Below are 72,089 nucleotides of genomic sequence, written 5' to 3'. Positions count from 1 at the left end.
GGCGTTTCCGGCATGGTACTTTATATTCAAACCATGCCGGGATTTTGTGCCGGCGTTCTCGATAACTTTTATACCACGCCGGTACTTAAGTTCAAAAAACTTTAACTCCTGCGTGTTTTTCTTGTGCCGGCATGGAAAGTTAGGAGAGAACCATGCCGATTTGAATATTCCAGGGAATATTCGGTGGTAGGTAAAAAGTTTACTGCGTGCCGACATGTATTTTTTGGTTGAAGACCACGCCGGCATGTTGATTCAAAATGGGGGATATTTGGTGCCGGAATGCAAATAGTATGAATACCATGCTGGGTATGGGTGTTCCGCCGTGGTATTCATATTACGTGCATGCCGGCACCAAGATTTTTCAGAGAAAAAAAATGGCGGTTTCAAAAAAGAAAATCAAATTTTCGACCTCTTTGAAGCATTACCTGTGTGTTGGGGTTGCTTGTATGTTGAACATGTTTACTTTCTTGGGTTGGTTCTTCATAAAACACTTCATGCTCACGAAAATCATGATCCAAGGGTGTTGGTTCATCATATAACTCCAATTGTGAGTTGTTATCATTAACCGAAGATTGAAGATATGATTGTTGTTGTAGCTGAGCTAAAGATTCAGCAGCTGCAATTCTCTCCTCACAATCATCTTCCATTTTCACAAAAAAAATTCCACCCAAAAATATTTTTCCCTCCTTCTACTCTAACCTCCCTCACACAAATTCAAATAAAAATACACACTAATCTATCCCAAAATATTTCAGATTTTACTAATTATTATTAACCACTAAACATGATTAGTGAGGGCTAGATTAGAAATTAAAAAAGTAATTACATAAGAGGTGATCCAAATTTGATATTAGGATCCCTATTTTATTGTGTAACTATATCCTCAATTAGTTTCCATATCCCAATTGCGCGTTGTAAATACATTGTATCGTTAAACCAAACTTTCTTCCGTTGGAATTTGGAAAAAGGCAGGAAGGAATTCATCTACTGATATTCCAAAAATTAAGCCCGTAATTCTGATTGTTCTTTAAATATCATTAAAATATAACCCAAAACGCTCTGAAAAATATAATACTATATTGTAACAAAAACTTAGCAAAACATGTTTTATGAGGAGAGAGAAAACTAAATTGAACGAAGTACAAGAAATCAGTGTGAAGAAGGAAAGAAGAACGATAAATGCAATGTCTTAATCTTAGGTAATCATACTTAAACCCATGTTAGACACTCGGTTTCCTCCTCCATCTTCTTCTTTTCTTTTTAATCTCTTTCTGTTCACTTCTGGTTTAGCCATTTTTGGCAATCCATCTCTATAGGAAAGAAGATGCTCTTCATATTTTTAACATTTTTCCATCTCCTCTTTTTTCCATCAAAAAGAACAAACAACAAAAAATGTTCTTCCTTACCTTCCCTTTTGTTTTCATGGCAATGTTCTTCTATTTCAATGGTAGACAGAGGCACAAAACCATGCCAAGTTCACCAGTTTTTCATGATGGGCGACCTTTTCATAGAGTCTATTGTTGGAGAAAATGAGTTTTTAATGTTTTGATTTTATGGTCTTGGTGGGAACGGAATTTAGGACCTTTGGGTCTCTAAGAGCTCTTACTCATTTTCTATGAGTGAATGAAATAGATCCTTTAGTCCCACATTGGGCATAACTAAAGAGGAGTTCCACTATATAACTATTCCTTTATGGATAGTTAGTAAAACAATGTGGGTGAAACGGGTGGGGGGAAATAATTTTGTTTCCACTAAGGGCTTGCTTGGGCTTAGGGCTCGAGCTCGTGCTTGCGCCATGGATTTTGGTCAACCAAGACTTTCTTTTTTGGAAAAATTTCTTTTGATTTATTTCCTAATCATTTTGAAAATCAAAATAAATTTTGTCTTAAATATAGGGGGCATTTTCTTACCGGATTTATTTGCATGGATGTCGACATTTTCTTACCGGTTTTTGAATGTTGATGACAGAATTATGTCGACATCATGGCAGCATTATTTCGCATGCAGTATTGATTCGCACATTAATGTGCATTGATTTCACCATTTTCGTTTGCCTATAAAAAGAATCCGAAACTTTCATTTTCATTTGTGTCTAGAAGAGCTACTAATCCTGTTCTTTTCGTCTCTCTCCTTCTGTGTGGTCTTTTTCTTTTCTTACGTGCTTTATTGTTTAGTTCGTTGCTATCCACTTAGATTGGTTAGTGCCATCCTTAATAGGCATAAATTTCTAGGCTCTGGAGTTTAATTATGCAACTAAAAAGTTTCTCCTATACCCCCAAACATAAATCTAACATTGTCCTCAATGTTCTAAAGATCAAATTAAAAGCATGAACAAGGACAAACTGTTACCATTTGAAGCAAAAGAGATAAGGAAAGATATTACCGTGTTGCATGAGAATGGGTTACCTCCCAAGAAGTGGTAAGTTTAATGTCTTCAGCCAGACTAAGAAAGGATTAGTCACCTTAGAAAATCATAAAGTAATAGCTGAAATATCTGTGGGTCATCAAAACCAAATAGAGCTATCACAAGTAAAAGGAATCTGCAACATGCCAAGAAAATGAACAAATAAAGCACACCCTTGTCTAGTTTCATGTTTAAGACAACTACATATAGTTGTGGTTCGGGTTCAGGTTCTATAACTGGGTCAAAATAAAATATTTTCATGGGTTGTGTTTCCTCGTAGCTAAGATCCTATTCAGGTAGTAGAGTCTGGAAAAACTCAAGTAAAAGCTCAGAAGCACATAATAATAACCTGAACAATTGCGGATCTTTAAAGTCAATCAGTTTTGACTCACACATTTGACCACGATGAAAGTGATGGTCAATCTTAGACAAATGTGTCGTTTCTAATATCCTAAAGTACTTAGGTTTGGTCTCAAAACTCAGTAACTGACACATTTGAAATTCATACATCCCCACATTTGGAAGAAAAATATTTGGTGGGAAAAAAAGTCAATCTTGGTATCATAGCCTGGGCAAACCACATCAACCAGAGGATGGAATTCTAACAACTGAACTTCCTTATGGACATCACTAGGTTCAGGAAAATGTGTATGAAGATAATCTTTTGAAATGGTTGAGGAACATATGTCAAGTCCCAAGTGAGGGATCTCTATAAGAGATAAAGGTAAGGCACAAGGAGAATGATAATCACCCCCAAACTTAGAGTTTTGGGTGTCTCTAGATAGACTAGCTACAATTTCCCTAATTTCTAGATCATCAGAATCCTGAAAATGGTCAATTTTTCGTGTAGATTATACTCAGGTGATGCATCCTCACTCATATTTAAAATCTCTACGAGTTCATCTTCTTCGTCTAAGACTAATGTTTCTAAGTCCTGGGATTCTAAAACAGTATTCTCTGGAATAAACTCGTTCCTCTAAACCATTATCGACTTCGTAAACAGGAAATACTACATCGTCTAAAACAGGGGTATCTCTAGTCAAATCCTCGTCCTTTTGAATAGGTGAATAATTATTAAAATTATTTGGATTTGAACTAGAAATAATATTATCATCGTAAAGCTTAATTGGACTAACAAATTCCTGATCACTATGCCTCCATATTTCAAATTCTTCATCAACATTATCCTCATCATAATCATCATTATAAGAACATGAAAATGGTTGAACCTCATCTAAACAAGTAGTGTAACCAATTTTATCCTCGTCATCCTGTTTATGCAAATAACTATCCTCATTTTCAAGGGTATTATTAGAGACATTGTATTCAAAATTAAGATTATTTCGAGCAATTCTTTCGTTCGTATCAACTATCAGCTTGAGGGATTCCTCTATAGAAAGTTTTCTTTCGTCATAAACTAAGTTATTCATCTCAGTTATCCTACGTGTCGACTCTTCTAATTTCCTGAGAGACTCTTCTAAAGGAGACATATAAGAATTTTGCTCATATGACCGGTGCGTATGTGGATAGTAATTGGGCTCACCATGGTATGGACCATAATCTTTAAAAGGCTGATGTTCCCAACCACTATTCACACTATGGTCAAAGTAGTAACGTCCATTTTGAAACTCAGTCGGATATTCGTTGTATTGGCTATTGTAATACCAGTTCGACATTCTACTGCAGGGGTGTGAGTTGTCACACAAAATAAAACCCACTGACAGGGGATTCGCGGGTGGATAGAGTCTTACCTCCCGTACCAGACGGGCGATGAACCGTTGAAGTCGACTCAGGCCACCGACTCCAATGTCAGTGTACGAACCCGAGGGGCCGAGACAGTATCGTAACTGTCGTCCTTCCCTGCAAACAGTTTATATTTAATTTTTAACCCTTCCTTAGGGTTTCAAAATAATAATAATGTCCAGTCCAAAAAATAAAGTCCAAAAATAAAAATGTCCAAAAAGGAAAAGAAAAATTACAAAAATAAAATCCTATTTACAGTTTCTAAAAATAAACAAAATAACTATATACAAAATCTTCTTCTTCTTCACTCCTTTCGGATTCTTTTTTTTTTTCCTTCTCTGGCGATGCTTTCCTTTATAGCAATTTTTCTTTCCTTGTAGCTTCGCTTCAAATCTGAAAAGAATCGAAAAATACCAAAACGCATAAAAAAGAACAAAAAAATAATAATAATAAAAATAAAAATAAACCTAAAACAAATCTAAATATAAATCCGCGACAACGGCGCCAAAAATTGATGTAGTTTTGAAAGTGATAAGTAGAAGTTCGTTCAAATACTTGTAAAGATTTGATTTCAGACTTAATTTTAGTTTCACTTAATGTTACGAGAGACTGGGACTCAGGATTCCACCAATAAATCCATTCATGCGATTCATATAGTTATTCTAGACAATTATAGCTCAAATAGAATATTGACTTTGTTTCTTTGCCAAGGTATATTTTTGAAAAGCAGCGACTGTAAATCTAAAGCATGGGATATCAAAAGACTTAACCTAAGTATAACCCATCAATTGAAATCACAACCGTTCAATAAAAACCATAAAATAATTAATAATCTTTGCAAAAAGTCATGAAAGAATTAAATATAATTACCACACGCATGAAATATGGCTTCCTCCGTCATCCCAGTGTTGGGGTTTAGCTCCTCATATTATTCACGTGCTCAAAATAGTTGTTCATAGCTCATACAGGTGAAAACAAGAGAAAACTAATAAAGCAGACAGTTTGCAACGCTGCAACGGTGTTACAAACAGCTGTTACAACGGGTTGAACTGTTACAGAGAAAAGATGACAAGCTTATGATATATGTTATCTATTATTGTTGAACAACGATACTTCTGTTATGCTGTTTGAAAAATACTGCCTCTGCGACTGTCCTCGTCTGTCCAATGTTCTTCAGCTTCTCTTCTTCACCAGCAGCCGCAAGGTACTTTCTTGTAACCCTGATTTTCGTCTCTGCAGCCTCCGTATCGACCCCCAACTCCTCGATTCCCTTGCTCGACCTCCCAACAACCTATATATACACAACAGATCAATAAAATCCCGGGAAAATCTTCACAATCTTTTCTTTTCCTCCACCCCAAGTTACGGATTTATTTCTTTTCTTATCTCGTGCACGCGTCTCCTGTCTTCAAAATCCTACCAAGTATAGAATCGAATGGCACTATATTTTCCTTTGTTAGGTCCACACATATCAACAGAGTATCTCTAGATTTTCTTTCTTTGTTTCATCGAGGTGGAAACTTCCCTTTTTACGTAAATAATTCCATTACCCGTCCTGTTTTGTTGAGACAAGACAGTATCAATCCAATCACCCGAAGATATCCGACAAACGCTCTCTAATTCTTGCACGTAACTTCCCAAATTAAATCCAAATAGACGAGATCATTCACTTGCCCTGTTTTATCGAGATATACCCAAACCTTTCTGTTAAATCGATTCTGACACATATACATTCCCTATTTTATCTCAAAAAGTTAGAACCGATCAATATCACCAAATGCATCGAACAAAATCTCCTCAAATCGTATCCCGCAAATCAGGTAGCCAGCTGGTTATATTCCCGCCAGTTTGGCAGGTTTGAACGTGAAGAAGAGATGCCCCCTAAACGTTACTAGGATGCGAATAGCAGGTGCCCTGGGGTTCATATAGCAGTGAGGTGCCCCTTAGTAACTGAAGTGCCCCTTATCCAAACTGAGAGTCCGAATAGTAATTTTCTCCCACGAGCGCAAATACCACTTTTCGAGCCAATTTTCCCGCAAAATCTTATTTCTCCAAAACACCTACAAAGACACAAAAAGCCATAATAAAGCCAATATCGAGCACTATGAGTATATACAATTGAGATTATATCAGACACAAAAATGTGTTTGTCAATTGGTCTCATAAAATCTCAAGTCAAGGATCTTCGCCAAGAGAATCATCTTTCTGATGATGCAAAGAAAGTTGTTGATCACAAGCTCAAGGATCATATGCTCCGTGAGGATCATGAACCGTTCATCTGATCGCTGTTCGTGTTAAGGATAGAGCTGAATTGTTTTTAGCATTGTTGCCTAGTATGTCTTTTTTTTGGCTTAGTTGGAAGAATAACTAGTGTTTTGAATATCAATGGTTGTGACTACACATAAATATTATTTGTCATCTTCTTCTGTTTATTTTTTAGGTTTATTGGTTTTAAATTCTAAAAATATTTGGAGGATGATGACTTGCAGTATTTAACCTTTATGATTTGTTATGTTGCAATTTGTTATTGGATATCGGTGTTCACGTTGTCCCATATTTTGTCAAAAGTAAAGTCGTTCATGATCAGTATTCATGTATTGATTTAAGGATGAATAGACTTTTGACATATACAAAAGTTAAGCCTATATTGTCAATTCTTTGATGGAAGATAGGTTAAAATCTTTTGTGTTCAAGGATTATGTCTATTAAATATCGTTATGCAAATAGTGATGGAAGATAGAATGAATCCTTGTGTATTCCACATTATTGATCTTCACTGATCAATATTTTATGTAATACTGTGAGGCTCCGTAATGTGTCTTATGTTGAGCACGATACAACCAAGTTGATTAATTTTTGATTAGCTTTGTTGGTTGTTCCGTAAGCTAATTTATGTTGAGCATTTTTGAACTAAATTAATCATCTTGTTTGGCTATTTAATTATTGCTCCATAAGTCTTTTTATGTCGAGCAAAACAAATGACAATTAAATTGATTACTTTTGTAATTTGTTTGGTTGTGTATTCCAATTAGATTAATTATGGGTTCTCTTTTAATTAATCTAGTTGAGTATTTTCATACTCCGTAAGATTCCTCTTACGCTGAGTATATAAACGACTATCCTATTCATTTTTTAATGGTTATGTTAGTCGTATGCTCCGTAAGTTCTCTTATGTCGAGCATAATCAATTAAGTTGATCACTTTTGTGTTTAATTTGATTGCGTTTTCCGATTAAATTAATCATGAGTTTACTTATGATTAATTTGAGTGAGTTTTTGGATATAACAATCATTCTTATGGTTTTGGTGTCCAATAAAAAAATCCTTTGTTTCTTTCGAAATTAAGGTCGCTTTTGTTGTTCCCCTGGGAATGACATCAAATGAGGGAGAGTTCTTTTGAACTTGTGCTTAATGGTCATATCTTGAGGGGTGTGCGTCTGTGGAATTTTAGAGGGGTTATCTTGTATCTTTAAACTCCTTGATGAATGCTATTAGCTTCAGATATATGATTGCATCTAAATAAGATGGTATGTATTTTTTATTTTAGTCATGAATTGTCTCTTATGGAATTTCATTATGATCCCGTTCTTGTACCTTTTCCAATTTTATTGACAAAAAGGGGGAGAATTAATATGTAGTTCACACTACAAATACATATGGTTTTTGGATCATTGTGTAAGGAGTGGTTTCCATGTGAGATGGAGTATTGACTAAGGGGGAGTGATACATATCACCATAGTATTATTGTTGAAGTTGTGATATAATTGGACTTTGACACTATGTAATAATACTATGACACTGTATAACAATGATCGAGACCGATGCTTTCTCATTGTTATAGCTACGGATCTTCAACAACGGTGATGCTAAGCTTACAACCTTTGGGATCATTGAAGTACTTGGAAGTGACGAAGATTTCGAGGAATGTTGAAGATTGGACATGTGGAATAGGATCTACTAAAGTTTCATTATCTTTTTTGTATTCCATATGTATTGATAGTTTTGTCACTAAAATTGACAAAGGGGGAGATTGTTAGAGCATTGCTCGGTCGAACTCGCATGCGTTGCTATATCAAGCATGTTTGTCAATGTTAGTGATCAAAACTATAAGTATTGATTTATAGTCTACAATAGCAAAGTCTCGGACTAGGATAGTAAGTGTAGTTGAGCTCAAGGACTTCATGGCGATTCATCATACAAGAAGAAGAACTACTCAAGGAACCGGTGGAACTTCTGGACAAAAAGGTATGTGAAGACTTGAACTTATCTGTCACTCAAAAGTCTTTCTATTCTATCTCCTACTTCTTGAGACAAAAAGTCGTACGCTATATATATATACTTAGATTATACACATTTGGTATTTTGAGCCGAGTATACCTTGCCTATCTATATCTCGAAATATGTGTTGGTAAGCTTTTCGCTTCAACCATGTTTATATTTACCTATTGACGAAAGTCATGATATGTTTCAATCACTTTGAAAATTGCTTTGGCGAGAAATGGTGTAACAACTGTATAACGTCCTCTAAGAATGTTTCAATGATTGGAATGAGAGTTTAGATTACATAACCAATGATGGACATAAGTATTGTTCTGGAAATACATATGTGCATAAGTCCTATCCCTTGAACCAAAGTTTGCGAACTTTGTTGACCAAGAGAAACCGGAAGAATGGTTGGTTGCCAAGTCCGTGAACTACCAAACTTCTCATCCCGAGAAATTCTGCTGGAGTTGGCAAACTAGTTGCGTGAGTACCAGTCCGCGAATTGGCGGAAAGTCTTTGCCGAGATTTTCTGCTAGAGTTTTAAAACTCTGTCCGGTTGCTTAAGTCCGCGAACCTAGTGTGCGAACTTAAGAAGGTTATATATCTGAAGATGATTTATGAACTTAACTTATAAAGACTAAGGAATGCAATTTGCAAACCGTGGCTATAAATTTCATGAACCGATTCAAGTGAATCAAATCATCTTTGCTTCAATTGTGTCTTGTGTAATACATAAGATTTCCTTTAAATTGAAAAACTCTCTAACTAGTTCATTTGAGTCATTTGAACTAGTTATGGTGAAGAAGAATATGGTTGGTATGAAATGCTCATATGGCTAACCTTTTGGTTAACTATTGTTGAACCAACAATGTACACGTTTGGGTACGGTTAACAAACCTAGAAATGTGCATTTCATTTGTGTATAACAAGCTAAGTCTTCGATCTAACGGTTGATAAATATTAGCTTGAATCTAAATCAGGTTTTCATCTAACGGTGGATATTGTTTGCTTTGTGACCAAGGCGAAACCCTGATTTGAAAGACTATATAAGGGGACATCTAGCAACTATGCAAAAATAATCCCCACACCTTCTGTGTGATACTAGTTTGCGTGCTAGAGTCGGTTCTCCTTTAACATTTGGTTTTCTTATTCTAAAACCAGGTTAACGACTTAAAGACTTCATTGGGATTTTGAAGCCAGACCGATACTACTTTTATCATAGTTGTGTGTTCTGATATTGCATCTTCTATCGTACGAGTACAATAAGATTGATTGGCTTGAGATTGATATCTCCGATAGGCAAGATATAAAAAGTAATCACAAACATCTTTGTCTCATTTTTTGTGATTCCCCAACATCTTGTTTCACTACCATACGATTAAGATTGTTGTGAGGTGATTGATTCATCTAGGCTGTTATTCGGGAAAATAAGACCGAATTATCAATTGGTTCATGTTCACCTTGATTATATATCAAAAGACGGAACAAAAACTTTAGGGTTTTTCTGTGGGAGACAGATTGATCCTTTGATAGACTTGTCTGTGTGAGACAGATTTTTTTATTGTCAAAGCCTGCGATTTTGGGTCGTAGCAACTCTTAGTTGTGGGTGAGATCAGCTAAGGGAATCAAGTGTGCAGTATCCTGCTGGGATCAAAGGCGTATGGAGTGCAAATGTACCTTGGATAAGTGAGAGACTGATTGGGGTTCAACTATAGTCCAGTCCAAAGTTATCTTGGAGTAGGCTAGTGTCTGTAGCGGCTTAATACAGTGTGTATTCGATATGGACTAGGTCCGGGGTTTTTCTGCATTTGCGGTTTCCTCGTTAACAAAATTTCTGGTGTCTGTGTTGTTTCTATTTCCGCATTATATTTTTTATAATTGAAATAATACGGGTTGTGCGTTAGTTCAATCAATTGGAGAATCCGACCTAACGGTTGTTGATTGATATTGATTGACACTTGGATATTGGTCTTTGGTACCATCCAAGTTATTCCTTGTATTTGATTAGTACTCGCGGTTTCTGTTTAAGGAAATCAAATAAAGAGAGAGATATAAACTCGTTGATGTACTTTTAATTGATTGAGTCTTCTTGATTCTCTTAAAAGTATATTCGAGTTTGTCCATACAGATTGCTAAGCGAAATATTTGATGGTATTGTTAGACCCCCGTTTTTTCATCTACCCTTTCTGTATTAGTGTTAATAATAGTAATTAGTTTTTAATGATTCTTGTTAGTGATTAATGTTAATGATTAGTGATCAAGGTAATTAAGTTATAAAAGTTTGTGTTGATTATAAATTTTGGGGAAGACAAAAAAAGTTAGGTTTTTTTCGAGAAGGAGAAGGGGAAGTGAGGAAAAAACTTGTATTTTAATTTGAGTAATCTCCTTGGATGAGGTGGGACAATATTCATCTAAAAAAACTAGGAAAATACACATCAACTACAACAATGATCCAAAAATTGCTGATTTCTTAGATTATGAGAATGATTTTACACAAGCTCAAACTCAAATTCATGATGACGATTTTTATGAGCCAAATCCAGATGATGTGTACTTCAGTGAGGAACCCGATGCTAGTAATACACAAGTATACTTCCAGATTATGTTTAATTTCATTTTTGTAGGTTGAAATCATCTAAAAATAGTTTTTTTTTCACTATAGTTCGGCGAACCAGGTATAGGTTAAACTTATATTTATCAGCTGAACCCACATGGTTCATTGCAAATGATAAACCGTTCGGCTTACTGAAATGTTTAAAGTTATCGGTCGAAATTATATTTTATAACTTCCATCTTAATTGCTAGATCCTAGTTCAGCTTATTTGAAATTTTCATAACAAGACGAACCTATTCCTGGGAGTTTTTCGAAAAACACTTGTTAATGGTTCCGCTTATGTAGTGAATGTCATAAGATCCAAACCTTCACAAATACTAGGTTCGGCTTGTTAGTCAATGAGAATATATATGCCGAACATTATCATTAATTTTCCTTCGTAATATCTAACCTTTTGATATTCTTGTAGATCGTGCTTGGTGAACCTATACCGATGGACAATCAACCTGATCCTATAGACTAATTCACGAAGATATGAAGGATCACTTCCAAAATGATTTGGTATGTAAGAATTTGGTGTTTACCTTTATGTTGTCGGAATATTCCTAAGTTTTTCTTACTAATTATTTGTTTTTGAATGAACATAGACATATAAAAGTAAAACTGAAGCAGGGGCTTGGGATGAGTAACATGCAATGAAATAAATTGCGTACTAGTTTGTGGACAACAAAGCCGATGGGATCGGTTTGAAATGATTTGTGAGCAAAGTGGAACCAGTGATAGCAACGCTAGAAAAGGTTCTGTATATATTGGGAAAACCGGAAGAAAGAATAGAAAAAGACGAGGAAAACAAATTTCCATTTCAAGATCATTTTTCAACCTCAAGAATAAGTCCCTCAACAAAGATAAAGAATATTAGGTTACGAATAAAACTATGGATTATCGTCATAACCACCCACACCCACTTGACCTTCATGGACATGCAAAAGTCGCACGACTTAAACCCAACGAAATGCACGAAGTAGATAAAATGACACGAGCGCGTATGGCACCGTCCAAGATTCTTAGTAAATTGAAGGAGGACAACAAAAATAACAAGTCGACTATGCAAACTATCTATAATGCAAGAGGTACTTCGAGAAAAAATTATTTGCAAGGTGGGTGTTAAGTTATAATATAGTGGTAATAAAGATTCAATTCTCGGACTCGTTGAGGTTTGATTTAAGACTTATAAATAGAAAACACTAAAAAATAAAGAAAATATATATATACACGATTGTCACAAAATATCAAGAGAGACGGGACTCAGGTTTCAACCATTAATCACATTCAATTGGTTCGTATATTGATTCATAACAATTCTAGCTCTTTTATGGACTCTATTTCTTTGCCAAAGGTATATTTTGTAAAAGATTGATTGTAAATCATAAGCATGACGCATCAAAAGCTTTAAGTCTAAGCATACATCATCAGACAAAATCACAAATAATTAATAAAAATCATAAATCAATTAAATCAATGCAAAAAGTCATGAAGAATCATTATAGTTACCAAGAAATTGTGAAACGTGGCTTCCTTCGTCGTCCCAGTGTTGGGTTTAGCTCATCATGCTCAAAACACACTCATAAGATAGAAACATCACTCAAAAGGTGTTTTTATTGAAGAGAAATAATAATATAACGAATGTGCAACACTTACTGGTCGTTATAGAAGACACCGTTACAAAAGTATAAGACTGCAGAAAGAACGATAGTTTGTTATTGCAGCAGAATCTGCGACAGTCTGTATGCGTCCAATTTTCTTCGTCCCCTCTTCTTCAGCACCAGCAGAATACCTTTCTGCAACTTTATTTGTTCGGTTCTGTAGCCTCCCAATTATCCCTACTGGTTCCCTCAACTCTCGACTACTCCTGTGAGATTCCTAACACCTCATATTTATACACAACCGTTCATATCACTCGATTAAATCTCGAAAATATTCATCACCCTCTCCTGCAAGTTATGACCATTTTTATTCTTCCTGTTTCCTTTTTTACGCGTAGTATGAGCTGGAAACTGTCCTTAGGATAGCATCAAATCTTCATAGTAGATTCTCCTCAGTTTCTTTGCACGCAAATTCCACACACCAAACAGAATCCGATATTATAACATTCCATGTTTTACCAAAAGTCCGTGTAAGCTTCCTTATTTTTCTCGATTCGAAAGTCTTACTGCTCCCGTCTTGTCGCAACAGACTTACCACAGTCCATTCCCGTGAAGTTCTCGACGAAACCTTTCCCAAATCCTGCCCAGAGAACTTCACAACTCAAACTCATGTTCCCTATTTCGATGAGATAAAACTAGAAACTTAATTATTTTTCGAGTTAAACTCCATTAGCAACTGTTTTGATCCAAATAGGCCCAATCCAATCCAACTAAACGAGAAAATCTGACAGAAACTCAATGAAAATCAATCCAGAAAAACTCGTAATACGGCTGTAATTCTTTCCCGCCAATTTCTATTTTTGAACCATGAAGAAGGAATGCCCCCTATCCTCTGATGGGTGCGAACAATAGTTTCCCTGAGGTGGCCCTTATCGACTGAGTACCCCTTATCCATTTGAAGGGTGTAAATAACATATGTCCTGGGGTTCTTTTAGTAATTTTCTCCCGGGACCATTTTTCGAGCTAATTTCGCCGCAAAAGCTTATTTCTCCGAAAACACCTACAAAGACATAAAAACCCACAATAAATGCAAAATCAAGCACTAACAATATATACAATTGAGATCATATTAGACACATAAATGCTTCTATCAGTAGGATGGTAATGTAACAATTGATGTGGTTAATGGTGAAGCTTAACTACGCTTGCCAAAAGAAGTTGGATGACTTCGATCAAGTCAGACACATTTTTCTTGCAACACCTGAAATGCGTCCAATTGGCTCTCTACTTACCACAAGTTCTTATATTGGATTGCACGTACAAGACTAATAAATATGATATGTCGTTGATGAACATAGTTTGGTATACGTCGACAAAGACACCGTTCACAATGGCTTTTCGTCTCTTGAAAAACGAGAATAAAGAAATTTACGTTTATGGGTTAGAACAATTGAAGTTAATCTTCTGGGGGGGTGTTCTTCCTAAAGTGTCCACATTCAATCAAGATTTATCGTTAATGTGTGCTATTAATAAGGTATTGTAGTAGGGTAAAAACTGATTCTACTGAAAATGGTAAATTGGGTTGTCAGTGAGAAACGAATTCAAACCCTGAACAAATGTACTGCACATGAGTACTCTAGATTCGAGAGATCAATATGTAAGACTCTGGCCTAAACCAATAAATGTTCGTTCCAGATTCAATTCGGTCAAAAAGGAAGGAGAAGGGTTGACCTTAGGGAGGAAAGCAAAGAAGGTGTTGAGATCAGAGTGATGAACTCTGTAAGGTGTAGTTGTTTATAACTTGTATCAGAATGTAGTTATTGTTTGCAAAGTGTGAGCTGTAAGTTCTAGATGGTTTCTGAGTACTTGTGTTGATAACCAAAAAATTGTTGTTGGTTGAAATAGATTGAAAACCTATTTATACAATTCATAATTGAACACACTGAACTCGTAGGAAGTGGAGGTAGTTGAGTAGTGGTGAAGTGGGGATCGTGTAAAAATGGTGAGAACCACGTCCCTGTCTGAAGGGAAACTTGGTTGGTTTTACACCCACTACTCATTACTGCCATCAGCTGCCCGCCTTTCCTGACACTTTCTCATAATGGGCGTGTTGCACGCCGTACGCTGTAAACCGCCAGACCGATACCCTAATGAGTATACCCAGTTTGTGACATGTTTGATTTCTCGAGTATTTTTGTAGAAAATGTGGAGCAAGTTAAATGAAGTGTTGAACAAGTTCTTCATAGTAGTTGTTGATAATAATTTCGACCAATCACGCGCAGGCTAAGCGGTAGGTGGTCATATGTGATAAGCCAAGTCGCATGAATGACACTTGGCGTGAGTTGGCACTCAAAAATAGCATATGGTGATTTTAGGTTAAATAAATTATTAAATTATTTATTAAATCGATATTTATGAAATATCGTTTGTAATCGATGTATGTAAAGCATCACTTTTAAGCAAGCAGCTCAAATTAAATCATACATATTTAAGTGTCATTGTTAGGAGCACAACCAGCCTTCTATGGTCGAACGGTTGGATGTCGAGTAAGTCGACTAAAGAAGGTGTGACAAACTCATGAAGAAGAGCAGCAACTGACAATAATCATTGCATCCCATTGGTCGCCTAATATTGGATCTAAGCTGGTCAAATCATCTAGCAAAGGTGGATGGTTGAGATAATTTGCGGAAGTTCTTGATTATCGCTAACTTATTTAAGAATCTTATGAATAGCGTGGCCAACCTACTTTGAGCAGTTTCCAGGAGCCGTTTGTTTAGGCTGAGGACAAGTCGATCAGTCCTCATGGAAGAGGGGTGGCCGTCGATCACGACGACATCTTATTGGCTCCCCGAAATCAGATCTAGGCCGGTCAATTTGGCTGGCCAAGTTGGATGGCCGAGATCGTTTTGCGGCAGTTACACACTGTCGTTGGTCGAATTCAAGGTTTTTAAAGCCGTGTGACCAACATACTTTGGATAATCGGTTTGTGACATTGCTGGCAGATTTAAAGCAATGCGATTGTCAGAGCTACAGTTGACCCGCCGGTGAGCATGTCCGTTCCTTGCTGGTCGCTTAAAATCAAATCTAGGCCAGTCGATTCGGTTAGCGTAGTTGGACGGCCACGATTGATTTGAGACTTCCATGTGCGGTCTTAATTCGATTAGAATCCTTTTTATCCGCGCGACTAGCTTACTTTGGCTAGCAGTTATGGTTGTCGCTGACAGGCTAGGAGGGTTCTGATTGGTTGGAATAGAAGTGGGCCCGCCGATGAGTACCATGGGACTTGTTCGGTCATGTTTTCAAGACCTAGGGTTAGATAACGGAGCTTACCAAGTTGTGTCATTGCGATCAATATGCGACTGTTTTGGACGGCCAAGATATAATTTCTTAAGGATTGTAAGCTCTTCGACCAACCTACTTCCACTTTAATTAAAAGCGGTGGTTATAGCTTTGGAGCGATCTGATTGGTCGATGGAAAAAAGGAATCGGCGGTCAGCATCATGGCTGTGGCCGGTCGGCAAGGAGGGGCGCGAGCTAGGGCACACCGGCCGGCCAAGTTTCCTGGTCGCGCCTCCCTTTTTTACCTTCCACTTAGCGCGGTTTTCTTGTTTTCCAACTTTTTGTAGGATTCTACTCCTACTAGTTGCATGATATCTTAGTTTCCTAGCATGCCTAGGTTTGGTCTCTACCAACATGAATCGAGGAATCGTGCAGGCTCTGTTTTAGGGCGAAAACCTAATTTTTGCAAGTTCATACAAAATTAGGTTAAAACTGATTTTTTGCGAGCTGACACAAAATTGATTAATTTTTAGTGAATTTTGCATGTTGGCACAAAATTATTATATTTTTGGCTATTTTTTCAAGTAGCACGTTTCTAGGTGGCACGACTTGCAGTGCCTTTATGCATATCTTAATCTGAACATTAAGAAAAATCATGCTTTAAGCTGAGAACGGACACAAATGTAACGTCAATATTTAAGAGTTAGATGAGAGCAAAGCATAAGATAGACATTCAACAAACCCTGCATTAATGAATAATGCAAGAAAGAGTTCAACAAAATCTACAGAATATTTGGTATTTTGCAATCAACACTACAAATATACTGAATTACTGAGTACATATTGTAAGTGGAGTGGCGTAAGCGTTTGTCATCTTTAAATATCTCTTGCTTCTTTGCAGAACAAGAGTACATGTGTTAGAGCACTGCTCGGTCGAACTCGCATGCGTTGCTATCTCAAGCATGTTTGTCAATGTTAGTGATCAAAACTATAAGTCTTGATTTCTATCCTATTTATAGATGTCTCGGACTAGGACATAGTTTGTGTATTTGAGCTTAGACTTCACGGCGCTTATCACTTGAAGACGAAGAACTACTAAGGAGAGCTTGTGGAACTTCATCGACAAAAGGTATGTGGAGACTTAAACTCATATATCACTTTGGAAGTCTATTTCTACTCTATCTCCTATATTGAGACATAAGTCGTGTTACGATACAGTTTTCTCTATACACATTTGAGATTTCGAATTGAGTATATCTCGCTTACATATTTCTCAAAATATGTGTTGGTAAGTTTTCGCTTCGACCACGTTCATCTTATATCATGAGAAAATTGTCGTGTAACATTTTACATGGTTTGTGTGATACAATCATTTGGTGTAAGACTTGGAATGTTTCGATAATGATTATTTCAATATCTTGGGAATTGCTTTGATGCTAATAGTGTGTGAAAACGGCTATTGTCTTTATAGAAAAATGTTTCAATGATTGAAATAAAGAGTTGATAATGTAATCTTTGGATATAAACATATATAGTGCGCTCGCACATTAGTGTATAAATCCATAAAATGGGAACCAAGTGTATGCATATGTGCGTATACCAAATTGGTGAAAGAGACAAGATAAGTATGCGTACCCATACACATACTGGCAGAAGTTTTCGAACCGAAAATATCTGTCGAGTTTGGGAATTACAAACTCCTAAACTAATCACCTTAAGTATGCGTACCCGTACGCATACTGGTGGAAGTTTTCGAACCGAAAATTTCTGCTGAGTTTGGAAACTTAACAAACTCAAATCCGGTTGCTTAAGTACGCATACCCGTACACATACTTAAGCTGGTTATTTTATCAAATCGGTCTGTTCATGAACTTTAACATTTAAATCATAAGGAATGCAATCTTTACCAACCGTGGATATAATGTTCATGATTGATTCGAGTGAATCAAAACGATTTTGCTTCAATTGTGTTCTTGTATAAATCCGTGAGAATATAGCAATTGAACAACTCTTTAACTAGTTTCGTTTGAGTCATTTGAACTAGTTATGGTTAAGATGAATAAGGTTGATATGATAGTAATCATATGGCTAACCTCGGTTAACTATTTGTGAACAAACATGGTGTACACGTTTAGGTACGGTTACATAAACCTAATCTAACGGTTGAAAGATATTAGCTTGGCTGAATCAGGTTTTTCATCTGACGGTGATTATTGAATGCTTTGTTACCAAGGTAACTTGGATTGCAAACCCTGATTGGAAAACTTCATAAAGGAGAACTCTAGCAACTGGGAAACCTAATCCCCACACCTCCTGTGTGCTACTAGTTGCATAACTAGAGTCGATTCTCCTTTAACCTTAGGTTTCTTTTCGAGACCCTGTAGGTTAACGACTTGAAGACTTCATTATGATTGTGAAGTCAGACCCAACTATTCTCTTTGTAGATGCGTGATCTGATCTTGCTATTTCTATCGTGTTGAGTACAATTGGAATAATTGGATCGAGATTTTATATCTCCGATAGGAAAGATATAAAAGTAATCACAAACACTTTGTCTCATCGTTTGTGATTCCACAATAACTTGTTTCTCTAGTCGATTAAGCTTATTGTGAGGTGATTGATAATACTAGGTTGTTCTTAGGGAATATAAGTCTGGTTTATCAATTGGTTCTTGTTCACCTTGATTTATCAAAAGACAGAACAAAAACTCTTGTGTATTTCTGTTGGAGACAGATTTATTCAATCCTATAGACTTTTCTGTGCGAGACAGATTTGTTTATCAAGTCTTCGACTTTGGGTCGTAGAAACTCTTAGTTGTGGGTGAGATCATCTAGGGGAATCAAGTGCATAATATCCTGCTAGGATCAGAGACGTAAGGAGCGCAATTGTACCTTGAATCAGTGTGAGATTGATTAGGGTTCAACTACAGTCCAGTCCGAAGTTAATTGGTAGTAGGCTAGTGTCTGTAGCGGGTTAATACAGTATGGTATTAAATCTGGACTAAGTCCACGGATTTTCTGCATTTGCTGTTTCCTCGTTAACAAAATTCTGGTGTCTGTGTTATTTGTTTTCCGCATTATATTTTGCTATATAATTGAAATATCACAGGTTGTGCGTTAAGAGCAATCAATTAGAATATCCAACCTTGGGTTGTTGATTTACATTGATTGACACTTGAACATTGGTCTTTGGTACCGTTCAAGTACTTCCTATTATATTCAATCGGGCTCGCAGATTTCTATTTGCTGATTGCGGATTGAATTAAGAGTTAGAGATATTAAACTCTTTGATATATTTTATTCTAGATTGAGTCTGACTATCTAGTTGATTCTCTAGAAAGTGTATTGGAGTAAGTCCTTTCAGATTTCCAAACGAATTGTTGGGTGTGGTTGTTAGACCCCCGCATTCATAATTGGTATCAGAGCAGGCAAACACGTTAAAGACCTTCTAATTATGTGTTTGTAGCGATCTGAATATGGACAGAAATGCTATCTCTATAAATGCAATACCAGATTCAGGGATTTCTGAATTCTCTTCCATGACTGATTTGATTAAATATGTAGAAGAAATTCTATCTAAACCTCCTTCAGGTTTGAAATCCCTTAAAGTGTTTTCAGGGATTGAAAAGAAACTGGAAAGCTTATCTCTTGATGTTGAGTTATACCTCCAGAAAGAACAAGAATCTCTTGATAAGCTAAATCTAGTCATGATTAATAATATTCATGTTGAGGTTGGGATTGATTTACTAATCAGTGAGAGAAATTCTCCTCCTCTGTGTAATCCAACTAGTTCTAGCAAACTAAACGGTTTACAAGAAGAGTTTAAGTCTAAGTCTTCCGACTGTACCACCTCTAAGCATGAATCAATTCATTGGTCAATTCCTAATACATCTTACCAAGATAATAGTATTGTCCCTTCTTATGAAGAAGTTAGGATGTATTTTTTTATCAAAATAGTTTCCCTATGAGATACTAAAAATGATCTGCAGAAACTGTTTCTTATAAGGTGTAAAATAAGAAATCAAAAACACATTTTTTCTTGTGCTCTCTGGAAGTTCTTTGAAAAACTTATAAAAATAGTTCCTTGGGTTTCTCTCAATACTGTAAGATGTAAGAGTAGTTGGAAATAAACTCTTTCTTGGTGCCATGGTGAGCAAGGCATTGTTCACCTCAACACAACTTGATTGTGTTGGAAGTGCATCCTCACCAAAAAATGCCCTGCTATGTATACGGTGAGGGAAGCACAAGAATTGGGTGTACAGATTATGCTCGGTAAGGCTGTAGAATTCAATTGAATTCTTCTAAAAAGGTATGTCTATAAACTTGAGCAAGATTTGTGTAGAGTACTTATAATGATCCATGTACCTTGCTTACCGTTCATTTCTACCTAACTTGATCTGTGTTTAAGGTTCTTAAATTTTAGGTTTGAAAATAGTAGTTCGGGATATTTGGACTTCATGGTACACATACCAAGTATGCATAACATTATTTAAAATCAAAATACAGGGGTTTTAGTATGCATACCCGTTTACATACTGTTAGTGCATTGCTCGGTCGAACTCGCATGCGTTGCTATACCAAGCATGTTTGTCAATGTTAGTGATCAAAACTATAAGTCTTGATTTCTAGTTTACTATAGCAAAGTCTCGGAATAGGATAGTAAGTGTAGTTAAGCTCAAGGACTTCATGGAGATTCATCATACAAGAAGAAGAACTACTCAATGAACCGGTGAAACTTCTCGACAAAAAGGTATGTGAAGACTTGAACTTATCTGTCACTCAAAAGTCTATCTATTCTATCTCCTACTTATTGAGACAAAAAGTTGTTTGCTATATATATAGACTTAGATTATACACATTTGGTATTTCGATCCGAGTATACCTCGCCTATCTATATCTCGAAATATGTGTTGGTAAGCTTTTCGCTTCGACCATGTTTATCTTTACCTAGTGACGAAAGTCATGATATGTTTCAATCACTTTGAAAATTGCTTTGACGAGAAATGGTGTAACAACTGTATAACGTCCTCTAAGAATGTTTCAATGATTGAAATGAGAGTTTAGATTACATAACCAATGATGGACATAAGTATTGTTGTGGAAACACATATGTGCATAAGTCATATCCCTTGAACCAAAGTTTTCGAACTTTGTTGATCAAGAGAAACCGGAAGAATGGCTTGTTTACAAGTCCGCGAACTGCGGAAATTCTCATCCCGAGAAATTCTGCTGGAGTTGACAAACTAGTTGCGTGACTACCAGTCCGCGGACCGGCGGAAAGTCTTTGCCGAGATTTTCTACTGGAGTTTGTAAACTCTATCTGGTTGCTTAAGTCTGCGAACCTAGTGTGCGAACTTAAGAAGGTTATATATCTGAAGATGATTTCTGAACTTAAACTTATAAAGACTAAGAAATGCAATTTGTAAACCATGTATATAAATTTCATGAACCGATTCGAGTGAATCAAATCATCTTTGCTTCAATTGTGTTTTGTGTAGTACATAAGATTTCCTTGCAATGGAACAACTCTCTAACTAGTTCATTTGAGTCATTTGAACTAGTTATGATGAAGAAGAATATGGTTGATATGAAATGATCATATGGCTAACCTTTTGGCTAACAATTGTTGAACCAACAATGTACATGTTTGGGTACGGTTAACAAACCTAAAAGCGTGCATTTCATTTGTGTATAATAAGATAAGTTTTCAATATAACGGTTGAGAAATATTAGCTTGAATCTAAATCAGGTTTTCATCTAATGGTGGATATTGTTTGCTTTGTGACCAATGCGAAACCCTGATTTGAAAGACTATATAAGGGGACATCTAGCAACTCTGCAAAACTAATCCCCACACCTTACGTGTGATACTAGTTTGCGTGCTAGAGTCGGTTCTCCTTTAACCTTTGGTTTTCTTCTTCTAAGAAGCATGCCATCTTTGAGGGAAATAACCCTGATACACTTTCCAAGACTTCACTAATTGGACAATTAAGAATTCTTGATCAAGATACAGGGAGAATGTTTGCGCTCAACACTGTGAACAAAACTGAGATGTCTTCCTCTCACTTATTATGGGCTGATGAATGTGATCATTCACCAATAGTCAAAGAGGTCAAGAATCTAATAAAAAGGAAGAATAGATTTGCAGTTTTTCCATCTTCTCTGGTTGCTGAAAATAATTCAACAGAAGACAATACTTCTCGATATAACTCAGATGAGTCTAACTGGTGCAATGGATTTACCGCCCTTACTTCATATTCTCTTTCAACTTCAAATTCTGATTCGGAACTTGAATTTGACACTGAGTTGGCTGATCTCCTGAATAAAGAGATTCTTCAAGAGAACCTTCGTCTTAAAGCCTCCTTGAGGAATGTTGAATCATCACTCCAAACGAAAAATATTGAGATAGAGCATCTTAATATTAAATTCATCAAAACCATGTCTCTAAAGGAAGAAGAGATTAATTCTCTCAGAGATGACCTGCAAAGGCTGTCTGGAAGCTCTGATAAAATTGCAGCAATGTTGTTTGGTCAGAGATCCTTTGGAAACAATCATGGTTTAGGATTCAAAAGCAAAACCCCAAAAGTGATGGATTCTGCAAATCAAGAAACAATGGTTGGGTGTTGTGTCAAACAGGAAAAATTACATGGAGACAAAAAATCCACATTGATCTGCTCCTTCTGTGGACACTCAAGGCATGATAAAGATACCTGTTGGAGATTAAAAAAAAGCAACAAAAGAGTCACCAAACTTCAAAAGAACATGCAAAGAGTGAGTTTGGATAAAGATAAGCAAGGTAAATATTCCAGAAGAAGTAAGAAATCTGTTAGCACAACCAACAGTGACAATCCACGAAAAAGCAAGGGAAGTGGGGATTTGACACATCCGGTCACCAACTGAATGGTGACGTTTCCCTTCTCGTCTTTAACTTGTGAAAGATGAGAAGTGTCTGATAAGTGGCCCAAGTCAATGTTTGTGAATTTCCATTTATATTTGTGTAGGCAATCTTTTTAGATTCTTGGAAGACCGTGTCAAAATGATCTAGGGTTTGACACTTTTAAATCTCCTTTTGTTGTTTGTTTTCTCCTTCAATTACGTTCTCATGGCTCCTGTAACTAGAGGTACTACCAAAAGAGATGAAGTAGAAGCAGTCAATGTACATCTGTGCAAAGGAATCACTTCCTCGAGAATGATAAAGAATAAGTCAACAACCAATGGAGAAGGTTCTTCCTCTAACTGTCTCTTTTATGTCTATCATGCTAGAGACATGGTGAAAGTTTTCATCAACAAGCGAATGATTTAAAATCTCGAATCATTTCCTCTTTGGAAGAGATAACTCACTATGAACAAAGGTTCTCTATGACCAAGAATACGCTGCGTGATCTAAAAAGAGAACTTAGTAAGTTAACTGATATTTTTGAAGATCTAGAGGAATTGAACGATCCCATAATCAATGGGTTTTTCAATAATGAGAAGGAATTTTCTGTAGATGCTCTGAGAAAGATCTACAATGCCTAGTAAGTCATCTTTTTGGTTTAGTTGGAAGAATATCTAGTGCTTGGAATAGCAATGATTGTGACTACACATAGCTATTTTTTGTTTCATCTTCTTATTTATTTATTTTTGGTTTATTGGTTTAAATTCTAAAAATATTTGGAGAATGATGTTTTTGCAGTATTAATCTTTATGATTTGTTATATTGCAATTTGTTATGGGATGTGATGTTTACGTCCGTGAACTATGTTGTCCCATATTTTGTCAAAAGTAAAGTCGTTCATGATCAGTATTCATGTATTGATTTAAGGATGAATAGACTTTTGACATATACAAAAGTTAAGCCTATATTGTCAATTCTTTGATGGAAGATAGGTTAAAATCTTTTGTGTTCAAGGATTATGCCTATTAAATATCGTTATGCAAATAGTGATGGAAGATAGAATGAATCCTTGTGTATTCCACATTGTTGATCTTCACTGATCCATATTTTATGTAATACTTTGAGGCTCCGTAATGTGTCTTATGTTGAGCACGATACAACCAAGTTGATTAAATTTTTGATTAGATTTGTTGGTTGTTTCTTAAGGTACTTTATGTTGAGCATTTTTAAACTAAATTAATCATCATGTTTGGTTATTTAATTATTGCTCCATAAGTCTTTTTATGTCGAGCAAAACAAATGACAATTAAATTGATTACTTTTGTAATTAGTTTGGTTGTGTATTCCAATTAGATTAATTATGGGTTCTCTTTTAATTAATCTAGTTGAGTATTTTCATACTCCGTAATATTCCTCTTATGTTGAGTATATGAACGATTATCCTAATCATTTTCTAATGGTTATGTTAGTCGTATGCTCCGTAAGTTCTCTTATGCCGAGCATAATCAATTAAGTTGATCACTTTTGTGTTTAATTTGATTGTGTATTCTGATTAAATTAATCATGGGTTTACTTATGATTAATTTGATTGAGTTTTTGGATATAAAAATCATTCTTATGGTTTTGGTGTCCAATAAAAAATCCTTCGTTTCTCTTGAAATTAAGGTCGCTCTTGTTGTTCCCCTGGGAATGACATCAAATGGGGGAGAGTTCTTTTGAACTTGTGCATAATGGTCATATCTTGAGGGGTGTGCGGATGTGGAATTTTAGAGGGGTTATCTTGTATCTTTAAACTCCTCGATGATTGCTATTAGCTTCGGCTATATGATTGCATCTAAATTAGATGGTATGTATTTTTTCTTTTAGTCATCAAATGTCTCTTACGGAAATTTCATTATGATCTGGTTCTTGTACCTTTGCCAATTTTATTGACAAAAAGGGGGAGAATTAATATGTAGTTCACACTACAAATACATAAGGTTTTCGGATCATTGTGTAAAGGGGAGTGGTTTACATGTGAGATGGAGTATTGACTAAGGGGGAGTGATACATATCACCATAGTATTATTCTTGAAGTTGTGATATAATTGGACTTTGACACTATGTAATAATACTATGACACTGTATAACAATGATCGAGACCGATGCTTTCTCATTGTTATAGCTACGGATCTTCAACAACGGTGATGCTAAGCTTACAACCTTTGGGATCATTGAAGTACTTGGAAGTGACGAAGATTTCGAGGAATGTTGAAGATTGGACATGTGGAATAGGATCTACTAAAGTTTCATTATCTTTTTTGTATTCCATATGTATTGATAGTTTTGTCACTAAAATTGACAAAGGGGGAGATTGTTAGAGCATTGCTCGGTCGAACTCGCATGCGTTGCTATATCAAGCATGTTTGTCAATGTTAGTGATCAAAACTATAAGTATTGATTTATAGTCTACTATAGCAAAGTCTCGGACTAGGATAGTAAGTGTAGTTGAGCTCAAGGACTTCATGGCGATTCATCATACAAGAAGAAGCACTACTCAAGGAACCGGTGGAACTTCTCGACAAAAAGGTATGTGAAGACTTGAACTTATCTGTCACTCAAAAGTCTATCTATTCTATCTCATACTTCTTGAGACAAAAAGTCGTATGCTATATATATAGACTTAGATTATACACATTTGGTATTTTAAGACGAGTATACCTCGCCTATCTATATCTCGAAATATGTGTTGGTAAGATTTTCGCTTCGACCATGTTTATCTTTACCTAGTGACGAAAGTCATGATATGTTTCAATCACTTTTAAAATTGCTTTGACGAGAAATGTTGTAACAACTATATAACGTCCTCTAAGAATGTTTCAATGATTGGAATGAGAGTTTAGATTACATAACCAATGATGGACATAAGTATTGTTGTGGAAACACATATGTGCATAATTCCTATCCCTTGAACCAAATTTCGCGAACTTTGTTGATCAAGAGAAACCAGAAGAATGGCTTGTTGCCAAGTCCGCGAACTGCCGAACTTCTCATCCCGAGAAATTCTGCTGGAGTTGACAAACTAATTGCGTGAGTACCAGTCCGTGAACCCAGTCCACGAACCGGCGGAAAGTCTTTGCCTAGATTTTCTGTTGGAGTTTGTAATTAAACTCTGTCCGGTTGCTTAAGTCCGCGAACCTAGTGTGCGAACTTAAGAAGGTTATATATCTGAAGATGATTTCTGAACTTAAACTTATAAAGACTAAGGAATGCAATTTTCAAACCGTGGCTATAAAGTTCATGAACCGATTCGAGTGAATCAAATCATCTTTGCTTTATTGTGTCTTGTGTAGTACATAATATTTCCTTGCAATTGAACAACTCTCTAACTAGTTCATTTCAGTAATTTGAACTTGTTATGGTGAAGAAGAATATGGTTGATATGAAATGCTCATATGGCTAACCTTTTGGTTAACTATTGTTGAACCAACAATGTACACGTTTGGGTACGGTTAACAACCCTAGAAGCGTGCATTTCATTTGGCATACTCCACGGAGAAACCTCATAGATTACTGCTCAATACTTGATCAAGTGATATACGTTTACATAAGTGATTCATATCTATAAAACTGATAAAATAAATAAAATCAGTAACCGTAGAACAAACTAATTGTGTTCACTAGGTGAAGCTTATTTGGAAAGAATATTTTTTCGACTTGTAACTGATTTTGTCTTCAATGCACGTACATAGAACACACGTAACATGCCATATATTCCAACAACAACAGAGCAAGGCATTGCCCACGAACAAACCAAAACCCATTTATTTATACAAATAACTCAAGTCCTCAAATTCGCAAATATTGTTCTTTGTGTTCTTTGTGATTGCGGTTATAGAGAAGAAGAATCAGAAACAAATGGGAAGTTCGGACATTGCAAGACTGAAAAAGAAGGTTACGGTCGCCAGTTACCAATCTTAGCCGCCCATTAACAGGTGATCCTAATCCTACGTGTCTAAGATTCATCCTGGAGTAGTTACTAAATAAAGCTTTTGCTAGGTTTCGTTGGTAATCTAAAAGATTTTTGTTAGAGGGAGAGAAAATTGTGATTTGAGGAGTGCAAAAATCGGTATTGACTCGCTAACTAGGCCGATTTATACTGTGAGTCGAGTTTTGATTTTTCTCAGACCGTAATATCCCTCCATCCTATTAACCCATCTCTGTGATTTAATCTTAGGTCTAGTCATTCGAAAGGAAAATAAATAAGATAACGTATTATACAGCCTTTATGATCATCAACCATTAAGCCTGATTAAAAACACCAATTAAACCCTAGTATAATAGCAGGCAACCATTATAATACAACATCGGAGAGACAAGTGTCTTTCCTTTGCATCATCAGGTTGTAGTATTGTTTTATGGATTAAATACCAGTCTCAAGGGAAAGAAATATTGGAAAGGGAAGTTCATGTTTTGTTCTGTAATTGCATGTTGGATAGCGGGTCTTCTTAATTTTTTGAGTGTTATTGGTCCTTACTATTGACAATACTACGACATCATTGGTTTAGGTAATCTAGACTAATAATAAAATTAATTGTCATTCTAAAAGTTCTTATGAACATCGCGTTTGTTTTAACTAAATTATCATAACTCAGTTACTTGTATTATGAGTTTTATTTTCTTCCTGGGGTTTGAAGGTGATCCTAAATTAGGTTTGGTTGAGTTTGGTAGCATGTGTAATATTATGGGTGTTATTGTCTGAGTCAACAATCAATATAAGAATCTGGCTAATTAGCGAGTTGACTGTGATTCTTGCACTCCTCAAATCACTTTTTGCTCTCCCTCTAATAAAAATCATCTTAAACATACAACTCCATATTAGATGGTCAAGACAGTCAAATATGGTCAATCAGTTGACCTGGACCCAAACTGAAACATGGAAAGATATGGGACCTAAACGTATAGCCATACCATTTATAGGGACCCAAAGTCAAAATTTTATTTTTTATTTTTTCTTATATATATTATAAAGGACAATGGTGTTTTCCTGCATCGACGGTTCTCTACAGTTTGGATATATAAAAGACGGTCCGGATGGACTCGATAAAAACAGACAAGTGCTTTTTACCCAATGGATTGAGGTCTACAATTTAAGTGCATAAAGGACGGTCAGATTGAGCTACCGATCTTACCATTCCAACAGATCGGGTAATAAATCTTAGTCAACCAATTTTGTCTTTACTCTTTTGACTCATACGAACGTTTTTCTTCTCCATAGCAATTAATGTAAATCAAGAGTCAAGACATGATTCAGGGACAAGAGTTTCTCTTCTCCTTCCTCTTTAAACCATCTCATAGACTTTCTTCTCCAATTTCATATAATATTTCTATTGTACCACTAGGATTTCACCAAAGCTCAGGTTGTTCAGACCTGCCAATTGCGATTCTATTCTCAAGGTTGTTTTTGCAGGAGGCCAAAGCAATCTGTCCTCGAGGTGAAGAATTTCCTTTCCTTTTTTTTTTTCTTTTTGCAGTTTTGTGTATAATTCTTTTATCACGTGGATGAATAGTAACTAATCATTATATGGCAATTCACTTCTTTCAACCTTTTTGCAGGTAAACGGGACGAACCGAACCTTTTGCCTCTGGAACACTAGATTCTTTTTAGGTTGAACTGTATGAACCATCCGACTATCTTGATCCATGATTTAGATTGGTGATATAACATTGAGAAATTCGTTATATGGATTATGAAATTTTCGGGTTAGATTCGAAATTTGTTGAATTTTCAAAAATGCTTGCTGATATTTCATGACCATGTTTTTCAGTTTTTTCTTATTTAATTCCCGATGAAGTGTTCTTTTGTTTGGTTTGCAAGTGAAGTAGGATTATTTAGTTCCTTGCTGTTCATAATAGTGATCATGGTGTGTTTTGAAGGTTCAAAACAACTCAATAGATCACTAAAAAGAGAGTATCTTATACATAAGAATAAAAATGCTTTATGGAACCATCTCACGGTATGTCCTGGTGAAAATTTATTTGCATATTTCTTCCCAATTTTTTTTTCTTCAAATTACTACTTGTAGTTATCTTTAGCAGAAACAGTCACATGCCTTTTGGTTTATCTACGGGCATTGTTTTCTCCTAACTGACTTGGTAGCTACTTTCTCGAGTAAAGTAAGTTTTTGTGGGTTATGCGCGGGTTTTAGGATATCTAATTACTTTTGTGAACGTTCTTGAGCTTTGCTTTTACCCTCAATGAGTTTATTCAAGATTTTCATGATTATGTAAGATTTAGTGGGATAGTTTCACTGCTTGGTTGTGTTTTGCATTCATGATTATGAGTCTTTTATGTACTTTCGTGTATCATTTATTACTCCCTGTTGTTTAACTCCCTGCCTTTGCAATTTGTGGATCTTAAGTTAGGGTGAGATACATGTTTTTGTATATCACTGAAGATATTGAAGATGTTGCCAGAACTCCCTCTATGGGATTGGCCACAAATCCAAATGATAATAAGAATCCTGGTGGTGGACACCTACAAATTGTCAACTGTAAGTTATTATCCATGTCACTGTTCTGACATGTCTACTTTTTGTGACAGGATGATGTTTGGCGATTTGATACACTAAGGTGAGGATACAAATGCAAAGACTGAAAATATGGACCAGGATCCTGTTGAAATGAACCCCAAAAAAAAAGCAGCCAGACGACAAGTGAGACCCGATCTGTTCAAATTAAGATTTTAAATTTACTTTTATGTCATCATTAACATGTCCTGACACGTTTTTGTCTTCAGCGGTATTTTTGTAATCTCTTTGTTGTTGCATATGGTAGTACTCCTATTTTTGAACTCTCTGTACCTACTGAAAATAATTAGGATGATGGAGTATTTATGTGTAGGGTTACCCTGTTGATCGAGATAATGGCGAGGTGAAGCAAAATACAGAAAAGAAAAGAGGCCAAAAGAGTGCCGAGAGTGAAAATTATGAGGAAGAAAATGGATGGAAAACTGTGGTAAAAGAAGAAAAAGAGAACGCAAACAAGTAAGTGACAATCAGTAAATGGTTTATTACAATAGTAATAGATTTTATTTTACCTACAATTTTGCTAGAAATGTCCTCGTATAGTAGTTTTTCGTATACGCCCATTGGGGAATAAATACTCGACCTCCACTTAAAAAATTCGAATAATATATCAGTCTCTCACTAAGATAACTGCTATTATTCACTGTAAATGGTATCTTTGAAATTTTAGCACGCGATTATGGTTTTTATTGCTTGCCTTGCATTTTGCATTGTCTTCTGGGTTTGAACCACAATTGAGGCAAATGAGTCTAGAACAGTCTTTTTTGTTTTATTGGTTTTTATGATTCAATTCGTCTTCATCTTCAAAGATACAAGTGATGGTTCTGCCATGGATTGATATGTTGACTGGCATGGTTAGATTACCTTTTGGTGATTAGCCATAGCTTCTTTTTGTTTCTCTATTCGTTTCCTGCGTGGAAACAGAATATAAATGGATCTTCTCATATAAAATATTGCTTAAGCTATATTTTTCATATTTCATTCTCTCTATCACAACCACCACAACCCCCAAAATATTGACGTGAAATGAATATAAATTTCAAGCCCAAACCTAAACCTCTTTCTCTTATTGTATTCAAGATTAGAATAATTGAACTAATTCAATTTCCCTCTTGATTCTTTCTAGGTAATCTTGCAGATGTTGTACTCAGATTCTATTCCTTTGAACGGGTGAGCCATACTTGTTGAGTTATGGATCCACTTCCAGGTTGTTGATCTAGATGGAACTTCAAAACTTTATGACATTATCCAGTATGCATTCAGGCTTTCTTCAAGCTGACTTTAACTACATAAAATGGGTATGTCCTCTTATAGAAAACTGATAAGCATTCATGATTTGACAGGTGATGTTGTAAGAACAAACATCATATTCCAATAAAAAGAAAATATAGGGTTATTGCATGTGCATTGGAAAAAAATGGACATTTTCGAGTATGTAATAGAGATTTTGGATTCACACAATATCAGCCTCCGTGACTTGGATATTTAGGATATGAGATGAGGATTATGATGAGACTCTTGATCTTATCATGGATGGGCCTTAAGGAAAGTTGTACATGACTACATGTATACATGGATGTACACCCTTTCAAAAAAGGTACAATTCTCGAAGGTGTACAAAGTATGTTGAACTCCTATATATTGTAAACAATTGCTCAGACATGTATCTTAGCTTTGAGAATAATCTCTTAGACGTATACCGTAGCTTTGAAATTTGTTTTCTTAATCACATGTAAGCCATGATGTGCATGTAAAGAGAATTATGTCGATGCGAATATATTATGTTCTCTCTTAACGTATGTTTTCTCTAAAAGAGGCCTCAACAAAAATTATTTGCAAAATTTTGTTGACACATTAGCTATGTCTTTTAGTAAGTTGACAAGCTTATCATTTTCAAGGGAAATGGGTATAGAATGGTGAAACCCTTAGCGGTTACATCTTATATTCTATTTCACAAAGTTCGGATATAGTATCGAACATAACTGAAGATGATAAGTTTACTCCATGGAATTGAGTGAGCCAGTGAGGTTTAGGTGTTTCTATTGTTCGTAACAACACGTCACATTTGAAAACTCACGTATTCGATGTTTCAAATTTTACAATCTTAAGAAGGCCCCTTTTATTGGGGAATGACATAAATTGTGCAATTAAAACCAAGGAAAAAAGAGAGATGACAGACTACTTTGGTGGCTGATATGAACTAGGATTAGTTAGGATAATTCTTTTTGTTTAGCCAAGTTTTTACACTTCCAGGTAGATGTCACAAAGACGCCATAGAAAATGAATGAGTGATGCATTTTTGTGTTGCACTTTTTTTTTCTCGATACCATTGCGATTTGCAGGTCTTCCAAAAGATCGAATAATCCTCCATCTTCCACGCCAAAATCAACGTAATGACTGATAGTCTAACGCCACTTCCTCCTGTTCTATTAACTATGTCCAGATACCAATTTGACGCCAGAAAAGGAGGTAACCGAAGAAAAGATGAGTACGATAACGGTTTGGCGATCAAGAATTTAACGACCTCTTTTACAAACAAACACAAAAAAAAGGAAAAAAAATTTTTCAGTAGTTGGATATGTTATCTTCACTAAAAATTGTCAGCCACCCCTACAAAAAATCTAAAAACAAATACATTTCACATGAAATATCGTAGGAGGAAACATCAAATGAGTTAATAACATCACATTAACCGGTAATAATCATGACGACAATTAACCAATGCCCGTGCCGTTATGATACGGGTTATATCCTAGTTAGGTATATATACAGAGGAAGGCCATATCCCTCAGTTATACGCCCTAGCTTCCTCTCTGTTTGAAGAGGGGCTGATCTCTTCCCTTCTGGTTTTACCTAAAACTTTTACCCTGAGCAGCTTCTCTAGCTTTCTTTCTTCCTGTGATTTTACCTTGAACAGCTTATCTAGATCTCACTTCTCCGGTAACGCCAGGCATCCGATCCCCCCTGCTCGTGTCGACTAAGGTGTGCTTCTAAAACCTCTGTTCTTTTAATAATTTACTGCTGAGGGTAACTTAGTTATTTTCTTAATAATTTTTTTTTGTTGTTGTAAAAAGGATTCTGTTTGCTGTAATTAGCTTTCCTTATTTCAAATATATACTATAAATAAAGGTCCTCCATCTTATTGTTCATGTACAGAACATATAAATCTTCTTCTTTTTTTACCATAGCTGCTCTTCCCTATTGTTATCGAACTATTAAACATATACTCTATCCGTCCCACTGTTAAGTGACCTAATTCAAATTTGCACAATTTTTAAGGCAAGCAATGAAAAAGAATATTTTAAGCATATTTTACAATTATACCCTTATAGATAATAATTAGTGAAATTTTGAAATAATTTATCTCTCAAACTACACCATTGATGTTCGCAAACTTTATACCATTGAAAAGCATTTTAAAACACCTACTTAACGAATATAAATATACCTATCAAATTATGCATATTTCATATATTTCTTATAATCAATTAAAAGGATAATTTAAGAAATATCTCCTTATTTAGTGATATAGGTCATTTAACAATGGGACAAAATCTAAAAGTAAATAGGTCACTTAATAGGGGAACGGAGGGAGTATTATTCACGGTTATCAACACATATTTTATTGCATTGCTCTTTTCAGTGACATTGATATGGCGTCCCTTAATATGGAGGGTGGTAGCACTCGTCGTAGTTACTTGAACATACTGAAAAAGCCTCGTCATATCCCATCTTCTGAAAACAAGTAATATTTACTTCGATTTCAGTAATTAACGGATGTGTATCTTGAAATTTAATTTATTGTTAATCAAATTATTAGACATTTAGTAACACATGTCTTTTGTTCTTTTCAGGGAGGAGGGTGGTAGGTTCGCCGTAGTTACTCGAACTTACTGAAAAAGCCTCTTCAGATCCCATCTTTTGACAACAAGTAATATTAACTTCGATTTAAGTAATTAACGGATGTGTATCTTGAGATGTAATTTATTTTTAATCAAATTATTAGACATTTATCTTCGTTCACAGTTGGTAACACATGCCTTTTGCTCTTTTCAGGGAGGAGGGTGGTACCTGTTAAAAATAATGATTAATTTGTGATTAAGCAAATCTAGAAAAATCTAGATTAGTCAAGACTGGTCAAGGCCAAGTCCGTACGGCAACAAACTCTAAAATGCTCTAGGAAATTTTCAATTGTATAAGGGTGAAGTCGGTTTAAAGACAAATCTAGAAATGTAAAATAGTCTAGATTAAGCTAGAGTAACTAGTGAACTAGGATATGCTAGAGTGGTCCGTGAATAATTTCTAGAGAATTCTTTTTCTGGAAAGTTCTCATTGGTCGGTCACGTTAAACCTATAAATAGGCAACGATGGTTCACTTACAAACCATCCGAAAAACTCAAGTAAGTGAAGAAGTCGGTACAATGAGAACTAGAGTTAGAGTAAGAGCCAAAGTGCATCTTTGTAAACTAAGTGAGCCAAAGTGCTACACTAAAGTTCCCCTGTACACATTTTCATTTTCAATTAATCAAAGCCTCACTTTTCTTAAACCAACCTCTTTTTTCTTAAATTCATTTTCCTAAATTCATTTCCTAAAACATTTCCATAAATCCATCACATTTCCGCATTGCACCAATAAATTTGGTATCAGAGCAAATCTAACCCAGTAGTCCTAAAACTTTACCCATGACAATTAACCAAAGTATTCAAGGTTTCAATTATGCCCAAAATCTAATTCCAATTTTTGATGGCGAGAGTTATGATTATTGGAGTTTACAAATGAAGACTTTGTTCATTTCGCAAGACCTATGGGATTTCGTAGAAGACGGTTATAAGGTACCCGAGTCAGCAGAAACTCTAGCGTCATGGACGGAAGCAGAGAAAAAAGAATATAAAGAAAATAAGAAGAAGGATGCTAAAGCACTACTATTTCTACAACAAGGGGTAAGCAAAGTTATTTTTCCTCGAATTTCGGTGGCGAAAACTTCGAAGGAGGCTTGGAATATTCTCAAAGTAGCATTCCAAGGTTCTGAAAAGGTAATCTCCATTAAACTACAAAATTTATGGCGAGATTTTGACAATTTACTTATGAAAGAAAATGAGACTATCCAAAAATTCTTTTCAAGAGTTACTGGCATAGTAAATCAAATAAGTAGTTATGGAGATACCATAGAAAATAAAAGAGTTGTAGAAAAGATTTTAAGATGTTTACCGTTCAAATTTGACCATATCGTCGCTGCCATTGAGGAGTCAAAAAATTTATCGACTCTCTCGATACATGAATTAATGGGTTCACTCGAGGCACACGAGAAAAGAATAAATAGGTTCGCGGAGCAACCATTGGAGCAGGCATTTCAATTAAAAATAAATTTCAGTGAGAAGAAAAATACAGAAGCCAGAAAAGAAAGTTCCAGAGGGGATCATCATCCAACTTGCAGTACGAGAGAGGATCCACGTCAAATCAAGGTCCCAAAAATTTCTACCGCGGACGTGGAAAAGGAAAAGGAGGTTATAAAAACAACAATAACCAAAGGTATGAAAGAAATTACTCCTCAAATCTCCGTTGTAATGTCTGCAAAAAATTTGTCCATGCAACCGAAAATTGCAAATATAAGTGCACCAAGTGTGAAAAATTAGATCACATGGAAAAAGATTGTTGTCTTAATGAAGCCAATTATTCCGAGAAAAATGATTCCCAAAATCAAGTATATTATTCCTGCCTCACCTCGCAACAAGAAGCGCGTGGTATATGGTATGTCGACAGCGGATGCAGCAGCCATATGACAGGAAACAAAGAGTATTTTGTAAAATTGGAGGAACAAGAGATTCCACCAGTCAAGCTCGGAGATGGAAAGTTCCAGAATGTTGAAGGAAGAGGAGTCATATCCGTACGTACAAGGTCAGGTAAAACTCGATACATATCTAATGTTCTTTATGTTCCTGTCCTAGCTCAAAATTTATTAAGTGTTGGGCAACTTATAAGAAAATGGTACTCACTACATTTCGAAGACGGAGAATGCACAATTTACTATAAAATTAATAAGCAATTGGTGGCAAAAGTAAAAATGTCAGCGAATTTTGTCTTTCCACTATCTATGCCATCAATTGAAAATTGTGCAATGAGTACCAATCATATAGATGAATGCAAGTTATGGCATTTGAGATACGGGCATCTCAACTACAGATCCTTGAAGGTTCTAAAATCTAAGAACATGGTAATTGGTCTTCCTAATATCAGCGGTGGAGATAAAATATGTGAAGGTTGTATTCTTGGGAAGTTCAATAGACTTCCATTTACAAACAAATCGTGGAGAGCAAGAAGGCCCCTCGAATTGGTGCACGCCGATATTTGCGGTCCGACAAGAACAACCTCACTCAACAACAGCAGATATTTTCTTTTATTCGTTGATGATTATACAAGGATGATGTGGGTGTACATTCTCGAGCAAAAGTCCGAGGCATTCACTAAATTCCTAGAGTTCAAGGCGTTAGCAGAGAAGCAAAGTGGTCATCAACTAAAGGTTTTCCGTACAGGCCGTGGTGGAGAATTTATTTCTAATGAATTTATTAACTATTGCAAAGAAAACGGTATTAAGAAGGAGCTTACCGTTCAATACACTCCACAACAAAACGGCGTTGCGGAAAGGAAAAATCGTAATGGCACGGAGTATGCTAAAATCAAGGAAGCTACCCAAAAGCTACTGGGAAGAAGCAGTCAACACGGCGGTTTACATCCTTAACCGTTCTCCAACAAAGGCAGTTCTCAACAAGACTCCATATGAAGCTTGGCATAAGAAAAAGCTCGAGGTAACTTCTTTCAGAATTTTTGGTTGCGTAGCATACTCACATATTCCATCCCAACATAGAGAAAAGTTCGATGAAAAAGGAGAAAAGTTTATATTCATCGGATACAGCGAAGATTCTAAAGTCTATAGACTTCTAAAGCCACAAACAAAGGAACTGGTAATCTCAAGAGATGTTATGTTCGATGAATTCAAAGCCTGGGATTGGAATGATGAACCAGACAACTACGAGTTGCCATTACTCATCGAAGACGAGCCAGATCAGCCACATCAAGAAGAAAGTACTCCAACAGCAAGCCCAAGGTCTCTTAATCAAACACAACAAAGTCCAAGTTCAACAGAAGCAAGTGCCCACCTAGAAAGGTGCATTCCCTAAGAGATATTTCTAATATATCTAATTGTGCATTTATAGCACTAGAACTTCAAAAATATGAGGAAGCGGCAAAAGAAGAAAAATGGAGAAACGCCATGGACGAGATATGCGAGCAATCGAGAAAAATAAGACATGGGAGCTTGTTAATCAGCCAATTGACAAAGAAATAATTGGTCTGAAATGGGTCTACAAGACAAAATATAATGAAGATGGGTCAATTCAAAAGCACAAAGCAAGTCTAGTTGCAAAAGGATATTCCCAGCAACCAGGAATTGACTACAACGAGACATTTTCCCCAGTCGCTCGCATGAAAACAATCCGGATGGTGTTAGCCTTGGAAGCTCAACTCAAAATGAAAGTCTACCAATTGGACGTAAAGTCGGCGTTCCTAAACGGAGAACTTGAAGAAGAGGTGTACGTTGAACAACCTCAAGGATATATCCGAAAAGGAAAAGAAAAAATGGTTTATCGTCTCCGCAAAGCACTATATGGTATCAAACAAGCACCGCATGCATGGAACAGCAATATCGACAAGTATTTCCGAGATAATGGATTCGAGAAAAGTCCAAGTGAGCCATCCCTCTACATAAGAAAACAAGGTACGGACTTCCTAATCGTCTGTCTCTATGTTGATGATTTAATTTACACCAGCACAAAACAAGAAATGGCAGAAAATTTTAAAAAGGAGATGATGAAAGAATATGAGATGACAGACCTAGGACTTATGCGATATTTTCTTGGGATTCAAGTGAAACAATCCCCCGATGGAATATTCATTTTCCAAAAAAAATATGCAGAAGACTTACTGAAAAGGTTCAACATGATGGATTGCAAATCAATTGCAACTCCAATGGGTACTAATGAAAAGTTGGTAAAAAATGATGGAGAGACAAAAGTTGATCCAACCTTATTCAGAAGTCTAGTCGGCTCACTGATTTACTTAACAAATACAAGGCCAGACATCGTTAATGCAGTCAGCATTGTTTCCCGATTTATGAGCGAGCCAAGCAAGTTACACTATGCATCCGCAAAGAGAATTCTCCGATACATCAAGGGAACAAAGGATTTTGTCATCAAGTATACAAGAGAAAAAGATAATGATTTAATCGGCTTCACAGATAGCGATTGGGCAGGTTCTATTGAAGACCGAAAGAGCACATCAGGCTATGTTTTCTGTGTGGGCACAAAAGTTATCTCTTGGAGTTATGAAAAGCAAAGTAAGGTGGCACTATCGTCAGCCGAAGCAGAGTACATAGCATCAACAAGTGCAACATGTGAAGCAGTATGGTTGAGAAGAATAATGACCGACCTACAACAAAGGCAAAAGCAGCCGACAACTATCTACTGTGACAATATGTCTACAATTGCAATGAAAAAAATCCAGTCTTCCATGGACGAACGAAGCACATAAAGCTCCGACACCACTTCATCAAAGAGCTGGTAGAAAACAAGGAAATCGAGCTCCAATTCTGTCCAACACAAGAACAGAATGCTGACATTTTCACAAAAGCGGTCACGGTAGATAAGTTCAATCATTTTAGAGACAAGCTTAACATCACAAATTAAGAGGGGGTGTTAAAAATATTGATTAATTTGTGATTGAGCAAATCTAGAAAAATCTAGATTAGTCAAGACTGGTCAAGGCCAAGTCTGTACGGCAACAAACTCTAAAATGCTCTAGGAAATTTTGAGTTGTATAAGGGTGAAGTCGGTTTAAAGAAAAATCTAGAAATGTAAAATAGTCTAGATTAAGCTAGAGTAACTATGAACTAGGATATGTTAGAGTGGTCCGTGATAATTTCTAGAGAATTCTTTTTCTGGAAAGTTCTCATTGGTCGGTCACGTTAAGCCTATAAATAGGCAACAATGGTTCACTTGCAAACCATCCGAAAAACTCAAGTGAGTGAAGAAGTCGGTAGAGTGAGAGCTAGAGTTAGAGTAAGAGCCAAAGTGCATCTTTGTAAACTAAGTGAGCCAAAGTGCATCTTTGTAAACTAAGTGAGCCAAAGTGCTACACTAAAGTTCCCTTGTACACATTTTCATTTTCAATTAATCAAAGCCTCACTTTTCTTAAACCAACCTCTTTTTTCTTAAATTCATTTTCCTAAATTCATTTCCTAAATCATTTCCATAAACCCATCACATTTCCGCATTGCACCAACAGTAGCAGTACTAGTCCTCGTTTCTCCGAGCAAGCCATTCTCATTCCTTCAAATTTTGAATATGATTGGAGGTACGGTAAATATGTTGTAGACAGTGAGGGGTATTCCGTAAAAGTTGATCATTTTAGTGATGATGAAGAATCTGAAGAAGAATGTTATAATGATCATGATGATGATAAGAAGAAATCTGCACTTCCAGCAGCTCTCAAATCTGCTGTAGCAAGTATTAGCAAGAAGCTACCAATGGCCATGAAGATTGGAAAATCATCCCACAAATCTCATTCAGAAGACCCAGAATACATTCCCATCCCCGTCCCCGTGCCTCTTCATGACAGTAAAGGTGTGTGCCTAATCACTTTTGATGGGCATCACAACAAAGGAACGAATGGAGGTTATGGAGCAATGTTGAGACATGGCAATGGTACTCCTACTGCTGCTGTGGCTGGAGGATCCGAACATTGCATTTCAGCATATTATCATACTTTGGAGGGGCTCAAAAGTGGCTTAGAAGCTGCTCACAGCTTCGGCATTAAGTCAGTCTACTTGGTGTGCAACTCACAAAGGGTTTGCTTGACAGTCCGGGGGGGTTTCCTCCGTCTTGATGAAGGGGGTTGTCGCTGTCACCCTTGTGAATCATTTAAAGTAGTGTGTCATCCTTGTCTGAAGGGGAAGCTGAGAATGAATGAACCATTTGATAGTGTCCTTGAGATCATGACTGCTATACTCACCAGTGGAATGGGCTATTACCGCAGCAGAGGTATGGTAGCAGCTCATGTAAAAGAGTGGAACAAACCGGCTGACTACCTTGCTAAGCTGGTGCGCAACCCTGAGGAGCGTAGGATTTTTCTACCTGATGGGCTCCCGGTCGACTTGTTGGCTCTTCTCAATGAGCATGGAGGGCGTAATCCTATCATTATCAATTAATTGTTTAGTTAATTATCATTAGTTTTTAATTACTAAACTATGTTTAAACTCCTCAGCATTTGTTGTTTGTTTAAACTCATGATCATTACTTTGTCTGTGTAATTTATGATTAATCTATATCTGTGTGGTTAATTAAATTCCGGGAATTTGTTCATCATTTTACTTCTTTAGTTTGGGTCAGATTGAATGGATGATCACGTTATACAAACTAAGTGTACTTCTCCCAAATGTGCACATTTCCATCTCTTAACCGTGCAACTGGTTTCTGAAGTTTTCAACTAAGGATTCAACCAAGGACTTCGGTGGTCAGCCAAAAGGGAAAAAGAATTACGTTGGACTCCGAGAAGAATCTAGCAATGAAGTGTTACTCTGCTGTTTTGGAATAAGTAAAATTAGTACTCCTTGTATGGTTTTGGCAGTAATTTTCATGCTTTGCCTGATTTCTCTCGGTTAATCTCTCTTAATAGCTTCTTTCAATTGTTATTCCATACTCCGTTATGTGATCATTAACATGAGTGTATCATGTTATTGGCGCTCACTTATTTTTTTCTTTTTTTTGCTACACTGGTCACAGACCACAACACTAGCAAACTACTCTCACATTTCTAACTTTAGCTCTACCAGCTAAATCATCACTGACCAGATGCCTGATCGAGTCAGGTGGTTGTGAAAACCAAATTCCTTCCATTTCCTTGGCAGCTCCTCCTTTGGCAAGGTAATCCGTCACAAAATTTGCTTCCATGTATCTTTGTTGAAAGGAGATACTTTCAAACTTCGTCTTGCGAACCTTGATATCTTCAATAAGAGATCGAAAACTCCACGGAATCTGGACTTCCCCATTGCATAACTGGATTGCATATGTTGAGTCACTCTCCATTTCCAAATTCTTGACTCCAGTTTCCTCGGCTAATCTCATGCCATTCCTAATCGCCCACACCTCGGCCATGTTGTTGTCATTCTTGAAAATATGGTTAGCGAAACACGCCTGAAAACCCCCTTGATCTCCACGGATGATGCCGCCAATTCCAGACATGCCCATATTGTTGGATGCTCCATCACAGTTAAGTTTCTAACAACCACCTCTTGGGAAAACCCAAGGAACTGGCACTTCAACAACTTTGTGCTTCACCTATCCTTGTTGATTGGTGATATTGAAGTATTCCTTTGCTTCCTTTAGAGCTCTTGCAAGAATTCTTGTCGGCTGGAATACCACCTTCTTAAAGACCCATTCATTTCTTCCCCTCCAAATGGACCATAAAACAAAGGGTAGAATATGTTGCCATTCAATTCCTCCTATCCTACCATCAAACTTGCACCAACTCTTCAAGGTTGTTGGAGATATCTCATAATCAGTGGGGGTAAACCCTATCCAGTTCTGAATTTTTCTCCACAGCGGCCCAACAGCACTGCAGCAAAAAACGAGATGATAATGAGTTTCAAAATCTCTATTACAAAGCATACATCCAGGGTGATCACTATTATGTTTCCTGTATAAAGACTCATTAAGGCTAAGTCTGTTGTGACAGAAAAGCCACAAAAAAAGTTTTAATTTTGTGTGGACATTTTAATTTCCACAAATATCTCCAATCCAAATTTGGGGCATGGTTGCCCATCTGCTTGGAAATAAGAAAATTGTACGCGTCTTTTACAGTAACACTACCACATTTGCTTCCTGACCATACAAGCTGATCTGCTTGATCACCATTACCTGCAACAGGTATAGCTTTAATATCATCTGCAACATGAGCATTAATTAAACCATCAATCGCAGTTAAATTCCAACTTCTAGATTGTGGGTCTATAATATATTTAACCTTCAAATTAGAAAGAGATAAATTGTTTTCATTATTAGCAATAGCAGACAGAGGCAAATCATACAGCCAAGGATCATTCCATAAGTTAACAGAGGCACCGCCACCTATATTCCATCGAATGCAGTCTTTAACCGCATCTCGTCCTCTTAAAATGCTTCTCCAACTAGCAGAACTTCTCTTCTTAGCCTCACAAACCCAAAAATCACTATCAGAGAGGTACTTAGCTTTTAAGAGTTTTGAAACATCAGACTCTGAATTTTCAAAAACTCTCCAAGACATTTTTGAGAGTAAGGCTAAGTTGTTAAGCTCAAGATCTCCCACCCCCAACCCTCCATACTCTAGTGGTCTACTAACTTTTTCCCACTTCAGTTTATGCAAACTTTTCTTTTCTCTATCACCCCCCCACAAGAAATTTCTTTTGTATTTATTCAATCTACTAAGTAATCCCTGTGGAAGTTTAAGCATATTCATCACATGATTAGAGACAGGATCTAACACAGATCTAACTAGAGTTGTTCTACCAGCCATATTCACCGTTTTACTTATCCACCCTTGCAGCCTATTAGCTAATTTTTCAGCAAGATCATTGAAAGTATTAATATTGATTCTTCCCCACTGAAGAGGGATGCCAAGGTACTTACCTGGATCATTAGTAGTCTGTACCTTTAGAGCTGCGGCCATACCTCTAGAGAAACTTTTACCCAGGTTCGCAGAAGTGAGCAAGGTAGACTTAGCATCACTTATACGCTGTCCGGACCATCTGCAAAAATCATCAAGAATTTTCCTTAGATTGCAAGCATTCTTGTAAGTAGCTTTAAGAAATATGATACAATCGTCGGCATACAGAGAATGAGAAATCACTGGTGCTCCTCTAGCCACAGTAAACCCAGTAATATTCTTATCTCTCAAACCTTGATTGATCATCCTAAACATCGCTTCTAGGCAGATAATGAACAAAAAGGGGGACAAAGGGTCCCCCTTTCTTAAACCGTTAGCTGGAATAAAACTCTTGCTTGGAGCACCATTAGTGAGTACCTGAAAGGAAACTGTGTTAATACATTTCTGAATCCATTGAATTAACTTATTTTCAAAACCAAGACACTCCAAAATCTTGAAGAGAAAATGCCAATTAACCCTATCGTAAGCCTTGTCGAAATCTAGTTTTAATGCCATCCATCCCTTTTCACCTTTTTTAAGTTTACAGGAGTGTATAATTTCATTGCATATAACAGTAGAGTCGAAAATAGACCTACCTGAGATAAAAACATGCTGATTAGGGGAAATTATCTTTTCCAACAAAGGTCTCAATCTATTAGTAATGATCTTAGTGATAATTTTTATAACAAAATTACACCAAATGATTGGCCTATACTCTTTAATGGTGTTAGGGCAAACTTTCTTGGGGATCAGGGCAATGTAGGTCTTATTCACTCTATGGTCCATCTGTCCATTGATGAAGAAATCCTTAATAAGCTTAACCACACTAGGTCCAACATGTTCCCAATACTTAGTAAAGAAAAACCCCTGTAACCCATCTGGACCAGGGGCTTTATGAGAGCCAAGCTGATTCATGGCTTTTCTAATTTCTTTATTAGACACAGTGCAAGTTAAAATATAATTCTCGTTGACAGAAATCACAGCAGGAAAAAGCTTTCTAATTGATTCATTATCATAGAAATCACAGTAGGAAATATAATTCTCATTGGCGCTCACTTGGTAGGCAAGAAGAAAAGAAAGCAGAAATATCCAGAAGTGCATATATTATGGGAGAATCTACGAATACCTAAGCCACCACCAAAAAAATCCAAATTCCTAAACACAGATAGTGGGAACGCAAGTTATAACCCAAAAAGCTATTGTACACCATGAACCAAAAAATAAACAAAGCAATAAGGCAAGGAAAATGAAGATATATGAAACATTCAATGCAGAACAAGTTTGCTTCTCCCAACTTATTACTGCTGAAGGTTCCTGGAAGTTCGATCTGAAAAAAGGACTCAGAGATTTACGAAACTAATCACTTTGCTCATCTGTTACAAGTATTGAAGACTTGGCTCCAGTTCTAGATGGTTCAAATGACACAAGAAGATGATCTCTTTTTGTTGATGGTTGTTTTTTTTTTGGTCAAGTCTTTGTACAATAAAACTAAATGCAAGTAATGGAGTGGATAATTTCCCACACTGGTTTATCTGGAAATCTAATATTCCTCCAAAGATTAATTTTTTCATTTGGTGTGCAGTTCACGGTAATCTTAACACTGCTGACTTACTTCTTAAAAAAGGCATTTCTTGTCAAAAAATTAGCAGTCTCTGTGGTAATTTTGATGCTTCATTGTAAGGGTTGCTTACAAAGTCTGGGAAATGTTTACGCCATCTTTCTCGGCTTGGTCTTATAATATTCTTTCGTCTGCTAGAAAGAATATTTGGCCTCTAATTCCAGCTAGGGAAACTTGGAAAAATGCCCCAATACGGGGTGCAATGTTAGAAATAACATTGATGCCATTCAAGATCACAGTAATGGCTGGTTGTAATCTAGAGAAGACATTGCTCAGCATCTGACACAACATTTAAGCTATTTTTTTCTCTCTCCTCTCTGAGGATCGGCGTTACCACTGAGCCAACTCAGTGTTCATTTTTCCTCATCAAAATTTCTTCCCTGAGTCTTTAATCTTCTTCTTCCCTCATGTTTTTGTAGTTTATTCATCTTCTAACCCATTATTTTTAGTCCTAATATGTTTTAATTTTGATCCCCTTTCCTATTTTTCTCATTTTAATTCTTTTTTCCCTTCTTTACTGTTCTAATTCATTAGTTTAAAATGTGTAACTAATCTTCACTGTTTTCTCTAATATGTGTTTACAGGTTGGTCTATTTCCAATGCCATTTGCCTTCTTTTGTGTTATGATCATGGCGTTTGCAGAGCAAGCTGTTTATCGTTTGGTTAATGGAATCTGTGTGGAACTCGTTGGTGCAGACAGGATAATGAATCGCTTCAGCAACAACTCATTGAGCCAAAACTTTAGTAAATCCCGCGTTTTACTCCATTCAAAAATTTTGAATTTCAAAATCAGTAAAATCTACCATATCCTTAGGTGCCTGATTTTTCTCTGGTCAATAGCCAGCTATAATACTTACCTTACTAATGAAAACATAATCACATTCTGTTTCAATGAGAATAGCCTAAATATACGGTTTCTTAACAACCAAAAATATCCTAGTATCTTTCCCTTTCCTATATCAACTGCAAATCAATCTCCGAATTTCATTATCAATCACTTTCTCATACCAAACATGGAAGAAGAAAACTCAACTCAAGTGGGCAATTTGGTTAATAAGTTTAAGCAGGTTGTATTGGATCTGGGAGACACTTCTGAAATCACTGATCTAAGTCAAGCAACAAGTATTGAAGTTGATGAAGAAACTAAGTGGGAGGCTAGCGCTATCGGGAAGATAATCTATGAAGGAAGGAGGAAAGCTGATACAGTGGCTAAACAAATTGGTTTTACATGGACATTTATGACTGCTGAAGATGTAAGAATCATTGAAACAGATCCCAACATTATGATCTTCAAGTTTAATGACTGGAACTGTTAAACAAGATTATTAATGAGAGGCCATGGAGTATTAACAGGAATCTCCTAGTGGTGCATGACTACATCCCAGGCATGATATGCACAGAAAAACACGGGGGATTTCAACAATTTTGGATTGTTCTTGAAGCACTGATGCCTGAGCACATGAATATTGCAGTTGTAACCAAAATAGGAGAACTAATGGGTGAAGTCATTGCCATTGAACCCAAAGATGCAATGCCAAATGGTAATGATCCAGTCAAGGTGTGTGTCAACATAGATCTCACAACACCTTTGAGAAGGGGAATTAAGGTTGTTACCAATGTTGGCCTTTCACGCTGGATAAAGTTTTTCTATGAAAGACAACCAAGTGGAATCTGTAAGAAATGTTATGTGATCAAGCATTGCAAAGTAGCTTGTAAAGATGCAAAAATATTTCTAGACAAAGCTCATGAGAAGCCCTATTTCTTTGGGAATGTCAGTCATATAAGAAAGAGTATAGCAATTACTTCAGCAAGCAAAGCTCCAGCATCAAACAAGAGTGGAAAAGCAATTGTGAAATCTGCAGTTTTTGTTCCCCCAAAAAACTGGTGTAGCAGTCAACTTGGATTTTTTACTCAACAAGGATGCCAATGGCAGTAATGATGAGGAAAACAGGCTTGGCAAGAGGCAAAGAGGAGAAGAAAATCAACCTGACAGGTCTTCTAACTCTACCAGCACCATTGCAATTCCAAACACAGATTCCTCAGCTGCTCAAAGGATCATCACCAGAGATGGCCAGAAAGCAAATGCAGAAAAGGAGAATCAGGTAAAAAAATTACACTTTTTTTCTTTAATACCAACCTTTACTGTTTTCAAGCTCACTCTTTATTACTTATTCTACATCATTTTATTTTTGCATTCACATCCTAATAAGTCCATTACATATACTAGGAATTTTACTTACAGCAAAAAAAATCATCTTTATTTTATCTTAATCATTGTTGTAAACATGAAAATTCTCTCATGGAATGTGCAAGGTTTTAAACTGCATCCACCAGAAATCACCTAAGTGACATTATTAGAGCTCAAAATCCTGACATTATTTTTCTTTGTGAAACTAAGATCAGTAAAAAAAATGTTAGCCTCTCTTAAAACAGAACCAATACCCTAATTGGGGTTACATTGAACCTGGAGGTCTTTCTGGAGGACTAGTTCTTCTTTGGAAAAATGGTTCCACATGTGACATAGTTAATACTCATTTGAATATGTTTAATACCATAGTTCAATCAGATCCCAGTAAGCCAAAATTTCTTTTAACTTGTATGTATGGTTACTCTAGTTACACAAAGAAAAAGGAACAATGGAGCTATATCCATCAGATCATTGAGAACAATAGCAACCCATGGGTAGTCCTAGATGACCTTAATTTTCACTTAGCAGATAATGAAGCTGGCTCCTCAAGTTCTTCTGATGGTTTGGTCAATAACATTGTTGCTAGCAGTGGCTTAGAAGATATAGGTTTTATTGGCAAAAACTTCACTTGGAGTAATAATAACATGGGATATCGTACTATCAAGTCTAGAATAGATATGGCCCTAGGAAATGGCAACTGGAATCTATATTTCCCTAATTCTAGACTCCATCACGGTAGACACATTTTTGTGTCCGATTTGTCTCGATTCTTTATATTGTTAGGGCTCATTTTTGTACTTATTATGGTGTTTTATTTATTTGTAGGTATTTTTGGCCAATAAACATTTTTGGAAAAAATTGGCTCGAAAAGTTGTCGGAAAGCACCCGGAGGACACTTGTTATTCGGACCCCCGGTTTGGACAAGGGGCACCCTCAGAACACCCCTTAAGGAAGCTTCTAAAGGCACCCCTACTCTGGATAGGGGGCGCCCCCTTTCTTTACAAATTCAAATTTCAAATTTGGCGGGAAAACAAACCAGCATGCATGTAGATTAGGGTTCGCATTCTTGGGAAGATTTAAGGAGATTCAATCTCGGATTTTTGTTGGGCTGGATTTCTTAGAGAATAACAGGGTTGGTATATGTGATTGGATCGAATGAATTGGGTTAGATCGACCGGGAAAAGGAAACAGAGGTGTTGTGGTCACGGTTTGCTGTTGGGATATTTTTTCGACAATTCAGGGAGATTAAAGGCTAGAAAAGCTTCCCCAACATTCGTAGTTATCTAATAAAGAGTTTGGAAGTATTGGGAGAGGTCAAATACACGTGAAGAGAGTTTGGCAGAAAGAAAACTCTGAAACTTGTTGTGGAGATAAACCAAGATTTTGGGGGAGATTTTAATCGAGCTGTGACCTATAAAAGGAGAAGGGATAAGTCATATAAGGGGTACGAATCCTTTCAGAGAAGTTTAGAACACCACAGAGCTCCAGAGATCGAGTTGCAGGAAAATACCTTATTCTGCTGCTGCTGCTGAAGAGGAAGAACACGAAGAACATTGACGCACAAGAAACTGTCGCAGAAAACTATCGTTGTTTCACAGCAGAACCTATGTGTCGTTCATCACAGCGGTTGCATTAGGTCTTTAGCTACTATTTCGCCCTGTAACAGTGATTCTGCAACACCAACAAAATGTTGCGAATCGTCTGTATTATCACTTTTCATCTTTTTAATCATCTTTTGAGCCATAAACAAATATTTTGAGATCATGATTAATATGAGGAGCTAAACCCCATTGTTGAGGCGATAGAGGAAGCTATTTTTCCAACAAAAAGTGGTACAATCTATTTTATTTAATTTATTGCAATTATTATTATGATTATTTGCCTTGAACTATTATTGAATATGATTTTTATTTGAGTGATTGTGATCTATTTTGATGGAGTATGCTTAGTTTATAGACTCTTGATGCTTCATACTTGGTATTTACAATTATTACTTGTGAAAATCTATTAGTTGCAATATTTTAGAATCAAAGTAAACGAGAAAATTGCATGAATATAAATATTTGGACCAAATCACTTTGAACTTGGAAAATAGTGGAATCTTAGCCTCAGTGTTCTTTTAATATTGATACCAACTTTGTCAGTGTCTGTTATAATTATTAGTGAGTTTTCTATTTAGTTTTGAATTTAAGTCTAAAGTTATCCTTCACAAGTTCGAGAATCGAATCACTTTTTATCACTATCTACAAATCACATCAATTTTTTGCGCCGACGCTGACTTGTTTTTAGGGTTTTAGATTTTTTTATTTTTTTATTTTTTTTATTTTTGTTCTTTTTTATGTTTTTGGGTATTTATCTTGTGTCTACAGGTTCTGGATCATAAAGAAAATTGAGCCAAAGAGTTTGGTGATTTCATAAAGACTTGGAGCTAAAGATTAAAGCAAAAAGAACAGAAAAAAAGACAATTTTATTTTAGAAAATTTTAGTTTAGGGTTTGTTTATTTTCTTTTAGAAAAAAAAAATTATATTAGGATTTATTATTTTTGTAATTTTTCTTTTCTTTTTGGACTTTGGGACTCTGGGACTCTGGGACATTATTTATTTTATTACCCTACGGAAGGGTACTTTAAATATAAACTGTTTGCAGAGAAGGAGGACAATTACGATACTGTCTCTGCACCTTGGGTTCGTACATTAGACATCGGAGTCAGTGGCCCGAGTCGACTACAACCGATTCATCCCCCGTCTGGAACGGGAGGTAAGATTTTATACACTCGCGAATCCCCTGTCAGCGAGTTACTGGACTCCTTCGTATGCATATATGTTGAGGAATGAATACAGACATTTGTTTTTATAGTAAAGAGCAAGGCATGGCCATACAAGATAAGGGTTCGGATTTCATCATCGTTCTCTTCTTTCCCGTTTTAGGAACACGTAACCTACGCGAATATAAGCCTAAAATTTTGACTAGAACGAGACCGATAGGGTAACGAGCTTAACAGGAAAGTCATTCGAAAAATATTGGTTACTCTTTTAAGCATACTTCGAAGTTCTTGACGGTTTCTGTAAGTTGAATGCGTGACTGCGCCGCCTTGTAATACCGGCGAGGCCTTGGGTATCAAAGCTCCACCGAGCTTCCCTCGCCTCTATTCAACTTACGTTAACTCGGATTGATTCTAGAGAGGTTTGCTTAAATTGTAACGAATTCCCGTTCGAAGGATTAGAAGCTGGTCTAGAAAAAATCTAAGTGGAGCCATCATGCTTTTTTTTGCTAGAAATCAATAGGTTTGATTTGGTTGAGTCGGCCTTGATCTATGTTTGCTTACCCTTCCAATTTAGAAAATTCTATTGTATGCCTGAACGTAAAAGAGACACACTAGGTAGATTTGTTAAAGAGAAACCTAGTAGTTCGAAGCGTCTCGATTACCTAAATCTAGAGAGTCCGACTTTTGAAGAGTCTGTTTTTGCACGTCCTTTGATTGAGGAGAGAATACTTATTGCTCCGATAGCGCCAGAAATGGCAACTTTGAAAGCTTTGTTGAATCCAACTAGGACTACTCGTCCCTCATGTATCAGGTTAGCTGAGACAGAAGCAACTTATGAATTTAAACTTGGGACCTTACAGCTGCTCCCAATCTTTTTAGGGAAAGAAAATGAAAACCCATATTTCCATGTTAGGGACTTTGAGGAAATTTGTAGTACCCTCATGATTAGAAACTTAGATGATGATGCTTTGAAACTTAGATTATTCCCATTTTCCCTGAAAGATAAAGCTAAATCGTGGCTATATAGTTTGGCTTCCAGGTCAATCGAAACGTATGAACAACTTACATCTGCCATTTTGAACAAGTTTTTCCCTAGGCACAAAACAACATCTATTAGGACGCAAATCTGCACGTTTTCTCAACAGGAGGGAGAAACTTTGTATAGGTATTTGGAAAGGTTTAATGAGTTATTAGCCCAATGTCCTCATCATGGTTTAGAAAAGGTTAGGTTAGTTCAGATCCTTTATGAGGGTTTAGATTATCCCACCACAACCACAATAGAATCTATGTGTACTGGTGGATTTGAGAACCAAACAGTTGATGACGCGATGACATATTTGCATGAAGTCGCCGAAAAAACCCAACAATGGGAAAGTAGTAGGGGACCCAAGAAAACAATTCTTCTTAGCATAGGAAACTTTAATAGGGTAGAAGGAGGCTATGAATCAGATGCCAAAATTGTTGTTATAGCGAAAAGGTTAGAAGCTTTAGAAGTGGGTAACACTAGTGGTAGATTTGAGCCTCTTTGGGAAGGCCAGAATAATGAAGAGCAAGCCAATGTTCTATATAATAACACTAGGTTTAATAATCGTCAGAAGTTTGACCCATATTCAGAAACCTATAATCCTGGTTGGAGGAACCATCCGAACTTTTCATGGTCTAAGGGCCAGAGTCAGGGTCAGTCTAATAATTCTAATGCTCCCTCAGGTTTTGGCTACACTAGGAATACATCAGGCCCAGAAAATAAAACGACTAGCTTAGAGGAATCTATTAAGATGTTAGAAAAAACTCAGGAAATGTTATCACAGAGCCATGTTAGTTTTCAACAGGAAACCAAGCAGAATTTTCAAACTAATGCTCAGAGCCTTGCTAAGTTAGAACTTCAAGTCGGCCAAATAGCTAAGACCTTAAGTGAGAGAGATAATGGTAGGTTTCCTAGTCAGACTAATCCCAATCTTAGAGGAGTTCATGAAGTAGGTACAAAACCATAGAATCAATTGAATGCTATTAAAACCCTTAGGAGTGGTAGAATAGTAGAAAATCAGGTAACCATGCCCGATAGTGAACATACTGTAGTTCACCCCTCAGGATCACTGCTAAGGAAACTGATAAAATTTCTGATGATGCCAACTCAATCCCTGAGAGGTCTGATTCTGTGCCTAGAGCCCCATTTCCTCATCTATTAGTACCAACAAAGAAGGAATCGAACTTTAATGACATATTAGAGGTTTTTAAGCAAGTTACCATAAACCTTCCTTTATTAGATGCAATTAGGAAAATTCCTGCTTATGCCAAGTTCCTTAAGGATATGTGTACGCGAAAGCGAAAACTTAGCTCCATAAGAAAGCCTTTTTATCTAGTCACGTAAGTTCAATTATTCAAAACACTACAACTCCAAAGTACAAAGACCTAGGTTCCCCTACCATTGCTTGTACAATAGGTAAACGTTGGGTAGAAAAAGCTTTACTTGACTTAGGAGCCAGTGTGAACCTACTTCCGTACCATGTGTACTTACAACTAAGACTTGGTGAAATGAAACCTACTCATATAACACTGCAGTTAGATGATAGGTCTGTTAAAATTCCTCGAGGTGTTATTGAGGATGTCCTTATTGAGGTCGACAAGTTTATCTATCCAGTGGATTTCGTGGTCCTAGATACCCAACCTGTCCCTGACCCAGAGAACCAGATACCTGTGATTTTAGGTCGCCCATTTTTAGATACGTATAATGCGATCATTAATTGTCGAAATGGTGTGATGAGTTTATCTTTTGGTAATATGACTATGAAGATGAACATTTTTAATGTCAGTAAGATACCTCATGAGCTAGATGACACATGTGTTGAATAGGTGAACATGATAGAAGCCTTAGTTCAGGAGTCATTACCAAACATTTTGTTTGAAGACCCATTAGAAAGTTGTCTATCCCATTTTGGTTTAGATTTTGACGAAGATAGCACTATTGAACAGGTGAATGCTCTATTAGATTCTACCTCCGTGTTAGACACTGATAGATGGAAAGCTAGGTTCGAACCGTTGCCAGTTTCTGAGACTACCCTAATTCCTTCTTTAGAAGAGCCCCCAAAGTTGGACCTTAAACCACTACCCGATACTCTAAAGTATGTGTTTTTAGGCCCATCTGAGACTTTACCTGTGATTGTAGCTTCCGATTTGGATAGTGATCAGGAAAGTAGGCTAGTAAATGTACTTCAAGATAATAAGGAAGCTTTAGGGTGGACTATAGCAGACATTAAGGGTGTAAGTCCTACTGTGTGTATGCATCAGATTCATTTAGAGGAAGACTCCAAACCTTCTAGGGAGATGCAACGTCGACTGAACCCTAACATGAAAGAGGTAGTAAGAAAAGAGGTGCTTAAGTTGTTAGATGCGGGTATTATTAACCCAATTTCAGACAATAAGTGGGTCAGCCCTGTTCAGGTTGTCCCCAAGAAATCAGGTATCACTGTAGTCCAGAATGATAATAATGAATTAATCCCAACCCGAGTGACCACGGGATGGCGTGTGTGTATTGACTATAGGAAATTGAACAAGGTCACAAGGAAGGACCACTTTCCCCTTTCCTTCATCGACCAGATGCTAGAGAGATTAGCTGGACATAGTCACTATTGCTTTTTAGATAACTACTCCGGTTATAATCAGATCATTATTGCCCTAGAAGACCAAGAGAAAACCACTTTTACCTGTCCCTTTGGTACCTTTGCGTATAGACGCATGCCTTTCGGGCTTTGTAACGCCCCTGCGACTTTTCAGCGTTGCATGATGAGCATATTTTCTGACATGGTAGAACGGTTGTTAGAGGTCTTTATGGATGATTTTTCAGTGTTTGGTTCATATTCTGATGAGTGCTTGCATCATTTGACATTAGTGTTGACTAGGTGTAAGGAAAAGAATTTAGTGCTTAATTGGGAAAAATTCCATTTCATGGTTGAATCAGGAATTGTCTTAGGGAACATTGTTTCTTCAAAGGGTATAGAGGTAGACAAAGCCAAAGTTGACCTTATTAAGACTCTACAGGTCCCAAAAACCGTAAAAGATATTAGGTTATTCTTAGGGCATGCAGGTTTTTACCGTCGATTCATTAAGGAAAGCTTGATTTCTAGACCTCTTTGCAATTTGCTTGCAAAAGATGTTAAGTTTGTCTTTGATGATGCTTGCTTAAAGGCTTTTGATAAGATTAAAACATTACTCACTACTGCCCCGATAGTCCAGGCACCTAACTGGAACCTACCCTTTGAAATTATGTGTGATGCTTCAGATTATGCTATAGGCGTTGTGCTAGGTCAGCGAGAAAACAAATTACTCCATGTGATTTACTATGCTAGCAAAACTCTGAATGATGCCCAAATGAACTATACAACTACCGAGAAGGAATTGCTAGCCATCGTGCTTGCCTTGGATAAGTTTAGATCCTATTTATTAGGTTCTAAGAACGTAATCTATACTAATCATGCTGCTTTGAAATACCTTTTGTCTAAGAAGGATACCAAACCTAGATTGATTAGATGGATCCTTTTGTTACAAGAATTTTTTCCAGACATTAGAGACAAAATGGGTGCGGAGAATATAGTAGCAGACCACTTGTCTAGGCTAGTTGTTAGTTCCCCTAATAATTCCCTTCCTATAAGGGACAGTTTTCCTGATGAAAAATTGTTCTCTGTTTCCCAATCACCTTGGTATGCAAATATAGTGAATTATCTTGTTACTGGTCGAATACCTCAACATTTGGGTAAGCAAGATCGTTCTAGGTTTTTAGCCGAGGTTAAGCATTTCTTTTGGGACAATCATTATCTGTTTAAGTATTGTCCAGACCAGATTATTAGGAGATGTGTATCTGAGAGTGACCAGTCTAGTATTATCTCCTTTTGTCATCAACATGCATGTGGGGGTCATTTTAGTGCTAAGAAGACTGCTGCTAAGATTTTGCAGTGTGGATTTTACTGGCCTTCGTTGTTTAAAGATTACCATAGTCATTGTGTTTCTTGTGAGTGTTGCCAGAAGTTAGGAACCATTTTCCGTAGAAATATGATGCCTTTGAACCCTATTTCAGTGATTGAGGTCTTTGATGTGTGGGGCATTGATTTTATGGGTCCATTTCCTATTTCATTTGGTTATCTTTACATACTTGTCGCTGTAGATTATGTGTCTAAGTGGGTTGAGGCGGTTCCGTGTAAAACGAATGACCACAGGGTCGTAGTCCAGTTTTTGAAATAGAATATACTTACAAGTTTTGGTACGCCGCGAGCTATAATTAGTGATGGAGGTTCACACTTTTGTAATAGACAGTTTGCTCTTCTAATGAAACAATACTGTATTACCCATAAAGTAGCAACCCCATATCACCCTCAGACTAGTGGTCAGGTAGAGGTTTCCAATAGGGAAATTAAACGTATTCTAGAGAAAACAGTTAATCCAAATAGGAAAGACTGGTCGTCGAGGCTTATTGATGCCTTATGGGCTTACCGTACTGCGTTTAAGACACCCGTTAAAATGTCACCTTATCGTTTAGTGTTTGGAAAGGCATGTCACCTGCCTGTTGAGTTAGAGCATCGATCCTATTGGGATATTAAGAACTTAAACTTTTCACTTGACAAGGAAGGAGCTCAAAGAAATCTCCAGCTCAATGAGTTGGACGAGATTCGTAGAGATGCATACGATTGTGCTAAGGAGTATAAGTTTAAGACACCCATTGGAATGTCACCTTATCGTTTAGTGTTTGGTAAGGCATGTCACCTGCCTGTTGAGTTAGAGCATCGAGCCTATTGGTCTATTAAGAACTTAAACTTTTCACTTGACAAGGAAGGAGCTCAAAGAAAGCTCCAGCTCAATGAGTTGGACGAGATTCGTAGAGATGCATACGATTGTGCTAAGGAGTATAAGAACAAAATGAAACTTGTGCATGATAGGAATATTTTACAAAAGTCATTTTCTCCAGGTCAAAAAGTTCTTCTGTATGACACTCGTTTGCATCTATTCCCCGGGAAGTTGCGCTCTCGGTGGACCGGTCCTTTTGTTGTCTGTACTGTTTTTCCTCATGGCGCTGTTGAGATTGAGACACCAGATGGTAGTAGTTCTTCGAAGGTTAACGGTCAGCGATTGAATCCCCTTTTAGAGCCTTTTCCTACAGGTGATGTTGAGGAGGTCCCTCTAGAGGACCCTGTTTACCTTGATTGACCATCGAGGCGATTTTGTATGTTGTATAATATTTTTGTAGGTTTTTGGTTACACTTCACCCAGGTACTATATTTCCGACTTCTCTCTTTACTATTTCCTCATGTTACTTATATTTTTGGTACTGTTCTTTAATTAGAAACATTGAGTATAATGTTAGATTTAAGTTTGAGGGTGAGGTAGAACTTTTTGTTACCTTTTCGTTGCAATAAATAAACTCCAGAACCTAGAAATTTATCCCTATTAAGGATGGCACTAACCAATCTAAGTGGATGGAAGCATTTTGGTTGTAGGAGTTGAGGAACCAATCTGACTAGATGGCAACATCTAAAGAGTCTATTGATAAAAGCACAAAGCTCAAGTGTTAGAAATAACATGATAATTTCACCATATCTCGTTGAGTCCTTTTCACTTCTGTTTTTATTTTGTTTTGTTTTTAAACTATGTTTCTCTAAGTGATTAGGTGGGGCTCACGATTCAAGTTGTTACCAATGCTAGGGTGAATTATAGTGATTGAGATACAAAAAAAAAAGATAAACTGAGACCAGACCATCAGACCAACTGGAATAAATTCAATAAAGTCGACCACTGGAACCCTTGTATATGCCAGTTGTGTTGACCTAGAGTTAGGATTATCAATCACTGGTTCCCTTGTATATGCCAGTGTGTTGATATTAGTCAGACTAGTATCTCAGTCCATTAGGATAGGTTCATTTTGGCGGAGGCCTTCAGACAGATATGAGAAACACCGTTCACCTAGTAAACATCAAAACCATCTATGTTTTTCTCTATACCCATCTTCTTGATATATCCATGTGATTAGTTTTGACTCCGGATATTGATGTCCATAGTGCGACTATCTGAGTAGAGCTCTGTCACTTCATATGAATTTTGGTATGCTTGAGTGCGAACTCGTGTACAACAATTGGAATTTCGCATCAGGGTACTTCCTCCTGTAGTCAATAAGTATGCCAACCAAGGAGATTCTTTAGTGCCTTCCAAGGTTCTGTGTAGATAGCTATGATCTGGAATAAAGGTTTTGTGGGTATACCTCTGGTGAGCCCTCCTGAGATTATAACTCGGCCACTAGGGACACCTAGGGATTTAAAGGCTTATTACATACGCTAAATGCAATCGACGATGCCTGCGACAGTGAGTTAGGATTTTATTTATATTTTATTTTTGCTCGAGGACTAGCAAATAATAGGTTTGGGGGTATTTGATAGACACATTTTTGTGTCCGATTTGTCTCGATTCTTTATATTGTTAGGGCTCATTTTTGTACTCATTATGGTGTTTTATTTATTTGTAGGTATTTTTGGCCAATAAACATTTTTGGAAAAAAATTGGCTCGAAAAGTTGTCGGAAAGCACCCGGAGGACACTTGTTGTTCGGACCCCGGGTTTGGATAAGGGGCACTCTCAGGACACCCCTTAAGGCAGCTGCTAAAGGCACCCCTACTCTGGATAGGGGGCGCACCCTTTCTTCACAAATTCAAATTTCAAATTTGGCGGGAAAACAAACCAGCATGCATGTAGATTAGGGTTCGCATTCTTGGGAAGATTTAAGGAGATTCAATCTTGGATTTTTGTTGGGCTGGACTTCCTATAGCATAACAGGGTTGGTATATGTGATTGGATCGAATGAATTGGGTTAGATCGACCGAGAGAAGGAAACAGAGGTGTTGTGGTCACGGGTTGCTGTTGGGATATTTTTTCGACAATTCAGGGAGATTAAAGGCTAGAAAATCTTCCCCAACATTCGTAGTTATCTAATAAAGAGTTTGGAAGTATTGGGAGAGGTCAAATACGCGTGAAGAGAGTTTGGAAAAAAGAAAACTCTGAAACTTGCTGTGGAGATAAACTAAGATTTTGGGGGAGATTTAATCGAGTTGTGGCCTATAAAAGTAGAAGGGATAAGTCATATAAGGGGTACGAATCCTTTCAGAGAAGTTTAGAACACCACAGAGCTCCAGAGATCGAGTTGTAGGAAAATACCTTATTCTGCTGCTGCTGCTGAAGAGGAAGAACACGAAGAACATTGACGCACAAGCAACTGTCGCAGAAAACTATCATTGTTTCACAACAGAACCTATGTGTCGTTCATCACAGCGGTTGCATTAGGTCTTTAGCTACTATTTCGCCCTGTAACAGTGATTCTGCAACACCAACAAACTGTTGCGAATCGTCTGTATTATCACTTTTCATCTTTTGAGCCATAAACAAATATTTTGAGATCATGATTAATATGAGAAGCTAAACCCCATTGCTGAGGCGATAGAGGAAGCTATTTTTCCAACAAAAAGTGGTACAATCTATTTTATTTAATTTATTGCAATTATTATTATGATTATTTGCCTTGAACTATTATTGAATATGATTTTTATTTGAGTGATTGTGATCTATTTTGATGGAGTATGCTTAGTTTATAGACTCTGATGCTTCATACTTGGTATTTACAATTATTATTTGTGAAAATCTATTAGTTGCAATATTTTAGAATCAAAGTAAATGAGAAAATTGCATGAATATAAATATTTGGACCAAATCACTTTGAACTTGGAAAATAGTGGAATCTTAGCCTCAGTGTTCTTTTAATATTGATACCAACTTTGTCAGTATTTGTTATAATTATTAGTGAGTTTTCTATTTAGTTTTGAATTTAAGTCTAAAGTTATCCTTCACAAGTTCGAGGATCGAATCACTTTTTATCACTATCTACAAATCATATCACATCAGCTTTCCCAAATAGGAAGTGATCATTGTCCTGTAATGCTAGACACTGATATCACTACTCCCAACTGTTGGAAACCTTTTAAGTTCTTCCTAACCTGGTTAAATAATAAATCTTGTACTACTATTATCACTAATGCTTGGAAATCTAGTGTTTCTGGTTCACCTGGTTATCAGCTAGTCTCAAGATTGTCATATACAAGAAGAGAACTCTCTTTGAGGAATAAAGAACATTTTGGTAACATCAATCAAAAGGTGGAAAATCTCCAATTAGAACTCAAGCAACTTCAAGAACTCCCACAAGCTACAAGTACTGAATGCAATATTATCAAAGTAAGCAATGAACTCAATAAATGGCACAAAATCAAGTCAGAATTCTATCAGCAGAAATCCAGAGATCACTTCATTAAGGATATGGACTCCAACAGAAAATTCTTTCATACTAAGGTGAACAAAAGAAGAAAAATAAATAACATTGATGTCATTTAAGATCACAGTAATAACTGGTTGCAATCTAGAGAAGACATTGCTCAGCATCTGACACATCATTTCAAGAGCATCAGCGCTACAAGTAATCCTGTGATAAATGATTACCTTTAAACCAATATTCCTTCAATCATCTCAGTGGAAGAAAATGAATCTCTCACAAGAATCCCAAGTAATGAAGAATTATTTGCTACTCTTAAGAGTATGGAAAACTGGAGCTCACCTAGACCAGAGGGATTTCAAGTTGGCTTTTATAAGATTCAATGGGCCACAGTTGGGGATGATGTCTGTAATATGGTTAAAAGATTTTTTCAAACAAGACATATTCTCAAGCAGATTAACCAGACTTACATCTCCTTAATTCCAAAAAAGAAGAAGTGTACTTGTGTTGCTGATTATAGGCCAATTGGCCTATGCAATACTTCTTACAAGATTATTTCCAAGGTGTTAGTTAACAGAATGAAGCCCATGATGGAGAAACTCATATCCCCTTATCAAGCTGCATATGTTTCTGGCAGATTAATCAGTGACAATACTGTCATTGCTCAAGAAATAATTTACTCAATGAAGAAAAAAAGAGGTGAAAATGGGTGGCTGGCACTAAAGCTTGATATGTCAAAGGCATTTGACAGGTTAGAGTGGCCTTTCTTGCTTAAAGTTCTAGGCTATTTTGGGTTTAATGATGATTTTTGTGAACTCATTCAACAATGCATCAGTACAACTCAACTTCCAGACATGCTAAATGGTTCTCCATGTGATACTTTTACACCTACAAGAGGAATTAGGCAAGGTGACCCTCTGTCACCATACATATTCATTCTAGCTATGGAGTTTCTCTCAAGGCAACTCACAACAGCTAAACAAGACAACAAAATAAAAGGTATTAAAGTGGCTTCTTTATCAGCAGCTATTAATCATCTACTTTTTGCAGATGATTGCTTGATCTTTACTCAAGAAAATGTTACTTCAGTCAACAACTTACTAGAGTTACTTCACAACTTCAGTTCTCAGTCAGGCCAGGTTATCAACTTTGAAAAAAGTGATGTATACTTCAGCAAGAAAACTAAGCCAGATGAGCTCAAAAGAAAAGTATCTAGGGTCTCTACTCATCATTGGTCATTCAAAGCAGGAAGCTTTTAAAAGCATCAAAGATAACTTTGAAAGCAGGTTTAATTCTTGGTCATCTACTTCTCTTTCTCAAGCAGGCAGGGGTACAATGATAAAACATGTAATCAATGTTGTACCTATTTACCAGATGGGCACCTTCAAGATGCCAGCAAACCTTCTTAAACAACTTACAACCATTGAGAGGAAGTTTTTCTGGGGTTATCATAATAACAGAGGTCATAATCCAATTTCCTGGATGAATGTGTGCAGGCCAACTGAAATGGGGGGTTTAGCTTTTAGAGATCTGGAAAAACTCAATTTAGCTCTCCTTACAAAATTGGCTTGGAGAATCCGCAATGAACTTAACACCCTAATGGCTCAAACTCTCTCAAGCAAATATTTCAGGTCTAGAGACTTACTTCATCAGCACATCTCAGTTGACAGTTTCTCTTACACATGGAATGGGATTTTAAAGGGTCTTGAAATTGTCAGGCAGAACTACTTCATGGAGATCAACAATGGCAAGAAAACAAGAATATGGAGAGATAGATGGATCCCTGGTATGTCTCAACCTCCTATTTCTCAGAATGAATTTTTTAGGTTCTATGAGTTTGTAGAAGATCTAATGGTACAAAAAACTGCTCAATGGAATACTCACCTTATCACCACTTTATTTGATGCTGATACTGCACTCAAAATTCAAGCACTTTATATAGATAAAAGCAAGGAAGACTCCATGATATGGATGCCATCTAAAGATGGAGTATTCTCTGTAAAAAGCACATCCAAAATGCTTACCTACAATGACAGAAAAGTTCAAATAGAAGGCAGAACTATTGATAGAAAGATCTGGAAAAGTTTATGGAAATGTAAAGTTGCACAAAGGATAAAACTATTTGCTTGGAAATGTATAAGAGGTATTCACAGTACCAAGTTCAGCAGGCCAATTTATAACAGAAGTACTGAAACCAGCTGTGAAGTTTGTGGGGGAAATGAAGAAACAATAGAGCATATTATTTTTGATTGTAGGCATGCCAGAGCAGTATGGAGAGGCATAAGCATCAACATTGATGTTGTCAGAGCTAACTGCAGCACAGTTTTCGAGTGGGTTACTAGTTGGTTCTCTACCTCAAATCAAAACAAAGATGAGAAATGGTAGTATTCTCTTATGATTGGTGCTTGGATAATTTGGAAAGGTCGTTGTGATTTAGTTTTCCAGGAAGTCTCCTTAAACCCTCTAAACTCCATACATAAAATACATTACCATCTGGCATCTCATTTGCATGAAACTCATAATGCTGCATCTTTAATTTTTAATGTCTCTAAGTGGAAACCTCTTTTAGAAACCATTGTTAAATTTAACATAGATGGATCTTATGATGCTGACACTAATCAATATGGAATTGGCATTGTGCTGCGTGATTCAACAGGAGAATGCATTGGGACGAAAAGAACCTATGGAGGTGGAGCACTAAACCCAGAAGTTGTCGAGTGTATGGTTGTTCGTGGAGCACTACAATGGGCGAAAAGCTTAAACTACTCAATAATTCAGTTTGAAGCGGATGCAAAGCTCGTTATACAATCCATTAATGGTCACTCACTAGTCATTCAATGGGAGAACAGAAATCTAATAAAGGAGATCAAACATCTAAGATCTAGTTTTATTTTATGTCATTTTGATGATACCCAGGTCGCTGACGTCTTAGCTAAGTCAGCAAGAGAAACAAAATTCTCTGATGAACAATTTAGTAATTTTGATTCGGTAATTTGTAATCTCCTTTTAGGAGACCAAAATGCGACTCATTAATAAAATTATTTTTCGTATCAAAAAAAAATGTTAGAAAATTGTCCAGCATCAAAAATAGAGGAAAAAATTCCCCACTTTTAGAAAAAACCAATTAAATCCACATGTGCGAGTTCTCACGTGCGAGAAAATGACAGAAATACCCACCACCGTTAAGATCCTGCCACGTATGCTAATCATCCGAAGGACCTAGAGGAGGACCAGAAGCACGTGATAGACTAATATAGTTACTAAAACAATATGACTTCCGTGTCCTTCCTCCTAGATTGCTCCACGTCGCTGATGTCCTTCCATCTGACCGTTGATCTCGAGTTTAAATTAACAACAAATGAAGAAGAACTCGATTAAATCTCGAGTTTAAATTAACTTATCTCTCTATGTTCTCTTCTGTTCTATCTTTAGTCTTATAGATCCGAAATAAGTGAAGATGAGAGCGATATTAGATCGTGAGAATAGGTGGGTTAAAAAGGTAGTTTGCACTATCGTCACGTGCGTATCGTCCTCCTCTAGGTTCGTCGGATGATTAGCATTTGTAGCAGGATCTTAGCGGAGTAGGTGTTTAAGTCTTTTGCTAGCACGTGAGAGCCCACGCATGTGGACTTAAATGGTTTTTCTAACAGTCGGGAATCTTTCCAACTATTTTTAACGTTAGGACAATTTTCTAATATTGTACCCCGTTTTGGGGGATTTTTCCAATTTTTCCTTCCGTCTACTGTCTGCTGGCTATTGTGGAATGAAAGAAATGCCGGAATTTTCAAAGAGTGTTAGAGCACTGCTCGGTCAAACTCGCAAGCGTTGCTATCTCAAGCTTGTTTGTCAAGTTTAGTTACCAAAACTATAATTCTTGATTTCTAGTCTCCTTACAACTAAGTCTTGGATTATGATAGCAAATATAGTTGAGTTTTAGACTTCATGGCGTTCATCGATTGAATACGAAGAAATACTAAGGGGGGCTTGTGGAACTTCATCAATAAAAGGTACGTGGAGACTTGAACTCATGTACCCCTGAAAATATTGGTCACAAGAAAGACCAATTCCTTCTGGCATAAAAACACAGCCGGATTTTACAGACCTTCGAGAAGACTGATTATTTCACTTTTTTCAAAAAAAAATAGTCGTTAGGGACCTTTTTTATATATATAGGGACCTCATCCGTGGACCTGATTTGCCCCAAAATTTCTCATTGTATTCCCTCTCACTCCATATACTCCACAAATACTCATTTCATACCTCCACAATGACATCATTTAATTCAAATGATGATCTATCCATCATTAAAGCATGGTACACGGGAACTCGAGTTAGAATCTAAAAAAGCGGCGGTCTAACAACACCACCCAATATTTCTCTTAGCAATCTGTATGTACTAATTCCGAAATACTTTCTAGAGAATCAACTAGACAGTTAGACTCAATCTAGTTTAAAGTATCTCAAGGAGTTATTATCTCTCTCTTGTTTTGATTTACTCAAGCTAATAGAAATCAGCGAGTCTTTAATCAAACACAAGGAATAACTTGGATGGTACCAAAGACCAGTATCCAAGGATCAATCAATCACAATCAACAACCAAAGGTTGGATTATTCTAATTGATGATCTAAACGCACAACTTGTATTATTTCAATTACAAAGATAAAACAATATAATGCGGAAATTGAAATAACACAGATACCAGAAATTTTGTTAACGAGGAAACCGCAAATGAAGAAAAACCCCGGGACTTAGTCCAGATTAAACACACACTGTATTAAGCCACTACAGACACTAGCCTACTCCAAGATAACTTCGAACTGGACTGTAGTTGAACCCCATTCAGTCTCCCACTGATCCAAGGTACAGTTGTACTCCCTACGCCTCTGATCCCAGCAGGATACCGCTCACTTGATTCCCTTAGCTGATCACACCCACAACTAAGAGGTGCTACGACCCAAAATCGCAGGCTTTGACAATAAACAAATCTGTCTCACACAGACAAGCCTATCAAAGGATCAATCTGTCTCCCACAGATAAAACCTAAAGGTTTTGTTCCGTATTTTGATAATAATCAAGGTGAACAGGAACTAATTGATAATCCAGTCTTAGATTCCCGAAGAACAACCTAGAATTATCAATCACCTCACAAAAATCTTAATCGTATGGTAGCGAAACAAGATGTTGCGGAATCACAAACAATGAGATGAATATGTTTGTGATTACTTTTTATATCTTTCCTATCGGAGATATCAATCTCAATCCAATCAATCTGATTGTACTCGTACGATAGAAGATGAAAGATCAGATCACACAACTACGATAAAAGTAGTATCGGTCTGGCTTCACAATCCCAATGAAGTCTTTAAGTCATTAACCTGGTTTTGGAAGAAGAAAACCAAAGGTTAAAGGAGAAACGACTCTAGAACGCAAACTAGTATCACACGTAAGGTGTGGGGATTAGTTTTGCACAATATTAGATGTCTCCTTTACATAGTATTTCAAATCAGGGTTTGCAATCAATGTTAGCTTAGTAACAAAGCATTCAATATTCACCGTTAGATGAAAACTTGATTTAGATTCAAGCTAATATTTCTCAACCGTTAGATCGATAACTTAGCTTGTTACATACACTTGACAATGCACACTTCTAGGTTTGTTAACCGTACCCAAACGTATGCACTTGTTGGTTCAACAATATTTAACCAAATGATTAGCCATATGAGCATTTCGTATCAATCATGTTCTTCTTCACCATAACTAGTTCAAATGACTTCAAGATGAACTAGTTAGAGAGTTGTTCAATTGCAAGGAAATCTCATGTACTACACAAGACACAATTGAAGCAAAGATGATTTGATTCACTTGAATCGGTTCATGAACTTTTATAGCCACAGTTTGCAAACTGCATTCCTTAGTTTTTTTAAGTTTAAGTTCAGAAATCATCTTCAAATATATAACCTTTTCAAGTTCGCAGACTAGGTTCACGGACTTAAGTTACCGGGCAAAGTTTACAAACTCTAGAAGAAATTCTCGGGTATGAGAACTTCGCCGGTTCGCGGACTGGGTTCGCGGACATAGTTTCACGCAAGTAGTTTGTCAACTCCAGCAGAAATTTTCGGGTTTGAGAACTTCGGAAATTCGCGGACTTGGCTCACGCCATTCTTCTGGTTCTCTTGATCAAAAAAGTTCGCAAACTTTGGTTCAAGGAATGAGACTTATACATAAATGTGTTTCCACAACAATGCTTATGTCTACCATTGGTTATGTAATCTAAACTCTCATTTCAATCATTGAAACATTTTAAGAGGACGTTATATAGTTGTTACACCATTTCTCGTCAAAGAAATTTTCAAGATGATTGAAACATATCATGACTTTCGTCACATGGTAAAAATAAACTTGATCGAAGCGAAAAGCTTACCAACACATATTTGGAGATATAGATAGGCGAGGTATACTCGGCTCGAAATACCAAATATGTGTAATCAAAATCTATATATATAGCATACGACTTTTTGTCTCAAAGAGTAGGAGATAGAGTAGATATACTTTTGAGTGATAGATAAGTTCAAGTCTTCACATACCTTTTTGTCGAGAAGTTCCACCGGTTCCTTGAGTAGTTCATCTACTTGTATGATGAATCGCCATGAAGTCCTTGAGCTCAACTACACTTTCTATCCTAGTCCGAGACTTAGCTATAATAGACTAGAAATCAAGACTTATAGTTTTGATCACTAACATTGACAAACATGCTTGAGATAGCAACGCATGCGAGTTCGACCGAGCAATGCTCTAACAATCTCCCCCTTTGTCAATTTTAATGACAAAACTATCAATACATATGGAATAAAAAAAATATAAAGAAACTTTAGTAGCTCCTATTCCACATGTCTAATCTTCAACATTCCTCGAAATATTCGTCACTTCCAAGTACTCCAATGATCCCAAAGGTTGTAAGTTTAGCATCACCGTTGTTGAAGTTCCGTAGCTATAACAATGAGAAAACATAGTTCTCGATCATTGTTATACAGTGTCATAGTATTATTATACAGCGTCAAAGTTCAATTGTATCAAAACTTCAACAATAATACTATGGTGATATGTATCACTCCCCCTTAGTCAATACTCCATCTCACATGGAAACCACTCCCCCTTACACAATGATCCGAAAACCATATGTATTTGTAGTGTGAACTACATATTAATTCTCCCCCTTTTGTCAATAAAATTGGCAAAGGTACAAGAACGAGATCATAATGAAATTTCCGAGAGAGACATTTCATGACAAAAGGAAAAAATACATACCAACTAATTTAGATGCAATCATAAAGCCAAAGCTAAATGCATTCATCAAGGAGTTTAAAGATACAAGATAACCCCTCTAAAATTCCAAAGTCGCACACCCCTCAAGATATGACCATTAAGCACAAGTTCAAAAGAACTTTCCCCCATTTTATGTCATTCCCGAAAGAACAACAAGAGCGACCTTAATTTCGAAAGAAAATAAGGATTTTTATTGGACACAAAAAACCATGAGAATGATTTCCTATATCCAAAAATTCTATCAAATTAATCACAAGTAAACCCATGATTAATTTAATCGGAATACGCAATCAAATTAAACACAAAAAGTGATTAACTCAATTGATTGTGCTCAACATAAGAGAACTTATGGAGACACGAAAATACTCAACTAGATTAATTATAAGAGAACCATAAATTAATCTAATTGGAATACACAACCAAACTAATCACAAAAGTAATCAATTTAATTGTCATTTGTTTCGCTCGACATAAGAAAACTTACGGAGCAATAACTAAATAATCAAATAAGATAATTAATTTAGTTCAATATTCCCGACATAACATACCTCACGGAACACCAACTAAGCTAAAAAATCAACTTGGTTGTATAGAGCTCAACATAAGATACATTATGGAGCCTCACAGTAATACATAAAATATGGATCAGGAATAATCAATACTGTGGAATACACAAGGATTCATTCTATCTTCAATCACTATTTGCATAACAACAATTAATAGACATAATCCTTGAAAACAAAAGATTTTAACCTATCTTTCATCAAAATATTTGACAGTATAGGCTTAACTTTTGTATTTGTCAAAAGTCCATTCATTCTTTTACCAGTACGTGAATACCAATCATTGTTATTCAAAGCACTATTCATTCTTCCAACTAAATCAAAAAGAAGACATACTAGGCATCAAATAAATAAAACTCAGTTTTTAAAAACCAAAGAAACTAAGCATTTTCAGCAACTAGAGATCGAACATGGACGAGTTCATCAGTTACCTTCTTTAGTTCATCTTTCAGAAAAACAAGATTTTTTGTTGCAATCCCGAGATGTTATCGTACTACTTCAAAGTCTTGAAGAATATTTCCTACCAGTTGTGAAGACATCTGAACCGGTAGGTTGTTTTCATGATCAGCTGCATGAAAGCATGTTATGGAGACATCAATCAACTCACTGGTCTTGCCCTGTTCGACTTCAACAATCTTGTTGCTTCTATTCATTGTGCATAAAAATTCAATAGGATCTTCTGACATTATGGAACCCAATATTTATAAGGTATTCTAACAACCCTAGGATCCATGGAGTTCGTGTGGGTCCGGTACGTGTGCTTGCGGTCAACACACATGTGAAACCAAGGAATAAGGAAAAGCAAATAAGTACAAGAGAGTGTTGTCAAGCGGAAGACACTTAGTGGAGGGATGAAAAAATCTAGAGACAAAAAAAACTTTAAACAATAACTTAATACACTCCTTCTAGCTTTATCAAGATGAGCATATTGAGAACAAAGAGCATCCTTCTTTGTTAAAAGAAGGATGCAACCTTATGCAGTCATGGTGTACTAAGATGAGCATCCTGCTCATCAATATTCACTTCTTCTTTTACCTTTTCAGGCATATAAGGATAGACATTACTTGTCACAGCAGAAGAAGTTTTATCAAGAGAAGTGTTAGGAGTACCTGAATCAACTGCTTTCCATATTTTCTTGATGCCCCGTTTGAGTCTGTTTACGCTGATTTTCAGATCTGAGACTCGATTGTTGATATGTATGAAGTCTGGAACGGAAATCTTGGTTCGGAAGCCTTCTTCAGGGAGAGATGAGTGATTCAACTTTTCTTTCTTTCTCCTATGCCTTTTTCTCTTTGCAGGGTTAGACACTTTTTCACTATTCTTCCTTCTTCTAATGTAGGCATTTTTTGAATTGAGCATACAATTAAGAAAGGATTTATCACGGTACATCCCGTGAGTGTTGAAAGTGCCTTTTCCAACAATGTGTGTCACCGGTTTAATGACTTCCTTAGACATCCATGTAAGAATGTTATGAATCTTTTCATTCCTCAACCGAAAGCGACATCTTTGCTCAGAATGTCCTTTGTTCCCGCAGTAATAGCAGTTAAAGGAATTATTTTTAATCGTTCTCTTATGAGCATATTTAGAAGGAGAAGAATACTTGTTTTTGGGACCATTGCAAGATGCTAAAAGTTTTTCACATGGAGAATTATCATTAGCTTTAACAAAGTTGATCTTACTAGTTTTTGGAGCGTCTATTCCTTTATAGCCCAGACCACGTGTATCACGGTGTTCTTTACATGCTCCAAGCATAGAAGATAATTTTGTCGAGCTAGAATTGAATCTACTTAGACTCTTTTCTAGTGGTTTTACTTTATTAAGAGCAGCTGCAAGCTCAGTCTCCAAGGATTTTTCTTTGGCGAGAAGACCGTGCTCTTTGTCGCAAAAACGTTTTTGTTGAGAGTCATATCTTGCTTCAGTTTCTGCAAGTCTATCTTTCAACACGAAGAGATTTCGAAAAAGATTATCACATTCATATTTTTTGTGAGTACATCTTCTTCATGTTATGACCAGTTGTTGAGCGGATCTTAAGGTTTGACATATGATCAGCTGTGGAGCGGGTCTATTTCTCTTTGTTTTGCTCGAGGACTAGCAAAATATAAGTGTGGAGGTGTTGATAAGCACGTACTATATTTTATACCCATATTTATATTAGTTAGGACTCGATATTTTGGCTAACGATACTAATTTAGTGCTTTTGTAGAAATTACATGGAAACCAGTTCACTCTGAAAAATAAACGCTTAAGTTAAAGCTTAAATGGCGTTTGCAGCGAAAATCACAAAATATGGCTGGCCTGGTATCTTCATATATCAGCAGCATGTAAGTCATCTCCCAGCCAGAGAACGATACTAACGGAAACATGGAATTATCTTTCTTTATTTGGTCGAGCAGTTAACAAGTTATTTCTCCAGAAGCAGCAACTTCATTTCTTGTCAAGAGAGGGTTATGAGCACTATCTCTTTGTGACCTATGCTACTGGTGGAGAAAGGTGCCATGACCATGAGAGGATGGATGTTGTATGTGTGATATTTCAGTCGTACAAGGAGCTGGTTTTGTTGCCATGGACGAAAACTAGAAGGGTTAAGAACTGAACTGGTTTGCTGTGGTCGACGTCTAGAGATGAACGTAACAGCAACATCGATCGAGTATGAGGAGATGGAATCTGGGCAGTCGACCATGAACAGTGGCTGAGTTTGACAGTGTTGTTCGAGTGGCAGCATACACAGTGGTGGGTCTCGTTTACCTGCAATGGTCGTGGGGGTCTTGTGCGAGACGAAGAGTTTAATGCCGTTGTCATTGTTGGCAGTCACTGCAGTTTTTGGTTGTGGATTTATCTAGTGGCTTGGTGTCTTGAATATCGAAAACAAGAAAGCTCAGGATGGATGGTTGCTGGCATTTGCATTCGCATATCAGGTAGATAAAGGCGCTGGTGGTGGAGCAGGTAACTTGGGCAGTGATGATGATTACCGGTATATAGTCTATAACTGAGCTTAGAGAAGATGGAGTTTTGGCTGCTGCTATTAATGGTGGTGGTTGATCTCGGGGATGGTCTGGCTGCTTGTGTTGTAGACAAGCTCGAGTAAACAGAGTCAGGGACGATGATGAGAGTTAGTACGGGTTAAAGGGATCTCAGTGAGGGAATTTTTCTTTGATCGAAGTTCAGGGTTTGCCTGAGATGCTCTTAGTTGAATGGTGGTACGGTGATGCTGTTGCTGTGCGAAGAAGAGTTGTGATGGAAGGGCATGGAAGAAACACGAGCAGTGAATCAAACTGGTCGTATACGGTGCTGGTTTTGGTTGGATGGTGGAATATCTCCAAAGTTAACGATGGATATATCAAGCAGGTGATGAATCGATGGTTGATTTGAGCTGGCTCGAGCTGATTGCATTAATGGTGATGCTTCCTCTACCTCGAATCGGTTATGTCTGAGATGGTGCGAAAAGAACTAGATGGCAGAAATGTTAATGACGGTAATGGAAGTCGAGTGTGCTAGTGGTGCTTTCTGTAATGAGTATGGTTTTGATTGAACTGCGATTGACAGTAGAAGCTAGAATTGGATCTCACTCAAGTGTATGTGAGAATTATGAGTATGTGGCTTGGGTTAATTGGTTGAACTGGTGGAGGAAGGTGCTAATAGGGTCAGAATGCTGGAGATGTGTGTTGACTGGAGTTTGGAAGGTGCTGCTGGTTTGCAGTCGAGCAGTCTTGAGATGTAAGTGAAGATGGACTCAGCGAAATTGAGTTTTGCTGCTAAGCGATGAATATTCGTGGTGTTGGGTGAGAAGTATGTTGGCTGATTTGATCCGAGAGGGCTTGTCGGTGCTTGTACAACAAGTGGTGACGTGTCTCAGAAGCTTAATAAGTTGGTTGTGGTTCTGTGTTTGGATCCGGCAATCGGAGCTGGTAATGGACCCGAATATACTGGGCCTTGGCAAATGTTTCTAGGTCTTGTGTTCGACTGGAGGCAGCATCTATATCAGGGAAACGAACAGAAAGTAAAAAGGGGAGGACGGTTTTGGAGTTCCAGTTTGGGAAGCTGCAGCTACACTGCTGTTTGGGAGATTAGGGTTTGAAGTTTCATTACTCCTATTTCGTTTTCAATTAGCTATTGATTTTATTTGAGATTTATTTATGGTTTTTGAGAAAGCCATGTCGAGCTAATCCATGTTAGGGTGAAAGGATGAACTTGTAGGTTGAATTATATGTATTTTTGAATAAGGGTTTTCTACAAATGGAACTTAATGCTAATGTTTTGTCTCTCTATCAATGTTTTATCTTCTAGCTATATTTTTCATGTTCTATGCCATGTATAGTCCATAGTTAGATTAGTAGAAGAACTCACTGAACCTTAGCGATAATTGATTCATGAATATTTCTTGACTCTTCATGCCATGTATGATTAGTGCTTTTAAATTCTACTTTAAGGTGAGAACAAACAACCGTTTTGATAATTCTTGTCAATCATTCTTTAACGAAATATCTTCCATGTATGAGTAGCTAGGTTTGCTATTACACATGAGTAAAATTGAGACCCTTTGTGATTGAATGCGAGTAATTTGCATGTAACGGATTCCTGTAACCCTAACATCTTTCTATTCCTGGTTACGACTTTCCCATTGATTCTATTTTATTATTATATTGTTTCGTTTTCAATTTCTAAAAAGAAAAAGAATTATTTCTGTTTTGTTTTATTAGAGATATTGATTACAGTATTTCCACCACTCCTCGTGGGAACGAACCGTACTTGCTAGTGTCTACAATTCGACACCGTGCACTTGCGGTAAAACAAAGTCGGTTTTCCGACCCATCAATTCCCTTAGCTGATCTCACCCACAACTAAGAGTTGCTACGACCCAAAATCGCAGACTTTGACAATAAATAAATCTGTCTCACACAGACAAGTCTATCAAAGGATCAATATGTATCCCACAGATAAACCCTAAAGGTTTTGTTCCGTATTTTGATAATAATCAAGGTGAACATGAACCAATTGATAATCCGGTCTTAGATTCCCGAAGAACAGCCTAAAATTATCAATCACCTCACAACAATCTTAATCGTATGGTAGCGAAACAAGATGTTGCGGAATCACAAACAATGAGATGAAGATGTTTGTGATTACTTTTTATATCTTGCCTATCGGAGATATCAATCTCAATCTAATCAATCTGATTGTACTCGTACGATATAAGATGCAAGATCAGATCACACAACTACGATAAAAGTAGTATCGGTCTGGCTTCACAATCCCAATGAAGTCTTTAAGTCGTTAACCTGGTTTTAGAAGAAGAAAACCAAAGGTTAAAGGAGAAACGACTCTAGCACGCAAACTAGTATCACACGTAAGGTGTGGGGATTAGTTTTGCACAATACTAGATGTCTCCTTTACATAGTCTTTCAAATCAGGGTTTGCAATCAATGTTAGCTTAGTAACAAAGCATTCAATATTCACCGTTATATGAAAACCTGATTTAGATTCAAGCTAATATTTCTCAACCATTAGATCGAGAACTTAGATTGTTACATACACTTGACAATGCATGCTTCTAGGTTTGTTAACCGTACCCAAACGTATGCACTTGTTGGTTCAACAATAGTTAACCAAATGGTTAGCCATATGAGCATTTCTTATCAACCATGTTCTTCTTCACCATAACTAGTTCAAATGACTTCAAGATGAACTAGTTAGAGAGTTGTTCAATTGCAAGGAAATCTCATGTATTACACAAGACACAATTGAAGCAAAGACGATTTGATTCACTTGAATCGGTTCATGAACTTTTATAGCCACGGTTTGCAAACTGCATTCCTTAGTCTTTTTAAGTTTAAGTTCAGAAATCATCTTCAGATATATAACCTTCTCAAGTTCGCAGACTTAATTTACCGGGCGGAGTTTACAAACTCCAGCAGAAATTTTCGGGTATGAGAACTTCGCCGGTCCGCGGACTGAGTTCGAGGACTTAGTTTCACGCAAGTAGTTTGTCAACTCCAGCATAAATTCTCGGGTTTGAGAACTTCGGCAGTTCACGGACCGAGTTCGCGGACTTGGCTCACACCATTCTTCCGGTTCTCTTGATCAACAAAGTTCGCAAACTTTGGTTCAAGGAATGGGACTTATACATAAATGTGTTTCCACAACAATGCTTATGTCCACCATTGGTTATGTAATCTAAACTCTCATTTCAATCATTGAAACATTCTTAGAGGACGTTATATAGTTGTTACACCATTTCTCGTCAAAGCAATTTTCAAGATGATTGAATCATATCATGACTTTCGTCACA

The 72,089-nt window shown here is 36.8% G+C and overlaps 1 protein-coding gene across 1 annotated transcript; it reads left to right on the top strand.

Annotated features, from left to right (window-relative positions):
- Positions 1-45,613: 45,613 nt before the first annotated feature.
- Positions 45,614-61,396, top strand: LOC113351764. The gene is made up of 7 exons (XM_026595699.1): positions 45,614-45,777; positions 46,291-46,598; positions 58,175-59,055; positions 59,165-60,257; positions 60,486-60,715; positions 60,833-60,904; positions 61,349-61,396. Exons 1-7 carry the CDS (start codon positions 45,614-45,616, stop codon positions 61,394-61,396), a joined length of 2,796 nt encoding a protein of 931 aa, XP_026451484.1.
- The last annotated feature ends 10,693 nt before the right edge of the window (positions 61,397-72,089 follow it).

This window comes from Papaver somniferum, chromosome 2, assembly GCF_003573695.1.
Source record: "Papaver somniferum cultivar HN1 chromosome 2, ASM357369v1, whole genome shotgun sequence".
Taxonomy (NCBI): Eukaryota; Viridiplantae; Streptophyta; class Magnoliopsida; order Ranunculales; family Papaveraceae; genus Papaver; species Papaver somniferum.
Note: the sequence above shows the minus strand (reverse complement) of the source record. Positions and strands in the feature narration are given on the sequence as shown.

What these genes read in the sequence shown, in the direction of transcription:
- LOC113351764 (XM_026595699.1), top strand. Translation starts at nt 45,614, where the DNA reads ATGAGGAAAACAGGCTTGGCAAGAGGCAAAGAGGAGAAGAAAATCAAC. An exon ending in TAATTCTAGACTCCATCACG is followed by an intron (nt 46,599 to 58,174) that starts GTAGACACATTT and finishes CAATCATCTCAG; the next exon opens with TGGAAGAAAATGAATCTCTC. An exon ending in AATTTAGTAATTTTGATTCG is followed by an intron (nt 60,905 to 61,348) that starts GTAATTTGTAAT and finishes TTCTATCTTTAG; the next exon opens with TCTTATAGATCCGAAATAAG.